General features: G+C 37.2%; 3 protein-coding genes across 3 annotated transcripts; all 3 read left to right on the forward strand.

Annotated features, from left to right (window-relative positions):
• Positions 1 to 2,276: 2,276 nt before the first annotated feature.
• Positions 2,277 to 29,192, forward strand: LOC139131915 (uncharacterized). Its single transcript, XM_070698229.1, has 11 exons — positions 2,277 to 2,657; positions 16,469 to 16,637; positions 17,248 to 17,347; positions 18,744 to 18,846; positions 20,423 to 20,522; positions 21,117 to 24,364; positions 24,568 to 24,802; positions 25,635 to 25,869; positions 26,442 to 26,608; positions 27,081 to 27,272; positions 28,016 to 29,192. Exons 1-11 carry the CDS (start codon positions 2,623 to 2,625, stop codon positions 28,328 to 28,330), a joined length of 4,899 nt encoding a protein of 1,632 aa, XP_070554330.1. The 5' UTR covers positions 2,277 to 2,622; the 3' UTR covers positions 28,331 to 29,192.
• A 7,370-nt stretch (positions 29,193 to 36,562) lies between these two features.
• On the forward strand, positions 36,563 to 51,625 carry LOC139131916 (paired mesoderm homeobox protein 2B-like). The gene is made up of 4 exons (XM_070698230.1): positions 36,563 to 38,663; positions 45,044 to 45,258; positions 47,327 to 47,456; positions 48,359 to 51,625. Exons 1-4 carry the CDS (start codon positions 38,408 to 38,410, stop codon positions 48,550 to 48,552), a joined length of 795 nt encoding a protein of 264 aa, XP_070554331.1. The 5' UTR covers positions 36,563 to 38,407; the 3' UTR covers positions 48,553 to 51,625.
• A 12,013-nt stretch (positions 51,626 to 63,638) lies between these two features.
• Positions 63,639 to 65,042, forward strand: LOC139132306 (tripartite motif-containing protein 3-like). Its single transcript, XM_070698696.1, has one exon. The coding sequence runs from the start codon at positions 63,639 to 63,641 to the stop codon at positions 65,040 to 65,042; it is 1,404 nt and encodes a 467-aa protein (XP_070554797.1).
• Positions 65,043 to 72,089: the final 7,047 nt, after the last annotated feature.

The following is a 72,089-nucleotide window of genomic DNA, read 5'->3' on the forward strand; positions in this document are numbered from 1 at the left end:
TAGGGTTGTTGAATGCGGAGTACCAACACACTATTGAAGCTTTGAGTCTAAATATATGAACGTAGGGGAAACAACAACTTGTGACGTCATGATTAGCTTCTGAAAGGCAATACTGGTATATTTAAAACTTAACTTGGCGTAAAAGTTTACAAAACGCTCCGGAAAGCAAAGAATTCCCCGTACTAAGGTCAAACAACGTCTGAATGCCATCCAAAGATCAATGAAAGACATACATCGCTCTGTGATAAAAACATGAAATAATATAAACATGATGAACTAGACAAATGTTATCGTACAAAAATCCCAGAATGACCGCAGCAACAAATCTGAATAACAAAACAAACAAACAAACAAAGGACCAAAGATAACAATAAAAATATAGAAAACGAAGGCCACATAGCAGAAATTGAATTCGGCGTGAGTGTATTAAGGCTTGTAGATGGCAAGTGGCAAGTGAATCCAAATCACCGATGACACGTGGTTCTTGAAAACATTGAAAGATTAAAGTGCACAAGACAATTCTACGTCGTTTAACATTAATCTTTACACACTGCAGTGTGAAACCCTTCTACAAGTTATTCCTTGGCATCGAGATTAATCTTAACCCTTGTGAACTCTGATGTATGAGAAACGCGTGCTCAGACTTTCTTCATTAAATGACACCTTATAACCTTGATCATGATAGCTCATCATTATCACAGCTGACACGTGCGCATTGCACCCCTCCCTGATAGAGTTGCAATACAGTACTGTACTCCCTCTACGAAATGGCTGGCAAAGTCTTTAAATATGAGAACTTTGTAGAGCAATGTAAACTCTGTAGTTTGAGTTTTACTGTCATATATGCGATAAAATATTTCAATGATGGTTTTGAGTGTTAGCACCGTTCATCTGTATATTTGTCTCTGTATGAGGCGACAAGAAAGATGTGATATATATCTATATCTACTATCTATCTATCTATCTATCTACTATCTATCTATCTATCTATCTATCTATCTATCTATCTATCTATCTATCTATCTATCTATCTATCTATCTATCTATCTATCTATCTATCTATCTATCTATCTGTCTATCTATCTATAAAATATATATATGTATATATTATAGAGATCGATGCAAAATATACTCCAAGTAAAAAGTAATGATATTCATCATTTAAGTTTAATGCATTTTTACAACGTTAGACAGATACTGCCCAGATTTGAATCTGTGAATGCAACTGTCCGCTGTGAATAGGTTTTACCATTTTGTTTTTGCTGGGTAGAACACACACACACATACACACACACACACACATACATACATACATACATACATACATACATACATACATACATACATACATACATACATACATACATACATACATACATACATACATACATACATACATACATACATACATACATACATACATACATACATACATACATACATACACATACATACACATACACATACACATACATACATACATACATACATACATACATACATACATACATACATACATACATACATACATACATACATACATACATACATACATACATACATACATAATATATACATACACACACACATACATACATACATACATACATACATACATACATACATACATGCACACACACATACATACATACATACATACATACATACATACATACATACATACATACATACATACATACATACATACATACATACATACATACATACATACATACATACATACATACATACATACATACATACATACATACATACATACATACATACATACATACATACATACATACATACATACATACATACATACATACATACATACATACATACATACGTACATACGTACATACATACATACGTAACAGATCTAGACTCGCATGTCTTCAAAGGGGAGTGCCTTGCTCCGTGCAAAATCGTAGAAGAGTACTGTATAAATATAAAGACGAAGTGATTGTCAATAAAACGGATAATGACGTCGTTTCATAATCTCGAAAATAAGAGCTGAATATAAAAGTGTCGTGTTGCTTGGAATATTACAGAATGACGAAGTGGGCGGAGAACGTGAAGTGACGTACTCCAAAGTTCCAGTGCCTCATTGTTTAATTCAGTACAAGCATAGGGCGGATATAAAAAAGTTTGGTTTGTACTTTATTACAGAGCGTGATAAATTTCAGGCCGGCAGCAACAAGTGCTGTCAATTTCATGCTAATTATTCATGGGGCTGGCTATGAAACTGGATACGCCGAGATCTTGCAGATAAGAACTGAAATTATCGGCCTGTGGGAACCCGAAAAAGAGAATCAATTTTGGACAGTGTCTTGGATACATATATGTATCTTTCATCGTGTTGTGTTGCGTATATATTTAAAGGACAGAACTGAGTGACGCGGCGTTTGATTCTAGAAGTGGACAAGAGAAGACATCTGTTAGAGTCAACCCTCACACTACTTTAACTCTGATTCACACAATACTGAATCGTGAAAAACTATCATTTTGTGCTCAGACGTTTGTTCAGAAACGCCCAGCTCTTTTGAAATCACTATCTACTCTCTCTTTTCTCAAACGTTGTAGTCATTTCTTTTCTTCATCACTGTTTTCGCTGTCATGGAAACTCGTTTCATCAATGCTTCGGAATTCAGGTGAGTTTTCTTTCTTATGATGCAATTTCCTCGTTCGAACATGAAAGCAACATAAGTAACTTAAACAGGCACCAGTGTATCAGTGTGTGTATGTGGAATTGCTGTCAACGCCCCGTTTTCAAAGACACGATTGTTCAAGACATGTGTGCCAACAAACTCACAAGGCTACTTTTAAGTGTCAAAGAAGTTCAAGTACTTCCTAAATTTATGTTCACGTTGCGACAGAATGCTTCACGTGCCGTACTTTTTACAAACGGTATCAGGGATTCGGAAGATAAATTTGACACCAAAATTTCGGTTCCCATGAGACAACTCTGAGCAAAACTAGGCTAAGAATCCAAACGTATGTGTTTTCATATGAAGAGGAAATGAGCGACCCAGTCAGCCAGACAAATTGTTTCAGTGATTTTTTTCGCCGTCCTGGAATGTTGCCATTGGCATCCGTCACAACTATAGTAATCCAATCGCATAGAGTTGGATCTGGTAATCCCATACTTTGTTTGCTGAGGTTTATTGACCGGCTTCTGTTAAAGCATCTGTGTTTGCCAAAATCTGTTAAATGTAACCTGGGATTTCATCTAACTTCATCTGAAAGTTAATAACAAACGACTTTGAAATCAATAACTGCACCACAGGGGCATGGAAACGCGTCTCAATACTGCTGAGTTGGTAGCTTATCTGCTCTGAGGCACGCGTCTACTTGAAATCGATGTTTTGAAGCCATCGTGTTGACATTTCACAGCACGCTTTGAATTGGTATTTAATATTCTGTAAACTTGAATCGTAAGGTGACGATGCCTTAGTCTCTACAGTCGATTTCACTTCTGAGTTTGGAATGTTTGGCGGTAGTGAGATAACATGCTGTTTGCAACAGAAGAATATCGCACCGTATGTTACACTTGCGTTTTTATGACATCAACAGAGCAAAGGGGAATTACAACAAGTAATTTATCCAAACCAACTAAAATGACTGTACTACACTACGCTACACAATGAAATTCACTCTGAAAAATGCATCTTCTTATTGCCCACTCCAAAACTAGTAATATTTCAGTAGCTAGCATTATTCCAACCTTTTCATGACTTCAGAATTGCAGAGATTTGTGAAATAGCATCAATGGATATTTTAGGTTTTAACGATTCAAACTGAACACATCAAATCGTTCATGATAATGTCGCTTGCTTCATACCTACACATGACTGTATTGGGGAAAGCAATCCGTCGTGTGACGTCACTCTTCAAATTGAACGACAAAGTTGTCGATTCAAAGCATAAAGAAGGTTCGAACTTGAAGTCAAACGTTTGTAAAACTTTTAACATTCAATATATTTGCAAGTGAGAGGCAGGCTAGACTTTTGGTCCAGTCAATCTAAGCCAAAAAAGGGGTCAACCTAGGACTAATTGCAACAGAAATTATTTTTTCACCATGCATTTTTGAAAGGTCCTAGAAATAACATACTAAAAGTATAATAAAAATCTAAGGGGTGCAACAGTGCCTAATTTGCATAAATGTAAAGGGGGCTCATGGGTATAAAATTGTCGCTGATAGATGGTTTTTACTTAAAATATGTGGCTAAACATGATTTTGATACAGGTTTTTGGCTTATTTGCCTCGTTTTTGGTCGAGGCAATGTTGATGGAAATATTTTGTCGTCATAGAAATATTCCTCATTTGCATAAATCCAATATGGCCGCCACAACACTTCACTTTTCTTTGTTTTTCTCCAATTAATAACTATTCTTAAGCTACTACTGACACTAATAGAATAATTTTTTTCATTTTGTATTTTAGAGAAGTCCTAGAATAACATACTAAAAGCTTAGTACAATCTAGAATTGTAAACAGTGCCTAATTTGCATAGATGTAAAAAGATTATGGTTACAAACTTGGTGCTGATAGAATGTTTGTTCTAAAAATATTTGGCTAAACATGATATGTTATGCAGGTTTTTGGCTTATTTGCCTTGTTTTCGGTTTGGGTAATGTTGATGAAAATATTTTGTCGTCATACAAATATTCCTCATTTGCATAAATCCAATATGGCCGCCACAACCTTCACTTTTCTCTGTATTTTTCCCAATTAATAACCATTTTAAGCTACTTCTGACACCAATAGAATATTTTATTCAATGTGTATTTCAGAGAAGTCCTACAATGACATACTAAAAGCATAGTACAATCTAGAAATGTAAATAATGCCTAATTGGCATAAATGTAAAAAGATTATGGTTACAAACTAGGTGCTGATAGAATGTTTGTTCTAAAAATATTTGGCTAAACATGATATGTTATGCAGGTTTTTGGCTTATTTGCCTTGTTTTCGGTTTGGGTAATGTTGATGGAAATATTTTGTCGTCATACAAATATTCCTCATTTGCATAAATCCAATATGGCCGCCACAACCTTCACTTTTCTCTGTATTTTTCCCAATTAATAACCATTTTAAGCTACTTCTGACACCAATAGAATATTTTATTCAATGTGTATTTCAGAGAAGTCCTACAATGACATACTAAAAGCATAGTACAATCTAGAAATGTAAATAATGCCTAATTTGCATAAATGTAAAAAGATTATGGTTACAAACTAGGTGCTGATAGAATGTTTCTACTAAAAATATTTGGCTAAACATGATATATGCAGGTTTTTGGCTTATTTGCCTTGTTTTTGGTTTAGGCAATCTTGATGAAAATATTTTGTCGTCATAGAAATATTCCTCATTTGCATATATCCAATATGGCCGCCACAACACTTCGCTTTTCTTTGTATATCCCTAATTAATAACCATTTTAAGCTACTTCTGACAGCAATAGAACTATTTTTCTATGTGTATTTTTGAGAGGTCCTAGAACAACATACTAAAACTCTAATACAATCTAAGGGGTTTAACAGTACCAAATTTGTATAGATATAAACGGATAATGGGTGCAAAACATTAACTGATAAAAGAAATATGCATGTTGAATTGAGAAAAACGCGACATTATGTTAAAGTAATGTATGCATTTACATTATCTTTTGTCCAGGCAATATTTTGTATTACATTTTATCGCCCAAGAAATATTCCTCATTTGCGTAATTCAAGTATGGCTGCCACTGTGTTTCACTTTTCTCTGCATTTACTTAAAAATTGTATTTAATCTACACAAAAAGGAGTTTATGTTTCCACTCTGTATTTCGGGAGGGTCCCAGAACGACAAACAAAATGACTAGTTAACTCTAGGAGGAAGAGATGACACAGTGCATTATTTAAATAAATGTAAAACTCAGTAATGGGAACAAAATCGTTGCTGTTAATAGATTTCTTTAAAATATATTGAGCAAATTGACATTTTATTCAAGCAATTTGATTATTTATTGTATTTTTGTGTGTGTAGGCAATGCATCATCTCATTTAAGATTCCTCATTTTACATAACTGCAATGTGCCCCTCCTACCACTTTACTTTTCCCTTTCTTTGACCTATGACTATATATAATGTTAAAAAACAACCGAGATCATTAGAACTATTTCTTCCTTGTAAATATTAAGTAGGATTATGAAAATTACATACCGCAAGTTTTATGAAGTTGTGCATACGACAGCTAATTTTACCCAAATGCTAAACGGCTCGTAGATGCTATACAAACCGGGTGCTGATAATCTATTTACGAAAGTGATTTAAAAGATAAGCTGATATTGTAATGAATATGTAAGATCATTTTTGTGTTTTTAGTTTAGGCAATGTTTTCAAATATATATTAAGAAATAAAAAAGTTCTCATTTGCATTAGTCCAATAAGTAAACCATGTCACTTCCTTTTTTCTAATTGGAACATGAATTATTTCTTCACCTTAAATATTTAAAAGGTCCAAGAAAAGGTATATTCAAGGTCTAATACAATCTACATTGTGCAACAGGGCTAATTGTATAAGATTTTATAGGAAATGCCTACATTTTATTAAATGTAATACTTGAAACTTGAAATATTATACAATATCATAAAGAGAGATTGGAATTTTTTACCAACATTGCTAAATATATTTTACCTATTTTTGAACGATTCCTCATGTGCATAAATCCTATATGGTGATCATTAAAATAATTTTGTTTAATTTTTCAAATTGACGTCAACTTATTTTAATTAATTATATTATCAGTAAAATGAGAAGTTACATTAAGAGACACTACTTGTTTAAGTTATTTATTACTTTAAGTTCTTCCTATCGAAAGATGATCATTTTTATAACTTTAATGAACATTCAAGCTTAGACCCTCGAGAAAAACAAACTCTCGGGGGTCTATGATTCAAGTAAAAAGAAAATTGACATGATTTTTTATTTTCTGTGTATTTTAACTCATTGTAATGATGATATATCAATAGGGCTTACAGAATGAAAAACCCTGTGAAACTAAACAATGATTGATTCGTATAGTTCGTTAGAATTATCAAGAGAATTTGCATAAGGTCAAGACAATTTAATCCCTATACCTACCAATAATATTTGGAACTTTCTGGCGGATTTGGATTATCTTAATGCATACCAAAATGCTTGGCCAAATAACCAACGCTTTGTACTAAGGGAGGCTGACGAAAGTTAATGGTTTCTTCTATTTTCACCCTTACTGGTATTACTAATATAGATTAAGTGTTGGTAAAATGTAATTAAAGACCAGGTTATGTGGTCACTGGTAAATCAGATATACTTTTGACTGTGTGCAACCTGCCTGTTAAAGCCACGTACAGAAATTTATGATATAGAAATACAATTATAATGATCATTGTGATATAGAGGTACAGTTATTATACTATACTGCCAAATATGAAATATATAATAAGCAAAGCTGTTCTTTAAACAGCTGGAAGACAATACAATAATCAAAGGACACTGCATTTCTCAAAATTTTGAAATTTCTTGAAGACAACAATTGAAAATTAATATAAAGTCATATAATGGACTGAAGAGATAGGTTTCCTGTTTAATCTTACAGCACACGGCCAAAGCATTTAAGGAAAAACTGAAAAAAAATCTGTTGACTGAATCATGATAATCTAAATCACTGGTAAAAGTAAATCTAGATACTTTTCATAATGTTACATGGTCTAGCTGCTGTTTCTAATTTTTTTATAACCGTGAAACAAGAAAACCAAAATGTGAAGGGGTTTGCATCACGGAAACTGCCGTTAACGGGTTTATCAATTTTGATATCAAATTTTTGACATCAAATTATTATATAATTGGTCATCCTGTATTTTGAAACTTATGGAAGTCTCACCTCAGATTGTCCAGACTGTCAATTCCTTGAATCAATCTTATTGATAATGATTCAAAAGTCTTATGATCTGCAAATGGAAAGTCCTTTAAAAAAAGTCCCCGTGATACTTGCACATCTAAGATCTGATATGATACGCGGTACAATTATACCATCCCTTGCTTCACATCTTTTCATTGAGTTGCCCTTCCCCATTCTTATGGGTTCTACAATGAACTGCAGCAGCCTCAATAGCCCCGGCAGAAAACAAAATCTAGACTTTCTGTTGTCAACGAAAGGATTCAGGCTGTAAACAAATGAACCAGCTACAGGAAGATGTGAACAGGGAGGAAGAGGAAGAAATTTACGATATGATAATGACCATTATAACAATTGTCATCACCACCACCATCATGGTGATTCAAATGATTCAAATGATATTTATACTAATTATAGTTCAATAATGAGAAAGATGATTCACAGGCACAACTGTTAAGTGTGGTGAACCATTTATTAGTAACTGAATATTTCCATTGTCATTGAAAATAGTAACCAAAAGCATAAAAAATTCCTTCAAAAATTTCACTGCAATCAAACATGTTGTAGGAGAAAATGACTGAACTATTGACAATTGATGTCAAAAAATTGAACACGTCAAACGTTTTTTCATGAATAACCTTAACGTCGTAAAAGAAAGAAGAATATCCAACGAAAGTATTCTGATCCCCTTTATTTAAAAAGTAATGCTCTGAAACTCTTCTCTTTATTCATTGCATTTCTGAATAACCAGAAAATGTCAATGGAAGCTATTGTAGTCGTATTGTATTCAGAAGACAGTTTGAGTCAATTATGCAAATTAGGCCTTGTGTATTAAAATAATTAGCATGCAAATTAGGTCAACCTCATATTTTTTTATGGAATTGATAATTCTTACAAAACCTTAACAATATCATAGAGAAAAAATGTGATTATATATGAGCTTAAACATTAATTTTGTCTGAAATAATGGAAAAACTGCAAATATATGCAAATTAGTTAATTTGCATGATCTTTATTGTTCAAGACATTTAGAAAATAACTTGTTGAACCTTACTAAATTGTGATGCAATGAAAAAAGTCACTTGAATTCAGTTTACATGCCCAAAATGTGAGTATGGCAGTCATTTTAAAGGCGATATATAGCTAATTTGAATATATGCAAATTTAACCAATTTGCACCCCTTAGATTTTCCTATACTTTTAATATGTCATTAGTGAGACCTTTCCAAAGGTCATGGTGAAGAAATAATTTCTGTTGCAATTAGTCCTAGGTTAAACCCTAAATTGACTGGACTATTATGGTCCTTTAGCAAGGTTCTACTATCGACTCCTAAGGCTTTGAATCGACAACTTTGTCGTTCAATTTGAAGCATAAAGAAGGTTCGAACTTGAAGTCAAACGTTTGTAAAACTTTTAACATTCAATATATTTGCAAGTGAGAGGCAGGCTAGACTTTTGGTCCTTCAGCAAGGTGCTACTATCGACTCTTAAGGCGAATAAGCGCTAATAAGCTACGTCGAAAAACTGAATTTCTCCGCCCTGTAGTAAATTAGAGTTGGTCTGATAACTACCATCACAATGCGACATCGAGGACTGCCTCCTAAAAAGAACAAATTAAACTTTATGTGTATAATGAGACACTCACGTTTCAAAATTACACGGAGTTTTGTTTCTCAGTAGTATGGAAGTGATGATAGAGAATGGCTTCATCGATTATGGAGTATGTTCCAAATCTATTTGAATTCCTCGCCATTTATGTAGGCGGCTTCGTGGACGTAATGACGCAATTAAACTATATTGGAATTTTATATCTGAAAACATGAATCGGTCATAACATCAAATACAGTAAATACAGGCAAATGTATGCCATTAAGGAGCTCAAAGTTACGTCAGAACTGGCAGCATTAGTAATGAAACTGACAGATCCAAAGAAGAGACGATGGACGTGTTTAACGACTGCTTTATATGCAAGACTTGCTTTACGTCATAGCGTATTTCAGGCCTGGTAAAATTTGTCAATATTCCCAGCTGTCGGGGACCACATACAGCGAAGGAGTGCTTCCGTGTGAGGTACTGAGTTACCATTTGATATTTTCTCACAGAAAACGTGCCCACAAAACATTGCAGCCTACACCGGAGGCGGCTCCCTAGCCGTACAATATGGTACAAACTTTCCAGATATAACGGTGTACATTAGCCTGGTGCGCTATTAGGTCAAGTTCAGGCGTTCTAAATTGATGTTTTATCCGATGTATCTCTGAATAAAATTCCCAACTTCGGAAAATTTATCATTTTCGCTAAGAGACTTAATGCTCCACAATACTTAACCAGAATAGTAGTTCGGAGGACAGTAGGGGATGCCCTTGCAACTTGGAAGTACATGGGATCGAAGACTAATTAAGTCACAATCACGGCAAACGACTCACTGCGTTTAACCTATCACCAATTCTCTCCCTCCCTCCCCTTTTCCCTCTCTAAAATGAAAGTTTTCAAGTGCAAAATTTGATTACGAGCTTATGATTTCGAACTTGTCCTTACACGATTACTTGCTTCGATAGGTTGAACTGCTGACACGCTTTTAAACATCAAACATTTCAGAAAAAAATTCGTGACTGAATATCACGAATACATATTGCTCATGTGTCGTAACCGTCGCATATATAATGCTAGTTGGGGCACAATAATTAAACATGAGTTTCATCTATCATGCACGTGTTTTGATTACCCATGGCCTTGCATCAAGTCAACATTGATTGTTTGAAGTTAAGAAAAAATGTCAGCTTGGAAATTATCAACATATATTACGAGAAAATTGTGGAGCATAAATGAACGAAATGTGCAAAATGCAGATGAATTTGGAGGACACATTACGTCATTCTAGTAACCCTCTCAGGAAAACAAGTAGGTAAATTGGTTTATTAAATTACTGTGTAGCAAATGACAGAGAAATTGTTAAAATATAAAATCCCAAAAATACGTCTCGATCATTTGATTGGATTGGATTTCTGTAAAGTGTACAGTCATATTGTGGGTCAAATTGAACTACGAAGAGTAAAGTATTTTATCGTCTTCAATATATCATCTAATTTTTACAAACGGCCTGATTCGTTCTCTAAAACCACTCCTTGCGACTGCGCTCCTGTACAGTTGATGATGTCATCGTTAATTTGAATGTGACAGATCAAATGCCGGCGAACTTCTGCAACTTTAAAATCGAAGAGTTAAGGAGTCTTCAGTGCGGATCTCAAGGTTGTGTAGCTTGTTTCGGCTCAATAGAGTTATCAGTTATCACTATAATATTTCAATAAATCTAGACAGACGATTGTTTAGCTTTAGAATTTTAATTCCCAAAATTGAAACCCTTGCTCGACCCAAGACATTAGGTCGACCCGTGCACTAAGCTTTATATTTGAAGTTGGTGACCCATGCTCCAAAGTTCGTGATAATACTACACCCAAAAAGTAAAAGTCAATTGAGTTGCAACAACTGTTTTCTGAAGGTACTGCGATGGGAAATTTTACTATAACAATTATCTCAGAAATCTTCGGTATCAAGACGAAATTGAGAAGTAAACAGATATATAAACGCAATCATCCGTACACAATATTTAAGATGATACAGTCTAGCATTCATTCAAAGGTTAGCTCCCTGTCCATAAAGATGAACAATTGCGTTTGAAGCTTTTTGTATGGTACTGTCACTTTCGTCGCTGGTACTGAAATAAACACACAGTGGATTTTTGCGAGGACACGGGGCAGTTCTATTTTTAAATTTATCAAATTATATTTTAACGCCAGACATAAATTTAGCTCATAACAGCAAGTGTGGGTCAAGTAAGCTGTGGTTTTGCTATCTAGTAAAGAGTTTGTAACGTGATACAAATCCAGAATTATCTTTTCTCACAACCTCTGCAAAGAAAACAGCTTGTATCATTAAACAGAGATAGTCTATGACGTCACGTCTCTACGGACCCTGACGAACCTCTGTGCCGCAGATGTATCGTAAAATACACGCTATCACCGAAATGATGAAAACCAGGATGTCTACCATATCTACCATGTATCGATCGACAGATCAGTTGATAGATCAAAAAACTATCGATCGCAAGAGAACTGATTACAATTGTGCAGCGTAAGTTTACTTGTCTGTTCAGAGTATCTGGTAATGAAACAAGAAGGACTTGAGAAAATGTCACAATGTTAACCACCCTGTGCATCATGGTGGGGAGGGGCCTGTTCGCGAAGGACTGCCACAAAAACTGTACAACTACGACGAATATGTTTGTCTCTGCAAGGCCCATTCCTGAAGTAAATCATGCGCAAACATTCTTGAACTCCATTTTACCATATCAAATATTTTTTATAGATTCCCTTGACAACCTAATGCCAGTGGCACGCAGTTCATGACTAAAACACTAAGTGGAATCGAGAATCCTGCTACGTTTAACCTTGTACGAAATTCAGAGGAAACTATCTGAAACGATTTCGTCGGATTGTGAAATATATCTACATATGAAATAAATTGCCAAGTTTACCGTAAGACCTTATCTTCTTATTGTCCATAACAAGAGGGTGGTTGGATAAAATAATTGGCATGTTCGAGGTGTTGTGTTCGATCGATATCGATTTATTGAACATTTACAGCTGCTCGTCGTACTAACAGTCTACATACCATTGACAATCTACGGCCCAGAGAGACCAAAACCTGCTGCATTTCTTCTACAAAGTCAAGAAACGGCGATTCCTGACCAGCCTATTGACTACTTGACCAATGCTGACGATCCGATCGAGTCAGAACCAGTGTAGATTTCCTTACAACACCAATGGCAACATTTGCAGATAGACAGAACTGAAAATCAAACTAATGCAGTTTTAAAATTCCCAAACTACTTGAAAAATAGTTAGGTTTCAGAATGAATGCATGTAGCCTTTAACCTTGACATGTTTTGTCATTTTCTATTCTATTAAGTAGCTTTATGTGACTTTAAAAAAAGGGACGTTGAAAATAGTAGCCAACGAGGTCATTGCTGGATGTATTGTAGACATTAAAGCAAAGAACGTTGACCGCATTCTTGTGAAATACAGCATCAAAGACGAACGACGATGTTGAAATAAAGTTACTCGTCATATGACCTAGTTTCTCATCTCTCAAAGAGACGCTGCTGCAGCTTTCTACATTTGGCACAGTTATCATTCATCTCTCCCTATGTTGTCAGGACGTCTATTAGGATTTGAAAAACATTCTTACTTTAACTTGATCTGAAAAGCATAGCTTCTGAAAGGAAGTCCACTCGATACGCTTGTCGTATTACTGCAAGGGACGTCAATGCTGTGACTATCTGCGTATAAATGGATTTATAGTTCTGACACACATACTATCTAGTTGCCCATGGCGTTGATGACATGATGGAATGACGACAACGCTTCAAATTTTCAACACCTGTAGTTCGTTAATCAGTGTCCCTTGTCAAGACTAACAATCACCGCCACTCTATAATCGCATGATTTCATCACTAACGAGAATTCAGAGAGACGCCATGGATCGAGGCAGACTAGACGCCGTCTAATCATACCACTGAAAACCACATTTTGAGTTTCTCTATCACATCTGAAAAAAATCTCAGTATCTTGAAATTACATTTCGTCGTACGTATTCACGTAAGCCCTAACCTTAGCTCACCCCAGAGCACTAATGACGCGATAGCGGGACCTTCGGTAAAATCCGTTATTGCCGTATATGGTAGGGCCTTACCCTGGACACCGAGCTGTCTACGTGCACATCTGCGACCACGCTGATGCGATACCCTCTACGGTACCATCGTACTTTCCATAAACCATAGTTATTTCAGTGCTTATCTCTGTAGTCAAATTGCAGCGGGTAACGTTTTTTTGTGTTTTCAGTATGACCGAAGATGTTCTGTTCGACCAATAGCCGTTAGAGGCAGTAGTTTTCACGAAACTGTTGAAAGTGGCAACCATGAACTGACAACGCAGTTTTGAACGCAACAACTTTTTGACACGACAATCAGTCAATGGTTTCCAAGGTTTGTTAATCACATGCAATAAATGAATAATGAACTAATGTTTTCAATATGATACATATTCCAAGGGCATCGTTTGATTTATAAAGTGATCATGGCCTCAAATTCATAAGTATAATCTGATAAGCCATAAAATCTTTTGATGAATATAGACCATAATAGTAAAAGTCTCTTATGGGAGTTTTAGATTCTCGTTTACGAGATAGTTTCTGATATTCTTTCCAGAGAGTTCACGGCTTGAAGCGGAGTTTGTCCTGGTCTGCACATTGAAGTAAAGGCTAAACTTATAGTTCATTTGCGTTGGCATCGTCTGCCTCTAAAGATTAATTGACGTATTTTGTTTTCTACCAATAAAATGAAAGGAAATTACTTAGGAAAAATACCAGGGCAACCAAAAAACCTTGGCCAATGATATAATCTGCCGATTCGGGACTTGCTGTTTTTAAGATAACCATACAAGAGAAAATAAGGCAGGGAAAGACAAACAAAAGAACAAAAGCATACTGTAACGTACATAAAGGGAATACATGTCGTGATATTATTGAAATGATCATCAAACTTATAAGGAATCTTTACAGATCTTTTCAGAGATCTAAACTAGAGACCCCTTCGGAAATAGTCCAGAGCTGCTAAAATTTCATATGTTGAAACTCAACATGTTTGTCATTCTCAGCGTTGGGCCCTTGAGAAAATAGTTACTTTTACGGTACCAATAATGACGAAACTTGAAGACTCGTAGTTGTCCATCGAATCTACAAAAAGTACATCCCATAAAACCATCGCCAGGAAAGTGAATCAATTTCGATTGCTGATCTAAGTGAAAATGATATTCTGCTGAACGAATCTTTTTGCTTATATTTTATAAAGCCAGGATCTGAGGGTTGATTTTATTGAAAAGAACTTGCGTTTTTTTGATCACTATATACCGTGGTTGCATACTTGAATTGGGAAAATTTTCACCGCTAAACTTCAATGTTTTGACTAAGGACGTCGAGGTGCAGTGGTTGAATCCCTTTTAATAATAAGGCAGTCAATCATTAAAATACCAAAGCATAAAATGATCGTATATAGGATTAACTTCGAAGACAAACTTTCCTAACTTGGTACAGAAATTCCTAAACATTGTTTTGGTTGAGTAGTTGCGACGCAGTCCGGTCCATCAGACAGACATGAATACCATCACCCTACTTTCATGGCTAAAATCTTTCCGGATCCGGCGCATGGACAGATACGATAAAACAGTCTCGGTTGTCTGTTTCAGTAGGACTATCATGTTAAATGATATAAAAGTTCAAAAGGGTCAATTATTATAACAGATTCACTGTTCAGACAACACTTCATTGTTGCGAAGACGTCATAATTGGTTCACATTATGAACTCGGTTTACAATGAGAGTAATTTTCTTATACCCAGACTGTCGCAGTTTGTAGTACTACGTTTGTCGCCAGATTGCGGTCAGACTGTATCGAACAGTTTCTTTGATCCATCTCACTTAAATGTCATACATGATTACATTTGCTAAAATCGCGTCATCTCAGCCTGGTGACAAGGCGATTACGCATATCAAGTGGCTGCTTGAAGGTGGTCTCTGGTTCGTAGATCAAGGCAAAGTTAACCAGATGGTAAGATAGTCAAACTTAGGGAGGTCTTCCATCGCTTCAAAGGTTAGCATTATGATATTCTGGATTCAGTTTTCACATTAAATTGATACGTATTGCCAATATTATTATTTTTGATATCCAATGCGCCGACACTCTGCAAAGATGGGTTGTAAACGTTACCAATTACCAAGTTGGTAATTGGTATTTGCACGATTTGCCATTAATGCTAACATACGGTGGAAGATATTTTATCTCCCTGAACATGGGACACTTATACATCGCCATGAGGTATCAGAGAATAGCTGCTTTTCCAAGATTTGAAGATAAAAACAAGACGATAAACGACATTCGCAAGAGCTTTACAGAAGCAGAATATTCCCTGAAGCTCAATTTCGTGATGTGTGTCTTTTCAAAACAGAGAAGATCAAAATAAAACAACTGAGTTTGCTTGCGCATGTTTGATGCATTGTACAATTTTACACATAATCATCTTCTGAATTTACTGTATGGTACTAAACAAACACGAGTTGGAAGACAACGTTGGCCAATAATTGTAAAATATCGGAACCACATCGTACCTCTCTGATAACACGTGACTTATTTGCAATGGACATATAGAGTATCATCCATGAGTGAGCTCACGTAAAGATCTATCCTCTGTACAGAGTGTAAGGGGAATATAGTCCAGAGCCAATTTTCTCTTTATTCCAGATGTCGTCCTTACCAAATGCGTAAACTTTTTATTTATTTTAGTTTTTTTTTCAAAGTTCAACAGATCACTGATATTTGGCTTCAATAAACCTTACCGTGGGGTGATAATATATTTTCAATATTCGCGCTTGAGTTTTTAGCATCTGCTGATTTACATATCGCTATAGAGGTTGTTCATTTCATTTCAGGCGATTGACGTGGTTACTATTTGGAATTTTGATGGTTTGTCGACACTATGGAGTGGATTCAACCAGAAAGATTGCATGCAATCCGTTCATAGTTGGCGGTGGAGCTGTGCCGCTAATTGCCAAGCGATCCTATCGATTGCTAGATAACCCTGGAAGCACATCCTTCCTGGTAAGACTTGCAGTTGTTCCGTCTGGGGACATGAACTATCAAAACAAAGTTTTCATCGTATGGATAATGTTTACAAACACAATACATTTATTTTTAAAACCAAATTCGTCTTTGTTTGATGGCCCGATCTACGTAATTTGCATCGTCATTTGCACTCCGAAATTGCATCCGAACAAAATCCTTTGTGATTACTTCTGACGAACTCTTCAGCTTTTCGTCAGTCTGAGACTTTATTGCAGCTGAAATAAAATACTTTATGTGTTTGCCGTATGGAGAGGAACGATTTTCTTTAAAACATCAAGGGAGCGTTATTTAAAAAGTAATAAAATTCGCTGGATTTGCACCGTTCATTTCAACAGATTACATAGTGTAAGAGGTGTTTGAGTTCACGACCGACTGAACTCAAAACGAATGTTATACACGATCTGGCTGTAGTCACACAACTTTTAAAATTTAAATTGGTCAGATAATTTCGGTACTGCTGTTGGCTTAAAGTCTGATACACAAAACATCTACCCAGAAAAAATCACTTTTTGGTACTAAACATTTTTTGATTTCAGTGATTTCTGAAAGACAAACTAATTTTGTGATCTGTGCGTTTGGCTTTCAGTTTGCTCGCATAAGAATTACAACGAACACGGCTGACAGGCAATATGAGACTTTAACTCCCTCAACGTCAAATGGATTGTTCTGCATGTCGAGAACAGGATGTAAGTTACCTGCTGTTACCTTTTAGGATGTACTGTGCATTATTATTTTGCAATCGTTGGTCTCAACACATCATGCTTTCTCCTCATTTTGCCACCATTTGAGTCAAAGCATGCTTTTTCTCAAAGTTTTTGGCGCTAGGGTCATTCTAAAGCGAAGTTTGTTCTTTGATTCAAGTCAATAAAGTATGTGTAATCGGCAGATTTTATGGATTTACGAGATTCGGATGTACCCGCGTACTGAAGTAAATGTTGGAATGAATTATATTCGAGTGTACTACAGCTATTGAGAAATATTACAGCCTTGTGACCTTCTAAAATTCATGCCTCGCTATCAGACCGATGTGGTTTCCCTGGAATTAATCATACATGCTCTGTAAGCATTTGATGGATTTTAAATCCGTTGGAAAGACAGGGCGAAGATAGTAAGTTTATAAATGAAACTTGCTTCGGTTCACTTACGTAGCTACAAGCAACCTTTCGCTATTTGAATGTTTCGGTCCATCCAATTAAACAGATTCTCTATCCCTGGATCGGACCTTTTGATCAAATTTAAAATCTATCATTAACCAGCATGGCCTTGTTATCAGAGAACAAGTTCTGTTTTGTTTCTACGCGAGAGCAAGACAGCTATCATGTCACAATTATTATCTGTGAATAAAGCTACACAACATGATCGAGAGACCACCTGATTCAGTGATCATCTGCTTCAGTGACCACTTGACTCAGTGATCACCTGACTCAGTGATCACCTGATTCAATGATCACGTGCTTGGAAAAGTGGTAGTTTAAATCACTTCCCTTCACCTACCTGACTTCTGAGTAGGTCCACGAATCAAGAACAACCCAGTAGGAAGGACTTGTCGAATGACATTTTTTTATTGAAGCCGTTTCAGGATACGTTGAGGGTTTAGTTTATGATTAACCTAAATGTTGATATGGCGACCATTGATGACATCATGTGACAGCCAGACTAAGTCTAATTTTCCCACTGCATTTTAAGTTTCACAAAAATACAATGCAGACTATTTCTGAATTTCATGTGAATAATTTTGGCGCCAAATTTGCATCTTGTTATCTTTTTAATATATGTGTTGTCATTATTGCTGATTACAAGAAAGGGTTTATACATGTTATTTTTACTAGTAAGTTTCCAATTGAGGAACATCGAAGGACCAGCGTGCATTGCACAAATATTCTGTGTCACACAAACTGGCGTTATCAAAACATATAATAATCTTTAGGGTGAAAATTAACATTTACAGTGTAAGTGGAATTCGACTTTCGTGTCATTTAGTGTTTATCAAAGTGCTCAGATCAGCTGAAAACAAACAGTTTCGTTGAAAATTGATAGTTATCCATGAGTGAATATTCTCTGCGACTGTTGAATTTCACACAGCTTTGTCGATAACGGGTAATGCTGGCGCTGCAATGTACACCGAGTTCTTGAAAGGAGTGTACTACAACAATACGGCCCAATCACCTGACATGACAACTCGCTGGTGAGTTCATATCATACTTTATATGACGGCTATTTAAATTATTACATCCATGACAACTCGTTGAATAAGCTGTCACGGAGGCCATAAAATGCGTTGATCCTTAATTTCCACACTTTTATCGTGAACAGATTTAAACATTGTAACGTATATGTTTGTTATAAAGATCCTACTCATGGGGCCTTTCAGACATATTTATTTATCTATCATTTTACTAATTGACACTTTTAAAGCCCCACTAGCTGTAACTCTTGAAATGTGTTGACCTTAAAATATCTTCCTCTTCTCTCCTGGTTTTCTCTGAGTTCTACTCTCTGAAGGGATATGGGCTTTTGCTGCATTAGGGAAACCATTCCTTTGTGAAACGAACATTTGACAAGTAAATTCAAATTTTAACGGTCATTTTGATTTCCCACCATTTTCAAAATTTGGTAATGTTAAAAAGGAAAAAGAACATACAATGACACAGATGAAAACATTCACCCCTACGCATTACGTTGGACTACTCTGTGCAGTTTATGTGAAAATTTCAGTGCAGATATGTACAGTATCACACAGTTTTTGCTTTTCTGCATGGGGCTGCGATTTAATGTTTGGGCAAAAATTTAATCGTAATCTTTATCTTGTTCAAAACTGACATCACTTCTTGGTCTTTTTGCTAGCGATCCATATATCTTTCTTTCCTGAATTTGAATTTATTGTGTGTACCGGTGATTTACTGTCTGTTCTGTACTGTTTTGTGTCTATGTTTATAACTAGTGTATTACGATTTTTGACCTAGTGTTATCGGATTATGGATTGGTATGATTGTGATTATTTTGCATATACAGTCCCGGCGGGTAGTTAATAATAAGTGTATACACACACTGTAGTCATTCTCACGATGTGAATGATATTCTTCGAGGCTGTCATAACACAAACAGTAATCATTAATAATTACAGAAGAAATATCGGGGAAATTTTAAACTTGTATATTACAAATATTTTTTGTATCCCAAGAAGTTTCATTTTCTCTTCATCAAATCTATCACAATCATTCAGTACAATATGATGTAATGAAGCTCAAAAAGTACACCAAGACTGACTAGCCTGAAATCTTGGTTGAAGAGAAATAAGTATATCCAATAATGATCATGACATTTGGTGACATCTTGTAAATGAGGCACCCATGTTCCTGTTAGAGCTCCGTTCATTGTAATTTTAAAGTTTTTTTGTTTTTGGTAGAAATAAAGTTTCTTGTTCTACTACTAAAGTTATATCGAAATACCTATCGTTCAAATTGTCAAAACAGCCTATTTGTGTAAAGTGAAGTCTTATTGTTAAAAACTGAAGATGTGCCCGCTGATTATCCTCTTTCTTATAAAATCAATAACACTGCACAACGTATCTAATATATTGTGTTGAAGGGCCGATAATTCCTATTTCATCATAAATGTGATTAAGGGAGAAGAATTGGTTGGTTTACTGAACAAACGAAGTATATTTTATCAAGAGTCACAGCCACTGTAATAAATGTACATATTATGGGACACGATTGATTGCTGTTATCCTTTGTGTGAAATCTCTTCTCTGTATACAGGGTTGAAATAGCTCTCTATCACAACGTTCAGTCCCACACGTTTGTCTGTAACTTCGAAATGCTAGAAGGCCCCATCAGTACTTCACCGGAGCCCTTCCAGGTAATGCTTTTGTTCCTTTTCCCGAAAACGCGTTGAAAATTATCGAGTACATGTAACTTATCTCCACGTTTCTATTCGATTTAGAGAGCCGCTCTAAACCAAGACCAAAAATCTAAATCACGTCTTCATCGTTCGTATCGCTTCACAGTTCACATGTGACAAATTAAGTGTCACTTTTATTAATTTGTACCTCCTGAAAGTGTTCAATCATGAAGCCACACAACTGTTATGTTTCCGATTATCAGATGACAATTGTATAATCAATTTTAGCATACATTGAAAGTACGGTACATATACATCATCGACTGCGACCGTCGAGTCCTATATAATTCACTAACAGGCGATGATGGGTGAACAATGACCGGAAACAATATGAGAACTAAAATCAAGTCTAGCTTTGGAATATATGTTTTATCAACGCGATAGATTTTTGATAGCGCTTTAATCGACAGTGCGTGTGTGATCTACAAGACTAGATATAGTGTCTAAGATGGCAGATATGTTTCCGGATGTAAAACGAGTCGCTTCTATTTGTTTTCACACTATAATGTTACACACATACATGACTTGACTATTTCTGCTTCTAATACGCAGAGTACGGTTTTACCGGCCCAACGCCCGGCTCCATTGAGAGACAAGGAGATAAGTGTTAGTCTTGCAGAACACCAGATGCAGGGTAAATTGGTCCTCGATTTTTCTGAATACTTTACTGATTACGAAGAAATCAAAATTCATATAGAAAACATCACGGGAGTCCTGAGATCTGATGAAAATGTGACGGTCGATCTATCCGATCGTGACCTCTTTCTCCGCAATGCTACTGATCGGAAACTGTGTCTGGGTAGAGAACATACTCTCCTTGACCATGAACGATATTCAAAGATTGTCGTGAAGATGTTTGTAACGGCCACAGTTGATGGAGAGAAATATTACGACTTGTGTAACATTACAGTCATCACAGATGTGTTGGACATAAACGACAACTGTCCAGTGTTTCAAATCGATCAAATGATTGAGGAATCGCCTTTCCCGATAAGTCATTCCCACAATTTATCTTTAATCATTAAGCTCACGGAGGAAATTCCGATCGGCACTGAAGTTCTTCCGATTTTCGTGGAAGACTCGGATTCCTCAGAAAATGCAATGGTGCTTTGCCAGCTATCTGGTTTCAATCATTCATCTTTCTTCAAACTTGATAATGATACCGGTCATCTTCGCGTAGCTGCCAGGCTCGACAGAGAAGCTACGAGTTTATACGAACTTCGCATTACAGCGACAGATAATGGATCTCCACCGTGTCAAACAGATCTATTTGTCACCATTTATCTCGATGACATCAACGATAACGCGCCTCGTTTTCCGCTCAGTCATTACGTTGCAAGCTTTCCAGAAGATGTGGACGTGGGTTCGCTTATCATCATTATCAGTGCAGTGGACGATGATGACGGTGTCAACGCTGATATCTCGTATTCTATTGACCAGAACAGTTATTTCGACATCGACACTTACACCGGAAATGTTACGCTGAGGTCAAAGGTCGACTTTGAAAACCTGTCCGAAAATCCATTTCTGTTGAATATTACTGCAAGGGATCATGGAAATGTTTCCATGGAAACTGTTGTCTTATTCGAAGCTCGTGTTTCCGACGTGAACGACAATGCACCAGAATTTGGCGTGAATGATGTAAACGTTTCAATAACGGAAAATCATCTTAACCAATCATTTCTTGTACATTTTCAAATATCCGATGCCGATAGTGGCGCCTCTGGTGAATTTCATTCGTTTTTGAAAAACGATTACGATAGCTTTGACGTATCGCCAAACAATACAGTTTTTCTCACACGAGATTTCGACTCGCAAAATTTCAGCAACGATTCCTTTACTCTGGAGATTATTGCTGAAGATCACGGCAACCCGAGACTCTCGTCAACTGCGACAATTCATATTACTATAGAAGACACTGAAAAGGCGGGAGCCGACGATCGATTGATTTCAAACGCCACATTTTACAATTTCGTTGAAGGGCAAGTTTATCTGCCCTTGAACCTATCATTTGATGAACCGCTTCCAGAGATCATCACCGGCGCAGAAATCAAATTGGATCGTTGCGATGAGTATACAATTGAAAACGATATTAAACTGACAACGGATGAAAAAGCAGTGTGCCCGAAAGAAAAAGACAAATTGCAGAAAATCAAAGCTTGTGGATTTCCCTCTCCCCTTCTTGTGTCTGACAAGGAAAGACTGGCACTGCGCCCTCAACGGAATGTTGAGAATGATGATGTGCTGACGTTCGATGGCGCACGACAGTATGCTGTGTACATGGGTCAGGTTCCAGGGCTGTCTATACGACCGAATATATCTTCCACGATTTTCATTTGGTTTTCTCTATCGAAACTTCCTGACGGTCCACATGAATGCATGACGCTAATCTCACACAATTACTACACTCGAAGGCTTGTTTACGCCCTCGATCTCGGCTTCAATGGTACGTTGGATTTTTTCTACAGAACTACTCGAAGAATTGGAAAAACACTGTTTCGAGATTTTGATCTCAAAGTCAACGAATGGTATCAACTCACCCTGGTGTTGTTTAGTCAAAGCGGACATTCACCATCGTCTGCAGAAATATTTTTAAACGGAGAATCCAGGGGTAAAGTTTACATCGACCGACCTCTTTTCCAAAATGGAATCTTCCATATTGGTGCGTCACCGACGACAACAGGTAATATGGTCAATCATTTTCGCGGGAAAATCGGATCAATTATTGTGAGTATCGGACAAACAAAAGAGGAACAGTTGAGATGCGTCTTTTGTTGTGACGAGTGGCTAAGAGTTGATTCAGAAACAGATCTTTTTACAACATATAATGAAAGTTCGAAAAATCTGGCAATTCGAGGAGAAGCGACTGGCGAAAAATACTCGGAAATCCTCGAAAATCTCGTGTATATCAACGCAAAGGAGCAAATCTCTTACACTTGTCGAGAACTGAACGTGACTTTTCCGTTCCAACAGTCGTACCAGCAAAGTAAAAGACTTGTGAAGTTCAAACTGCTAAACAATTTTGCCCCTGTACTGAGGCTCAACGGGCAGACAGCAAATTTTACTACACACTATGTTCGTGACCAGAGTACTGTAGCACTTGTTAATTGCTCCTCGCTTACTCTAGAAGATGACGGTGGAACCTGGCCTTACACTGTAGAGATAAGTTTACTGACACAGCTAACCAAGGACCCTGTCAATCCCTTAAGTCGTCTTTCAATCAAGAACCCCTCTGCCAATTTCAACCAGGTTTTGAATGATGACGCATTTTTGCTACAAGGCACATCTCAGGTGTCAACAGTTGAATCAGAACTGAAAAAGCTGGTATTTGATATCAATTCGATATCGACCAAAACAAGTTTGATTTTCAAGTTCGTTATTCACGATGGCAATTTCTCAAGTTCACCTGTGTACTCGGTAATCTCGCCATCTCTACGACATCACGAGATCCCCTCGAAAACACTCATGCTTTATGAATCACGTGATCCAGTTCTCCATCTCGATGTTTCTACAGTCGATTTGGAAGAAATGATAACAGAAGAATCGTTTCCAACTTCTGTGAAGTTTGTCCTTGTCGAGAGATATGACGGAAACAAAGAATATCTGAGCTGTGACATCCTAGGGCTCCATGGATTCCAATGCGTCATCACCAACAACCATACAGGCACTGTCATTCAGTGTGAGATAACTCAGACCCAAAATGCTACTGTTCAATCAATAGCAACCCTCTTTAATGCTGTGAAATACTACAATGATAAAATGAAAAATATCTACCAGCTACAGCCTTCTCTCAAAGAAAGGTAAGTCGTTCAGTCTATTTGAACACTAAAAGCATTAGTGCATGTCCTTTTTCATTACACGTAAAACTGTTGGATGATTTTCGTCCATTGTTCTATTTTGAAAAAGACTGTCGTACAGAGTCTTCCATCTCGGCTGCTAAAGCACAGAGGACAATTCATAGTGCCATCATGATTAAAATTAAATGTGACTTTTCCACTTTCAGAATTGTTCATGCTATTTTCGTTGACGGTGGAACAGAGACTCTAGTGTTCAAGTATCAAATAATTTACGACGGCAGCTGTTCGATGGAGGATCGGTTTATCGCAACGACTAGTACGGAATTGAAGGCTCTAAGCACGTGTACAAGATTCCTTGGACGAGGAGGTGTCTTGATCACTTGTGAGAGTGACCCCGAAAATTGTGACATCACAACGCTTACGTCATTGACAAGCGTGAAGGTACGTGTGAACTAATGACAAAATACGAATACTTGTACTGCGAATTAGCGCTTAAGTCACCAGTTTGTTGTCATGGAATTAGTACAAATCCGCGACGTCTTCTGTCATCCTTCATATTTTGTATTAGATGCTAAGTTTAATGTCAGCTAAGATATGACATGGCCAGTAATCTTGCTATTAAAGCCCCATTGGCTGTATCTGTTTGCATTTTTCGGCATGATAGTTTGAAATCAAATGCAATTTATGTAATAAAATTCTTACCGAAATGTGACCGCAGAACGTTGTTCAAACATTTGCGACGAACGCAGAGCTTGGATTTTAACAGCTAATAATTTTCAAGTCGCAAATCACATATGGCCGTTGCATTATATACGTAGAAGCGCGTGAAATTAGTCGACCAAAACCAGTACCAAGGGTTGAAATACTGACATTTTAAAAGACAACATGACTCAACAGCAGGAATGCAAGACATCTCTCTCGAAATTAGATATTATTTTTTGGGGAAAATAAATGTAAAAAGATACAACTAATTGGGCTTTAAGAATGATTTTCTATCGAACTAACATCTTTCAGAACTTCCATGGACACTCATTTTCTAGTGAATTGGATTAATAGTTTTACATGTTTGGATATAGTTACCGATTATTTTGATTTTTAACCGAAGTTTGTTGTTCAGGATAATAAGTTTTTCAATGATATTGAGTACTTTACAAGTAAACAATAAATATAATCCCTAATACATGTTTTAATACTATTTGTTTATGTCAGTCACTATAAAATGTGGAAAGACATGGCAAAACTATTCAGGTATTTTTTTTATTGTAACTCGCAGGAGATATTGGGAGAACTGTGTTTGATAAGAGTTCCGACGGTAGAATCTCTGTCTGGATTGGAAAATTTACAACATGTTGGTGGAATAGTATTGCAACGAAACCAGAATCTCACTTCTGCTGGCATCTGTAATTCTATCGATGGACGTGAAAACGCTTCGATTGGCAAGGTAGATATCAGAAGCAATCCAAAGTTAGAAAATTTGGCCGTTCTCCGTAATATAAAGCACATAACAGGTAAGGATTGTATTATTCCTAGTGATTATTAATGTTGAATCAGTTCCTGGCAATGTCAGCGACACAACTAGCACACTAAAATCGTTTTTTGGCTGTGATTGTAACCTTGTAGAATTGATACACGACACAATTGTACGGCAATTACTCTTTCTTGAGCTTTCAAGAATTGTAGATAAAACAACTCTTTCGTTTGTAGGGCCTGCCAAACTTATAAAAAATTAAGCTTTTATATATTTCTCTTGATACCTTCCGAGATTCGGAACCTCCCACTGTCCTTGTTAAAGCAACGATAAGGTTTTTGTCCTAATTGTGGCCCATGTTTGGAAAATAAAGTCCTTAATTTCTTAACAAATGCTTGTTCCACTACTCCGATATTGTGTTGTGACAACACCTCTCTACTTATTGATATCATTATTAATTCATTATCATCGGCTCATAAAAGTAAGAAAATAACAGATGTTGTTTTAGATAAAATTGTAACTTTTCGGGTTGCTGATTGGTAAGAATCGTGATCTGCTAACTAGCATCGGCTGTATGTGTATAGAGTGTAGTATTGTTTTATTTATTCACAGGGGATCTCAGGCTTGAACGAAATATTCTGTTGAATGATTTGACCACACTGGAAAACGTGGAAATAGTTGACGGAGATGTGTATTTAATGTCAACACGACTACTGACGTTGGGGGCGCTGAAGAACCTGAGAGAAGTTGGCGGGTCCTTGAATATCGTTGGCAATCAGGTTAGGTCGAGAAAATTGATGACTCAAACGCTGTAAACAGATAATGTTTGTCTCCTTGCACACTAGTCATTAAAGTGATTATTCTTATCACAACGTGGTTTGCATTAATACTGTAGTATTTATCAAGCTTTATGAAACAATGCTAAAAAGTAATGGTTGTTAAAAATTCGATAATCTTTCACGTTTTAGTGGCTATGCAGCCTGTGTACGTAGGCAAGTATGCGGTGAGCACGACGGTAGACGAGATGAAGGGTTGGTAGACGAGATTAGGGTGAAAACGTTGCATCCCTCTGTCACAATGGATGTCAAAAAAGACACTGAAAGACTGGTCAACCAATTCTCTTACGTCACCAGGCCAGACCGGACGAGACGAAGGAACAAATTTAAAACATTTATAGCACAGATAGATTGTTTAATACTTGTTTACTGAAATCTTCAATAACATCATTGACAATTTTCCCGTTTCAAACAGGACTTGCGTAATTTGAGTGGCCTAAACAACTTGGAGTCTATAGGTATGAATCTGTTGGTATTGTATAACCCACATCTACAACATATCGACGCACTGTCGCGACTTGGGCAAGTCGGTGGCCGAATATACATACAGGGCAATGTACGCCTTTGTTACATGCTGAATGAAACAGTTAGTACCAAGTATTTCCAGGTTTGTAACATCATATGAATGCTTTCAAATTTCCAATACATTTTTACTGTTGATTCGTGATAGCTCTCGCTCGCGCACCTGGGAAACTGTGTGATATTAGTCCACTAAGCACATTAGAAAACCTTCCAGTCTGCTTTGAACGTCAAGGAACCGTCGCATCTATTTAGAGAAGAGGTACATCACACTACTGATAGTACGATACCACAGTTGTTGATTTCAGTCAGGTACATTTCATCGCGACGAGACGATGACAAGAAATGTCTGTTCAGTGTATGAAAAGATGAATCCTAAGTCAAATAGTTGATTCAAAGCTTATCGCATGCAGTAAAGTTGATACCATCACTATGAACATCAACAACGCACGTATTAAGATAATTCTCTATTACGATGCAATCTGTTCTATAATGATTTGACTATAAGTGGCTGCTTCATCATATATCATCTTGAGCTGGCTTTTCATTGTCTTTTTTTAAAAAAAAGATAAATTTATTCCAAGAAAATGGCAAATAAAACGAATCTACATAACTGTGAATGTGTCGAGCGAACGAACTTTTCATTGTCATGATACAGTTCTCGTAAATTGCGTCCTCTATACAGTCCGGTGCTCAAGCAGATAGCAGCCGTAACAGTGTTCCAACTTAAGGCAGCAATTTACCATAACCACACGGAAAAATGATTAAATTTGACCTATCTGGTGACATTTCGTCGCCTCTCCTGATTGATTTCGCGCTTTTCTTTTACAGGACAAACTCTCGCGTGGTTTACAATGGAATGACTTCATCCAACTATTCGCACAGTGTCCCCCTCGCAAATGTGATACCAACCCGTGTCAACACAACGCCACGTGTACAGATGATCCCACCGATGGCTACTCGTGCGAATGTCACTCCAGCGATCACTATGGCAACAGCTGTGAATATGTAAACGAGTGTAGGTCATCTCCATGCCAACACGGTGGATCATGTTCTGACGACCTGTTCGGATTCAACTGCTTGTGTGATGTGCAATACACGGGAAGAAGCTGCCAACATTTTATGGAGCATGAATTCAAAAGATAAGAAAAGACGAAGACGTTAAGATGGAACTAACTTGAAATACATCAAGAGATTATTATGAATGCATAATTTACATTTCAGATATTCAGTTTTTAAATTGACGGCTGTTCTTGATCAGAAGGACAGTTACATAGTTTAATTTATATAAAATATTAACAGAGATAAGTGTATATGAAATGATGGAAAACCAATGAGTGAGTCAGTCAATTCAGACGGCATATAAAAAACCAACCCATGCCTAAAGTGATCGATGTTGTCCAATATATGTACTGCGAAAATTGATTTCGATTTTTTTTGAAGAAGGAGCTGATTTCAGACCAAGGGAAACATTTCAGACGATACGTGTACACTGAAGACATTGTCACGTTACGAGATATTTTGCAGCATAGTTCTCGCTGGAAGAGCAGCTTTGTGTTTTTGTAATGGAAGGACCTGACAGGAAAATGGATATATTCTGACATCGACAACTTCTAATGTACATTTATGATTCGTAGTGTCAACATTTTCTGTATTCTACACTATAGAAGTGTGTGTTTTGTAAATAGATTTCTGTACATTATGTTAAGTTTTCGTAAAAATGTTTTAGTTTAGGAATTTAAAAAAAAATAAATATTTATCGATGCAAATACACGTAGAATGAGTTTACTCGTAAATCTTTAACTGAATTGTTAAAACGTGTATTACTTCAGTCTCAAGTGCTTTCTTAGAATTGTTGTCACAAATCGGTCCACTTTGCGATAAGTCTACTTAATTCAGACCGAAATTTCACCATTAATTTGGGTTTAACAAATTATTATTGTGTGTTGTCAATCATGATATTCTACAAAAATAAAACACCTTTACAACGCGCTTGAAAGCTCACACTATGCCATAATGAATGAATGAATGAATGAATGATGGATGGATGATGGATGGATGGATGGATGGATGGATAAAAGAATATTGAATGAACAAATGAGAAATGACGAACGAACCGTCGAAGAGACAAATAAATGGAATGAATGAATTAATCAATGAATCAATGAATAATTATTGCTAATTTTCAAGTCATTGTCGAAATTCCGTTGTCTATGACCACATCTACTAAGTTGTCGGTAATCAAATTCCTTCAGTCGTTACAAGACTAAAATTGAGAAAACACGGGTTGAAGAAAGTTAAAACACTCAATATCGAAAACCTACCAAACAACCAAACCTCTTACATAATGTAGCCTACACAATGGTGACCAACGCCTTTCAAAGGCATTTCATATTTTGATAAACCCTAGCTGTTCATCTAGATCAGGACAAACCAAATATCAACACTAGCATTCTCAACTTGTACGGGAATATTTATTTTAACGGCAGATTCTTGTTAATTATAGATATCAATTTTCATTAATATCACTTAACATGTCCTGTAAAACCCAAATATTATATATTCCAATCAGAACCATCTTTTCAGTGATTTCTCATCACTTCCAAACAGCAAAGTGTTCGCAAACCAAACGACATTTCAGCATTCCGGTGTTTTAATAAATGAGAGGCTAGAATTGTTGCCATAACTTTGTGATTTCCAGTCTCAGCCGACCAAAATATTTAATGAATGTATTAAAACCCTGAACCAGTCCCTGTGGTGCATTTTAACCACTGAAATGACACGATAAAACAATCAGATTTTGAGAGTGTCAATTTTTACGGTGTAAACGGAGAGATAGGAGAAAGGCGCCCGTTGTCTGTTCCACATCGTGCGATAACTTAATTACGTCACAAGCCTACAGGGTGAGTCTCTCAACAAAAGAACGCGGTCCCTCTCGCTGTACAGAAGTTGTTTATATGACGACATTGAATAGAGATGGCACTGTGTAACTCAGTAGCAATATCAGTTACACAAAACACCAATCACGAGTCTACATCCAGCGGTGCTCTTCTGTGATTAAAAGACGCCATAATTGGATTACGTTTAATTTTCAAAAATGCACTTCTGAGAGCGCCACAATCACCATGTTTGAAATGAAAGAATTGCCATGGATGAACCCACAGCTCACTTTCTTTTGTTGAGAGCCGAACTTATTGTTGAATGTCGCTCCTAGAAATTGCCCCTGTATGATTTAAATTTGTTTTCTAAATATTACTTCCATGAACTCATCCCACTTCATTCGATAAAATAGCGACAAATAGAAAGAGAAACAGGAATTTCACAAGCTGTAACAACTTCTCTCTTCACTGTTTAGAAATATCTCAACGTTGAACCAGAGGATGCAATTTGTAAATGACAGTTTTTTTCATGTTTTCTGAAACATGTAGTTTGCATTATGGATGAAAGCACTAAGTTACCAAAGCAACATAAATGAATAAGATGTTACTCCAACTTGAACGTTTGCGTAAAATTGCAAAGACAAGTTGATTGATTGATTGATTGACAACTGTATTGTATCTACTGTCTTTTTTTCGATGTGAAACAACAGCAGTGTAGTTCCTAGCGGTGATAGGTCAATAAGTACTTTTATTCCTATGACGAAACGAACAAACCAGAACTGCTGTGCGATTAGTCAAATAGAAGTAATTCCGCATGTATGTCGACCTTTATAATCCTTCTATTAGGTACAGAGTACGTAAAATACTCTGCAAGGATTTGGTATTTTCGATTTAAAATGCTGAAAATTCCGGTAAAACTACCATGATTGCACCCTTGCATACACTGGATCTATGGAAACTGTTCGTCATCGCCTTGCACGAGACGCGAGATTTGTTTCTTGTATCGGTCAGTTATTTTTAGACATGGGTATTGTTTTGCCAGCTTAACCACAGGAAAAAAGAACGCTAAAATTATTAAAAAAATGTCTCTTTATATAAACTTAAATTAGAACTTTTGGATAGAAAAATTTTGACGAGATTGAAGATCACGTTTCATATTATTGATGGCATCGGCGTTCATCATTTTCCGTATTTGAAAGCCTGGGATTTTGTATCTGTAGTAAGTGTGGCACGTAGATCATTTCGAAGAGTAAGTTAAATAGTTTTCACAACTGATACACCGTCAGCCAATGAAATTACCTGCAGATTTTGAACCGCAATTTTCCCAAACAATGGCGATGTTGCTTGTTCTAGTGCTCACCGACAAGGAACATTCTCTTTATGTTCAGCGGAAATCGCAAGTCTATTATGTATTACCTCCTTCAAGTATACATAGTGTAGGTTTATATCAACTCGTGCACACATAAACTGGCACGTGTCCATATCAGGGTGAAGGGTCAACTCAGCGAGTCCTAACAACTGTCGACAACACACGATTGTGACGTCATCATCGACCACTCATACAATATCATCAATTTCTGTACTTTTCGGGGGAATTGCGAATCAAAAATCACAACTTTGACGGTAAAATTAATAAAATTGTAGAGAAATGTACGCTTTCCACGGAAAACGCCACAGTCACCACAACGGCCGGCGGTTGGTTAGTTTTGCAGACCCATCAGTGTTTCAGTCAAAACAGCTAATTTAGTCTCTTTCGTTCATTGCCCATATCGCTTTAATAGGGTTTCCCCTAACGAGATTCATATGATTCGCTTCTTTTGTCAGAACGAAAGAGACTTTTGTCTGTGGATTTACTGGAGCAAAGAATTTGTGTATTATAATTTTTGAATACAACTCTGCCTAGGACAACTGGTCGTCTGCCATTCGATTCTACTGGGACTCATTGTGTAAGTCCTTTATGATCTGAGGGGCTTGGAATTTCTAAATCTGTGTTATATACACATCTGTTCATTCTGCTGTTACAAATCTCTTGTATGTTTCCGTCACTCACAGGATTGTCAACTTAACGCATTGCTCTTTCTCTGCGTTGTACATTTCAGAGGATTGGGTCGAAGATACCAACGAGTCAGTTTTATATTTAACACTGCGGGTTTCATAACAGGACGCGAGGTGTTTTCGACGTAAAGGGTGGTCTCATTTCCGTATAGATTAAAAAGTCAGATTTTAAAACCAATGCGGGGGAAATAGGTTATTGACTTACAAATGTCCATTCATGTATAGTACCGAAACAGTCGCTGTTAATTAGATTTTCATCTTCTATTCTGACGTTCAAGAAGTTTCAGTTTTGATTTAACTAGAGTTTCAACGTCAACAGGTTTTCCACAAGTTCACAAACGAAAGCTCTCCTTGCAACGCTTTCGTTATTCAAAGTTTACGAGTTCAGTTGGCTATCGTCGGTTCCTATGGAACCGTGACAACAGTATGAGTGAGTTGGAAACGCCTCTATTCATTGGCGCCGAGTTACATGTTGAAACGAATTCGTTAATCGCATCTGAGCGTGAAACAGGGAAGATACACAGCACAGTAGCTGGCGGCTCAGCCATGGTACTGTACGTATAATATTCTTGTTCACACAAACACATTAAACACACATAATTGAAAGGTCAAGAACGAACTGCATTGACAGGCGGACGAGGAAATACTTGATGAGGAAAAAATACGGTATATGACCGAGTTACCGCCAATATTCGGCCGAAACGCCCTGTTCCATTTAATCATGATATTTTATGTAAGTTTGGTTACACAAGGGCAACGCTGGTGTTCGAGAAGCGAGGTGTACGTCGTTCTGATTTTACTTGTTTGTCTTGAAACGATTTTGGAGACCCTCATGTATCGAGACACTTTTCGTTTGGTGGGGCATGCGTACAGAATAATATAGAATTTGAAGAGATGTTGTCATGGAAACATTTTAGTTCTGAATGCAAATTCACGGATATCAAATCGATAAGGTGACAAGATAACATTGAAGCACATATACAAACATTGACACAATCACAGGCAAGTTGACAAACAAATACAAATAGATTTTTGATAGACAAACACAACGGAGGTCGTATACGAAATTATTGTCTTGCGGTGCAGTACGGTGTTAATGTGGCAATTTTTGATCTAAATCAAAGCGATGGTCGTCGGATCTCTTCAATCATCAAATTTCAAGTGTCATTAGCCCAGATTAAATCTTGATTCACTCTGAGATTAACGTTCCAGAAAACGTTTAATTAGCGATAATTAGATTAAAATTATTAATCATAGAGCATGCAAGACTCAAATATTGCTCTATGGTTCATCTCGGAACCGAATAATCTTTGCATTGAAAGTGAAGTACCTTTAGCAATAAGGTAAATATTAGTTTAATTCTGATAAAACTACTCGAGGAGTATAAATGAACACAGATATGAAAGGGTAAGGTTTGCACACAGCGATTGTCATGCAGGCTGGTCTACATGTGGCGATTTTTCGATTAAATACAGCCTTTGAGATATGATTTTCAACATTCTAGTCACATTTGAGTTTTTGAGGTTGATATTGCCCCGCAATACACACCGCCAGTAGACGGAAAGATGCACGCATACTGTGCTACAGAGTGTTAAATCAACACTGATTTCTGGAAGAACGAATTTCAAAACAAAATTAAACTACTGTTACAGTACATGTCAGGAATAGAATACCAGACTAATAAAAATGTCAGCAAGTTGGACAAAGCGAGCTTTCATCCAAGTGACATCATGTTAGACTTTAATTAGGTAAACACAGATAACTGATGCGTCGGTTTCAATGGAATAATAACAAAGACTTTTTAAGATAATGAAGATTTGAGATATTTGGGTTTCCTGATTAAACTTGACCAATTCGCATTGAATCATTATCAGACTAACCATCGTAAAATCGAATTGAATTTTTCAAGCGCACAGACAGCGTGTCGGTCACTTTCAATTTACCTAATGAACTTCGACTAAATAAACACACCGTATAATATAAACAGTTCAATCTGTTAATTTATGGCTACCCTAACAAACCTACAACTGTAAAATCCAAGCGTTGAGTCAAAACATAGAGATACGAAAGACTGAAAGTTTCTATTTACTTTCAATTTTCCAAAGTATATCGCGGACTTCGAGCGAGCGCTTTCCAAGTCTGTATCAATTTAAAATATATTGATTGTCACAGTATGGAGACTAGAAAGAGACATCGTGTCAATTTGATTTATACGGTGTGAGTTTCTCATTGTTTGAAGTCGCATTCTATTCACTCGATTGTATCGTATTGTCAATCGATTTAATTGCTTGATTGACTTCATGTAAATTTGGAATTAGTTAGGTGGCAGTTTAAAGTTCATCAATAGTGGTAGAGAGTTGCATGTTAGTCAATGATTTATGAGATGAGATGAGACTATATGTCCGAACTAATTGTCCTGTTCCTTTCTCAGATATATTTCTCTTACGGGTTTGTTCCTTTTGTCGGTTTGAGAATATACAACGTCGAGGCAAAGAGATGCGTTCAGCATTGTCTGAACTCTGGTAGATGCTTTGTAGACTCACCAAAAAGAGGAATAACAGAAAATTTCCTTTTCATGCTCACTTAATGAGGGACAAACGTGCTAAAGCTGTACACATTGGCAGGGCAAATATCGTATCGGTCAACCTCCTCAGCGACCAGTGATCTATGATAAAACTAACACTGAACAAAGGACACTGCTGTAGCAAGGCGTATTTAATGTGTACATTCGGCCATTCAACCATTGTAAATTCCGTTTTTTTCATTCGAGTTTATGCTGCAAGTTTTTCTCTGGGCACTGTAAATAATATTTATACCTATTCAAAATAGTGTTGTATCTTCAATAAATACTTCATAAAAATTAGCCTCAGATTAAGCGAGATAGTTACTGCAGACAAGTTTTGGAAAACAATGTAACTCACTCATTTCAAAAGTGTCATCTTTGAACACGACTTCGGCTTCCGTGAAAAGTAAGCTTCGGAAAGTAATGAGTTTAATTAATGAAAACAGTATCAAGTAATCAAAAATGTACACAACATACTCTTTACTTTTGTACTTTGAAAAAAGTGTTCTGCTGAGATGGGACAGGGCCACTCTTATTATTGCGAAGTGCTGATCGACATCGCACTGATGACAGACTCTGGTTAAATATGGATGATGGTTACAATCCGGTTAAACTATGATTTATGGTTCAACTTGTCGAGCTTTAACGTGAACCGTATTGGTGATGTGCGACAGAGCGTGTCCGTCAAATTTTGGCGTCGTCAAGAGTTTTATTTATCCGAAACTGTAGGTGCTAACAGTCCGTATGGGGATGAGTTATCTGTTCTCATTTTTAGGCAATAACGACTAACAAACAAAAAATGTTGAATAGACCGTGACCTTCAGTGATAGTGGAGATTTTTTAAAATTTAATATCGATATATTCAAGACAATGATTTTTTTCAAATCATGATATTATTGTATAATTTGAACTTCTCGCAAAATTGTAATTCATGCATAGCGAGTTATGGAAAAATAAATGTACATCGCCGTACGTGAACTCGCAAAATTCTCATGATTTCAAAACCTGTAACATTCTAAGAACAGAATATTTAACAAGTTGAATCTATTAAGCCAAATGAATCAAATGTTACCGCGGGAATATTGTTTTGAAAGAATTGAGAACGCGCATGACAGAATGATTTGCTTCTGTCAACAAAGTACTTCTGGTCAGGAAATCTTAATTCATCCGCTCTTTTCAGTTTGAAGGGACCCAGATGACATTCGTACTGAATTTGTTAAATGGAGTGTTTCCCATATCAATGGAGAACGGGATTCTGCTTTGCTGTCGACAAGCATGGATGCATTTCGCCTTTCTATTTGTTCTTTTAAAGTGTTAAAGGAGAAATCAACACAGGTACATTACGCTGATAAAAAGGTGCTTATAGAATAGCGAACCCTGAAGCTAGAGTATTGCAGTGTTCAATGGCTGACATTTCTATGTATGTTCCTCTGAAATCAATAGCATTTCTTTGTGTGTTAGCAAAAAGCCATAAAGTACACGGTGACACACAAAAGATCCACTACGACTTCCCATCAAATCAATATTTAATATAATTACTGCGATCTCTAGTCGTGAAAGTTATCATTTCAGGGACATTCAATGAAACTTTTATGTTTCGCGATTATGATGGGCAGTTTGGGATTGCGTCGTGACTCGAGAAAAAAAATCGCTGCATTAATAAGCATTGTCACGAGACGACAAACGACAGCCTATGTCTCGATTACCTGTCTCTAATATGGCTAAAAAATAAAGTCGTTTTACAAAACTCATGGATGTTTATACCTGTAAAGAACATGTCATCCTTGTGTACCTAGAAAAAAACAGCATTAGACTTATATTTTCACCTTTAAAATCCTTGTTCTGAAAAAAATAAACAAACGATAAAATCAGTGTGGCTGAGTAATGCATTGTTTATTTAGTGTTCCACTATTGGCGACGAGCCTTCGGGGCATAGTTCCAAACACCACCCTCTCGATCCATTCTTAACCGGTGATTGCGTCGTTGAAATCACTTCTGAATATTTTACCCTGATTAGGAAATCGTAGCGGAATATATTTCAACAATTAAAGGAGAGTTAATCATTTTAGTGAGAGCATGATTATTAAACGCTTGCCGAATCTCAGTTTTCTGATTTTATCTTATTGTTCGCTACCATTTAGTTTACGAAGTTACACGACTCTTCTGTACGAGTGATATTGATTTTACTTTACCGATTAGTCATCCATCACTTGATTTGCGCTTATGTCTTAAGTTCAGACTGTCTCATTTCTCTAGATGGTTAGGCTAACAGTAAATTTACATTCGGTCACAGCCTTCAAACCGGTTAGAAAGTCTAGAAATGATGTCTTTTTTATCGACATGACCGTACCACTAAAAGTCAATGCTTGCTTCTCCCAAAATAACGTGACAACTTCCTGTCTCAGATGATGACACAGCTCAATGAGAAATTTACGGAACTGGCCAGAATTTTGTAAATTAACAGATTCATTATTAAGAGCCAGCAAATTTAAAAATTGACGCTGTTGTTAATTTGTGACGCTGCAGTGAAAATGTCCGTGAAACTGAGCGCCTTCAGAAACTTGCATAGCTCAGTTTCATTTCTTTTCACACCCACGACTATATAACGAAAACACTGTCGTGAGCTATCTAAAGTTGCCACAGTGTATCTGATAGCAAAACAGGATATGGCATCAATATGACAGGTTTTCTGACGTTTGCTGTACCGTGTCGTAAATTAATCAGGGTCGATGACTGTGGCATACAGACATTTAGTCATTTCTTACTTTGAAGTTTGACAAAAAGAATATATAAGCCTCCAAGTGATGATAGCTAAATGTGTGTAACGAATTTTTAAAAGGAAACGAGTATATCTCATACCAAAGCTTATCCAGTGAGAAAGTTAAGTCGTGAAAGAACACTTCAAGCTCTGAAAGAATGATAGTACAAGCAATGCGGCAAGTCATCTTGATGGGAATGTATGAGTTCGAGTCTACACTGCTCACGACTTGACTGAGTGACGTCATGGAATGTCCACAGACTGAGTGCGCCAAGTTCGTTTGAAGACTGGGTGCTGTTCTTTGAGAAAGAAAGTGACGACGGTCTTTGTCGTGTTTCAACGGAATCTGGAAGGCGATGAAATAGACCAGATGAAATGGACATTATTTTGCTCGAAGTAAGACATTTGAATGGGGTCGATAGCGCAGGCTTCATCCCGGGGGAATCACTCCAATCAAGGTACATGTGTACACACATTGACTGTGGTAACAAACCAATCGAAACACGGCAAACATTGACGGCAAAAGAAATCAATGACTACCGGTCCATTGTGTACTACGTAAACCGTCTAATAACTACGCCTATGATTTTTCGATGATTAAAATATCGGGTGCCAATTGCTTTTAACTGTATTGTTGTGCCTTGATTATGCCGCGGGGCCATCCCTCCATGAAAGGTGAACACTGTAGACGGGAAGCGCGCACAAAGAAAGCGACTTGTCACCACAAGAGACAAACAAACGACTTTCTCCACTGTAGTGTGACTCCAAAGCTAAGCACATTGGTAGACGTGTCGAGCGAGCGCTTGTCCAATTGGCCAATCACAATACGTTTAGAAACTTATCACATCGGCAGCTTTGCAGAAGAAAACTGGTATTTTAAGGGCTATAAACACTCTCAATCTTATTTGCCCTGGTCACTCTCAATTTTTTCACATCGCTAAAAAGAAGATAGGTAATAAATCCATGAAATGGATTATTCATACTTAGGACAAAATGCTTATGAATCCTGCCTTCCTGGCGTCGAAACAAGCGGACTTGGTATTCCGACATCCTACGGAGACTATGGTACTTGCAACCAGCCTAACCAGACGGCTCCGTATCCTTATGGCAGTATAAGATCGTCAGTCAACTATGGTTCGGGTTCGACAGCCATGACTGGGGCGTGTAATCTATCGAGCATGATGGACCACCAGCCGGTGACGCAGTGCTCGCCGTACAGCTCAGGTAAGAAAACCCGTCTTTCGTTTTATTCAATTTCTTGCGTCTCCTAATCACATCTTGACTCGCTGATAACTTGGTAAACGTCCAACTTAACTCTGCTTACACCGACACAAATACACATTTATCAATACCCTTAATCAAATTTTCTCCGATTTTCTTTTTGTTTCTGCTGTTATTTATCGCCGTTTATGAACTTATCCTATAATTATGGCATGATTCGATCATTGTTCTAGTTTTGATTTGATTTATTATACTAGTGTATCCATAATTTCGTTATGTCTCCTCTCTATACCATATATGTTTTTCTGATTATAGGAATTATGAAACCCAATGTAAGCAGTGGATGAAACGTTACCATGTTAGTTAGAAAATAATATATTTTTTTCCTCGGCAAACCAATTTTAGGCTTGTTAGCCGACATAACAAAATTAGCATTCTTATAAGTTTACTTTTGATGAGTGTGTCATTTTTTTCCTGCGAAATGCTTTCCAGTCCAAACACGCAAATCGCTTTAGATGCTAACTCAATTTTTGTCGGCGCTTGCAAACGCAATATCCGCGAGATGTGCTTAAAACGAGTAACAGCACGTCTGTGCTCAAAATTCTGGTTTCAGTCTGCAACCTTGCGATACTTCAATATCTCTGTGCGTGTGATATGGCCATGGAATTTAGAGAATTCTGCAAACAGAACAGTAATACCAAGCAGTGAAACTATGAGCGTTTAGCAAAGGCGTGCCTCCTCATACGATGACAAGATAACCGATCCTTCCACTGATGACATGATAACCAGCTCATCCGAGTTAAATCTGGTGGTAATATCAATAATGTGACATCGGGCATTCAGATATCGAGTGTAAATTGCCGCTCATCGATTTACGATGAATGTGTTGGCAGGGATTTGAAGTTTGTAACATTATAAATAATGGTACAGATGTTGTCATCCAAAGGGAGGGCAGGAGAATGTAAGGGTTTGGCAAGTCGATCAATATTCAGTCATTAGCTGCTCTTCATGTAAAAACGGTTGAAACAAAGACACCAGCGTGATATCAACGAGAATTGAACGTGAAGCATACAGATATCCCGAAACTTAAGACAATCTAGTCAAGGATCCAACATTAGGAATGGTGCTTTATGACAGTGCCGTCACAGTGGCATAAATTGTGACACAGAACAAACGGCAACTTCGTCTGTGATTCGACGACTTGAAGTAGTAAATGTTGAGATCATATCATCTTCTCGCATTTGATATTTCTCCAATTAGTGACATTTCTCAATCAGCTGATGAAATAGAAAGGAGTGGAACCAGATGAAGATGACCAAGTCAAGATTACATAGAACCCTATTTTCTACAGTATCTATACCAAATCAACAATTAATGGTAAAATGACTGCATGTTTCATCGAAGGCAACTTATCGCGATGTCCATGGTGCTAGCACACAGTATTTTACCGGTTTGCGTTCACTTTGAAACTCAATCTAGGTTCTGAAGTATTTAAATACAACTGATGAGAGTTGATAATATATATTCATTTGACTTTTTGAAGCCACTGTACAGCTCACCAAGTGACCTGTAACGTTTTTTAAAATAATATTCCACTCTCTCCGTGAGTCAATGTCGCACCTGTCCCTATAACAGTGATATTTTCCCCAAAGGTATTCTACGAGACTGGAAGAAGCTCAAACAATTGGCGAAAACAGCCCTGAAGGTCATATTGACAATGATAATTACACAAAATCGTGATCTTATTAGGCAAAACATACGATCTTCATTGAACGGATCGGATCAAGTTGACTACAACAATAGACATGTTGTTACTTCAATAATCTGGTATGAGACGTGGCGGATTTAACACGGCTGAAAATGCGTCTGTTGTTACATTACTCACCGCGCTGCCGCCCTGAAAACGATACAAATTCACAGTCTAGCGCGAGCCATATTAATTAAAAAAAAACTGTCGAAGGAATGAATTGAATGATTTGTTAATTAGAGACAACAATTAATTTCTTAGCGATGCAAATTTAGTCTTAGTAATATGAACACGTGATGGCCAAATGTTGGTGAGACATCAGGGATATCGAGAATGCTTGCTTATCAGAAATTACTTCCCTATTTTCAAAAATTTCTTTCTGGTGTTGGTTTTGAGTATATTACAAGTCTTATAAAGATGTATTATCATATGCTTCTAACATATATGCCAAGATTGCTTCAAGCATTTCTGTAGAGTATGTTGTTTTCAGACGTACTGATATATACGTCTCTGTAGAGCACTTAAAGTAGTGCCTTTGTGTTCTCATTTTTAGTCACTCGATAAGAAGGTTGTAGAATTCACTTTTATCCATTTCAAGACAAAAATTTAAGAGCTTCTCGTAAACTAAAATATAAATCCGTTTCATGAAATTTAAAAGTTATTTACTGAAACACGTGAAACTGCAATAAATAGACAACCAAAACTTAGGTTCTCTCTAGTTGTGAATTGTCCAGAATAGGCAGGAAAACGTTATAACTTATAGATCAAAAACGTTCGAATCGGTGAGTTAAAAATGCCATGGACCGAATAATCGGCTGTGTTAGGCGGGTATTGATTCTTGCATTAAATTGCAATTTCTAACTTTCCAATATCAGTGGTTAATGCAGAGCGATTCAGTTTCACGCTCTACCGAACAAAAAATTCAAACCTTATTCCGCCTATTCGGTAATTTCTAAACTAAATGTGTTCGTTGACAACATATTCTTGGTCACTTTAAAGTGAACTTTTCTTGGAAGCTCCTGTTTTCATCGATAAGAAATACTGTCAAGTGTGTGTCTTTGTGTTAAACCCTATATTTATCTCTTTTTGTTGGTGCTAGCACTCTTTTCGACAGGCCAGTTTATAAGCACGATCTTCGATAGGCCTATTACTGGGACCATGTTCTTTCAACAATGCCAACGAAAACATCTATTGTTCACCCTATTCAATCGATGACGCTCTTTTCCGTGTGAATAGCTGCAGTGCTACATATGTCACAAACTCACCATTTTTACCTGACATTCTCTATAGAGAAAGCAAAACTCTTCGATAAATTTTTGCTGTCCTTTCAAACGCTGCATCTTGAAACTCTTCGTTAGTCCGATTTCTACATTTACAGAAGCTCACATTGTGTCTATTTCGCAAACCATTCTCACAGAATTTTAACATCGCGCTCCTTGAAGCGGTCAATCTTAAATCGTTCACCAAAACATCTGTTACAATGAATTGCTTGGAATAATAAATGAGTTGTACTTTGGTCAAATCTATGTTCTTGTAAACGTCTTAAAGCAAACGTGAGACCATTATAGTTGCCGATATCTTGAATTATTGGGTCCCAGGCGCCTTGTATGACTATCTTCGCGAACTGCTTAGCTAACCGGGCACGAACGGAAAATCTGCTTTCAACATGCGAAAGCACCGTATATTTTCAGTACAAGTCGCAATAGAGACACTTGATTTTTGACCGAGATGCCTTGTGTATTAAGTCACCACAAGCCAACATCTTAATTTTATTTGTTTGGCATTTTCCTTGACCAGAGAAGTCATTCAACGGAAAAGGGGAAATATTTGCCGGAAGGAGGCAATCGAATTAAAGCACAATGGCTGGCAAGCGTTGAGTCGCGTGTCGTTCTTTCCGCCCACCCAATAAGCGAGAAAAAGCCCTACTCCGCTGTCAGTACGATCGATGTCTCATGTTTAGTAAGATAATTTAGCACGACACATTCCTTCAAGTCAAATGTTATGATTACTGCAAAACCGTTGATTAGGGGAGATTAGATAAAATTGATCGAGTCGTTGTCTCAGTGCCCATCGAACTTTGGATTCTCTTGGTCGCACAGTTTTGAAAAATTATTTTGACCGTTTTTTCGACACTTGTGGTCCCTTCGTATTTACTGCTACGCTTGCTGCCAGGTTTCGTGATCAAGAGCTTAGTTTCTTTTACGGAGAATTTTTTCCTTGCTAAAATTTGTTACAGTTTTAAGATACGTCGTCTGTTCAGTAAAACTGGGACTCCATTTTCATGGATGACAGATTGCGTTGTTTGTTCGTACTAATAACGATTCATTCGTTTTCCGCGCTGAAGGGATTAAAGACTGATTTTGTCTTCAGTGCGTTTATTGATTATCAACTTTATCCTTATTTCGTATTCATACGACTAATCCCGCATTCTGGAAAATAAAGACTTATTCAGGGGGCATGGTGATAGATTTTAACACAGAGACAATTGAACAGGTACCGAGTTGGTAAGACTGAACGGGAGTGTAATTACCAAGCCACGTGTTTTACTCCGTTGGCATTGAATACGTGTTTGATGGGACCAAGTTTCAGCCACGATTGCCGTCCCATGTTGTCGCTAATACCCCCGTCTGTCTCTAGCCAACCACAACACAGCGGCACGTGTCTGTATAACAGACACACACCGGCACTTGTTAGCGGGCCATTCTAAGATTACAGCTCGGAACAACTACACGGATTTCGCACCCAATGAATACTTTGGAATAAAAAAGCGAAAGTTTTATGCGAATGTTGTATTACTTTCAGAAGTCTCCAAAAACCAGATTGTGCCGTGGGAAACCACGAAGTACTTAAATGGTTTAGTTTGTGTTTTATTTGTCATTATGGCTACTACGTTAATAACGTACTGCTATGCACTGAGAGACATAAGAATATAAAGACAGATTTATCTATTACAGCGATAAAGACAGAGGCATGAACGAATGATAGACAGATTGACAGACAGAGAACGTTTGTGTAAGAGGTAATAAGATCTGATACTAATGCCATACTAATTCAGTAAATCTTAAACCGTAAAAGATTTATAAATTCGCCGAATTGAGATACAGCGGACTATACTTTCATAGGATGTCCCGTCCCCTATCGTTGATTTGTCCATACTGAATAAACTTGTGATCAAATGACAATTATGCCGTTACGAAAAACATGCCGAACTTTCCCAGTACAAGTGATTTAGTGGACTGCAATGTTTTCATAGCTTTCAAATTTGTTTTAGCCGTCTAAGATCATTTTGCTAGACACAAATTTGAACTCATAGCGGATCGGAACGATTCTGCATTTCTTGTTTCGAAAATTTCTTATAATTTCACCATCGTCGACGCAATAACAAAGCAATCAGGACACACAGACGTTGATTCCAATATCAGTATCGCCTACTTTCGAAAACTCAGATTTATAATATCGTCAACCTAAGTGTTTGTCATGCAGTGATACTTGAAACAACGATTCCTTAAAAACCAAATTATCATTGTAGGAAAAAACAGCTCACCATGATCAGTTGCTTCCTTTCAGTGTGTCGCAGAGATGTTGTGCAAGTAACGAACCATTGGAAAGAAATATTTATTGAAACGATTGATTATCTCTGGCACAGTGTGGCATTGGATATTCTACTGACCGTGTTTCAAATCCATGCTTTTTTGATTGAAATTCATGCACGGCTAGCTGACATGTTAATTTTATTGTGTAAACGAGAAATTGTTTATTCATTTGCGTTGGAAAGTATTTTAATCTACAAAACAAACGCCGTATGGGCTGCACATACATTGACTCAAGTACCTCTTTATAAGATAACCAATATAATAATCTGTGCTGGAAACTAGGTGGGAGTCTGTGTAAGTAGGCGCGCGGTACATACTCTCATTCGAGTAGACGCGTGGTCTGATATCAGGGGAAACATCGGTGCATATTGTCCCTGGTATGATCTTTCTGTATTGAACTTGAAAGAGGATTGTCAATGTTGAGGATTTCAGATGGAATATTGCATGTCACTGCCAGGGAAGGTTGTGCACCCAATTTCATTCATTTGTTTGTTATACCTAGCATATGTTCATAAGCACGGACTTGATGCGCTGACGATAATTTTGATCATAACACGGTTTAACGATCAGCATCACATAACATACCTTTTGAATGGCATCTTACTAGTGTCATCTGAGAATATGTTAGTGAAGGCTGTAAAGTGAAAACACATTAAAATCAAACGTTCTTGGTTTAGTGATGTAAACCACCTCTGTGAAAATAGCGTCCATTTCAGTTAAAACCTACACGGAACTAGCTCATCTGCCAAATTATCAGCTCAAAAACAATTTTTTCGTCAAAAATATCTAATGAGTGGACTCTTGAAAAACCGGTAGAATTGAAAAAATGAGAACACCAGACATCTTCAAAATAATGAATTTCAGAAGCACTGTCAAAAAACTATGATTGTGCATAGACCCTCGTGAAATATGGATTGTGGGAGATTGCCAACTGTGCATGATTGTACATGCAACGTCTAGAAACTACACCGCTTCAAACAGAGAGGTGAAGCAGAAAATGTATCGATATTGGTAATCTAAAAGGGACGAATCTTCTTTGACAGGGGTTCCTTACATGCATCGAATACTTCATGAAAGTGCCGGGACAAGCGGAAGCAGTGGCGGGCCAGAGAAACGAAAACAACGCCGAATACGGACTACGTTTACCAGCGGTCAACTCAAAGAGTTGGAAAGGGCTTTCCAGGAGACTCATTACCCAGACATCTACAAAAGGGAGGAATTGGCGTTAAAAACAGACTTAACTGAAGCTAGGGTTCAGGTAAGTGTAGTAACACATTACCCCGGTAAAATTGCATTTTACCAACGTTGACAGTTAGTCGGGTAAATGGGTATAGGTACATGAATGTATTCAACGCAGTAGCACATTACGACGGGAAATTTTTCATTTTGTCCATATTTACAAAGCTAGGGCATTCGTATAGTCTTCAAAGCAGCACAGTAGCACATAACACCGGCAAGGGAAAATCTAAAACATTATCCATATGAATGGTTTGCATGTTATAGTTTCACCAAGGACAAGCTGACGCGATTTTAACATCTGAGCGACTTTTTAATATCAACTTCAGTTACAAGCTGGCCCACGTTAATCATTTGCCGATGGCCATGCATCATGGATGTGGCTTTACATGAGTTCATCGCGTGTGGCGGTCTGTTTAGTGTCCCGGCCACTGTTCACGAAAATATGCACATTTCAGTCTCGAATTGACAAGATGATATTGCGAGTGAGTTATCCCAGGATGTGACGAGAGCGTGAGATCAGTGACATAGCATCGGTTTGTTTTCTTAAAAATGTCAGTAAAAAATTAAAATTGTGGTTTCAACAATATTTCACGTTTTGAGCATGTCGTCGAACGCCGTATTAATCACGAACCGTAGTTTGTATTTTGAAGTAGACCGGGACTCCACTCTCCAACCAAACAATCACATTTGTCGAGTCAATTCTTCTTTCTCAAAGTTCAATTTATGATAAAATGCTTCAAACGCCGCGTTTTTCCAGATAATTGAATTAATATTCTTCAGGGACATGGGTGTGCACAATTAATTGGTTTATTTTAATTTTCTCACTTTCGAAGCTTTCCGCTAGAGATAAATAATATCTAGACGGGTTTCAGGGGAAAACGCTAAAATGTATTTGACGTGTTTTTATTTTTGGAAATTGACAGATGGGGAAATTTTATCCGCGAAATTGATTTGACGATAAGTAGGTCGAATAGAAATCAACTACAAAGAAACTTGGTAAATTAATCAACAAAGAAGACTGTTTAATTAACAGTGTGTTGGATTTTTCTTGTGGCGTAGTTTTGCGAAAGACTTTCTGTTTCTTCGCATCGACAGAGACATTGAAACATACCTATATTCGTTGTCTGTCATGATGTCATGAAATAGACGGGTTTCCGGGGCGATAAAATCCGATTTTGATGTTGTTTTCAGTACACATGTCACCAACGCAGTGCATTGCTGCACGATTTAAGACAACAACACCCACACAAAACAATTTCTCGTCAGCGTATAGAACAAAATTATACTTTTACAAGAGCCCATCGGCAAATCGACGACGCATCAACCTCGACGGCTATGAACGATTGTCAACCAACAAGACCCTGCATTTCTTGTTTTCCATTTTCAGACACTTACAAACATAAACTGATTTATTGTTTGTCACAGAGTTTCTCTGTTACCCCAGTCAGTGAGACAACTCAGTGTAAAAGCATCGTAAGAATTTACTTTGTTTTCTTTCTTTTTGTTGATGTGTTCAGCAGCGCTTCTTGTCACTTGTTCTGTAATTTCTGTGACTCTTACAGTTATCGTTCCTCAATGATTATGTCAATGTTGTTGTACATGTTATCCGTGAGCCACGCTACACAGCAAGAACTGCATATAACATAACCACAGCAAACAGAGTTGCATATTCCAGACAACACTGTAGCACAGTTTCAAAGGTTAAACTTTCCTAGCAGTGACACACAATGCAACATCGCAGGACGCCTGTACATCTTTATTCAAACCGTACAAAATAAGATAAAAAGAAAATAAAGCTAGTAATTATTCGTTTCACAAATTTCCAAAGAGGAATAATTATTTCAAAACTTTATCCAAGTAATCATAGTAACAAGAGGTGGGGCGCTTCAGGTGTTTTTTAGCTTTTTACTAAGTGGTGCAATGGGATGGGCCGTATAGATTCAAAAGTCATTTAAAAGAGCCATTTCATCTAGTTTTCCCCTCTTTCCGTTTACCAGTGTACCATGTTACATCTAGATTGACTACATCAAAATAGAACGATGATTAAGGTTTCAATGAAGAATAAACGCTTATAATCTTGCTTCCAGGTCTGGTTTCAAAACAGGCGAGCAAAGTTCAGGAAAGGAGACAAGGCAAGCCAGACCACCAAGCAGAAGAAGAAGGCAAACAAAGGCAGTGCAAGCTCGGAAGATAAAACGACAACCACAGAAACCACAGGTGACACTCAAAATTACTACAGTCATTTCAATAGAGTATTCCATAGATTAAGTGCCCAGGATAGGTACACGAAGAGACGAGGAGCAAAGTTCGGGAGGTTTCGAAAAGTGATTGGCAAAAGAGGGAATTCCATCCTTTAGAAATGTCAAAATATCTACTTCAAGCAATTGTAAAGTAATTGCCTCCAGCGGTTTTCAGACAGCGCGCGGGAGCGCTCAACATCCTCCGCTCTATGCAAACTTATAGTAAGTGTGTTTGGAGAGAAAACTGTTGAACAATATTAGCAATCACAGTGGTCCAACGCCGTTTTGTGATTGTAGTACAGTAGCCGAGACGGCCACCATCTGTGCCTCGACTAAAGTGCCGTTAACCCGCGAAACATTGTCCAGTCTTGTTTGCTACTGCAGCTGTGACGGGGAAAATGAAATCACAGTGACGCTGGTTTATAAATGTAGATTATGTCAATATTATCTTTTATTACACAACAGTATATATAGGAGGGACGCACACGCTTCACGTACAGTATCAAGGTTACAGAAGTATAATCTTTTCAAAACTTATGAAGGTCGTACTGTAATTATATTCATATGATTTAGCAATTCAATCGCTGGTAATGAAGCACCATAAATAAAATGAAGCATAATATCTGATCAGTGAATGTTTTGCAAATCAATGTATCTCAGCGAGTGTTACTCTCCCGTAAACTATAGTAGCTGTCTATTGAGAGACCCGGTTTCTCACCTAACTATCTCGTCGCACTGCCATGAAAAATACGCAGAGTATCTGAGTATAGCTTAGGAGATGACAAAAAAAATAGACATGGGTAAAAGAGCCATTTTTCTCATCAACTGTAGATTCCAAATGTGTATGAATGACCGCTTGATTTGCTGCTTTCGTTTAAGGTACAACTCAAACAGCCACAACTACATCGTGTTGGTCATCGTCATCGTCCGCACCTTCCGTGGCTGCACCGATCACCACACACAGTTCTCAGCATCAGAAAGGACCATTTGCCAGCGTGCTGTCGTCTTTGCCGCATTGTACAACGTCACACGCCAAGAACGCTTCGTCTACCTTGTACCCTATCAACTACTGACGTCATATATATGTGATGTGAGAGCTAAATGAGACACTTTTTTCTATAATGACACTGAAGAAGTCAAAATTTAGAGAATTGTTATCGTGTTGAGTACATGTATAAGGAGTCGGGATCATAAACGATACAAACACTTCTCATTTGGAAACCACTCGTACAGTTTTTGAATTATATAAAATTCTGACGATAAATCTTTATTTATTCGTCCATTTTTAGTTTCTTCAACTCATCTAATTATTTGAAAGTGTACGTCTGTCCCCCGTCTCGTGGAAATGCATCGTTAATTTGAATACGCTGAATTCACAACGCATACATTGTACATCCATCGGCAACGACATAAAAAGCTATCAGACCTGCCAAAGAGACGACAAAGTGAACAACGTCATACCTATTTCATTGGCGGAATCTACAATTTTCTTCAATGACATATGGTTCAAATAAAGCTTCCGCCAGCAATACAAAATATGATTATAATGAAATCTTCTGTGACTTAATTTACAACATTTTAAACATTTTCAGAAATATACAAATTATCTTGAGACAAATTTTTCAGGATTTAACTTCAAAAAACACACCGTATGAAAGTAATTCTGGACAATTGTAAAGTCAAAGTAAGCAGGCATCTTTGTGCTAATCGGTCATTACATACTCAGAACGCTTTAAAGATAACATCAGAACAGTTTCACAAGATGTGATAGGGGAAGATATTGTAGAGGTCGACCGATACAACGTAAAGTTCAAAGTCATTGATGAGTACAACTGACATCGATGATTGGCTGGAGCAAATCTTCACATTGATTTCTGAGTCTTTTTCAACTTTTTTGCTAATTTAAATCAAAACAACTCTGAAAATTTTCATAGACTTTGTCGTCACAGATCGAAAATAAATGATGCATCGAAATTGCCTTGTTACATTATTATTATTATTATTATTATTATTATTATTATTATTATTATTATCATTACATCTTCCCGTCGTGCAATATTGTGTTTATGTGATCTGTTTAGATCATAAAATAAACTGAAATTTATGTTTCCTCTGCAAGTAACCGAGAAGCATCGTCCTCGCTTGTACATTATCCCGGTGAGATTTAACTGTAATTGACGAAACTATATAGCAGTAAAATGTATCACGTAACCAGAGAAGGCATCTTGATTAATATTGCAGATAGCTAGGTCAAGCTTTCCAGGCAATATGTTACGTACTCAGGCCACACTTAACAGTCAATATGTCACGTCGTCGGCAACACTTCCCAGTCAATATGTCACGTACAGGCTGACAGGACTTTCCAGTCAATATGCAACCTTCACGCACATCAGAAAAATGTCGGACTTGACTCTAGCACTTTCTAAATGTTTGAACAAAATGAAGGATATATGAAGAACGGGTGTCACAAAATTACCATATGATTTTCTCTTCAATCATTCACGACTTCTTTGTGCGATTATCTGAAAAATATACCGAGAACAGACGCAAAGCAGTCAAGACTAGTTGTGGAGCTCACCTCGATTCACATTCCAGGACCATGTTGGCAATTAAAAACAAAGTTTTAAATTCAAGAAAAAAGCATTTTTGTAGCAAAATTCATACTTCAAATAAGCTAGAAACTGTTTTTGACGAATACGGTGGTGCAATTTTGAATTCTTGCCATTTTTATTTTAAGATTTATCGGATACTTGATGTGATATGTTGTCTGTGATCGATTTCCATGTTAAATAAAAAGGAAGAGTGACATTTTTCTTTTCTGAAATGGGTCTTGTTAATTTATGCACTCATAGTATATGTGACTTAATTCACACAAACGATTTACAATTCAGTGGCTCATTTCCATGGTAACATTTATCATGATCATCAAATTCTTGGATGTATCTATATCACGATTTACAATGCTAGTGTTCATGTATTTGTATTTGTTCCAATGTGACTACGATTTGCGTAGGAGACTGATAGTTTACAAAATGTCACCGGGGTTGATGAAAAGAGTGGAACACGGGTCTCTTAACATCGGAATCCAAATGTACCATCTTTGTGATCGCATTTTATTTATGCATTAAACTTCCTACAAAATTCAATTAAGACAGCAGTGGCGGCAATTGAATTATGAAAACCGGATCGATAAAGTCTCCTTATTCAAGTGGAATGGTTAGACCGGCAAGATGAAGCAGCCCACACTACATAAATCTACGTCCTCACAAACAGAAAACTACCACTTTTCATTTAAAAAAAATACATCCTTCAAGTTCCCGTAATTATTTTTGAGATTAAGACGTGATCATCGTTTATTCCTTTAAAATGTGTCTTGCGGCTGGCTCTCTTACTTCATTTGCATACTAGAATAAATTTGCATCGCCAAAGCATTTATGGAAACGTAACAGAATTTGACGTTTCTAGTTTTCAATGATCTGCGCTGCTCTTTAAATAAAGGGAATGAAATATTGAATGGATAAACGCGACAGTGATTTAGCTTGGAGTTTTTATTATACGATATGATTTTAGTTGAAAATACAGTTTCGCTGTTGTGAAGTTTCCCCGCTCAGAAATTCTTTGAGAAAAGATTTTTTTCTTATTTGCTCTCCTTTTGTAAAGGAAAATAAAACGGTGCGTTACCTGAGCTTGTGTACCATTGTAGGTTTTTATGGTAAAAAGACAAGTCCTTGACTAGTTTCTAATAGCAAACGCAACCCCAGAATACATTGACTTCAATGTATTGCTATAACACAGAGTAATAACCAAAAGGCTGAACTCATCACAAAGTCTCCAGTGTTTCGGTAAAATGTTAAAATGTTGCGAAATGTAGATTTTTTCACTGATATAAAAGACGCGATCGGTATAAAAGGCTACCGCTCTAAGAGATGGGTTCAATGATCCATTCTAAAGAGGAAAATTACGGTTTTTTCTCTTAACGTATATCAGTTCAAAGTGGGATATCGTTTCGAATCGGTTTATACACATTCTTGGAACGATTCATTTTTGTACAGAAAGCTGTTTAATGTGTAGTCCGCATAGGGCACTTTAAGTAAAATTCTTTATTCTTTTTTGCCGTTCGCGTGCTGATAGGTTTTCAGAGAAAATTAAGAAAACAAATGCAATGTTAACACTATTAAACACTATTACAAAAAATATCATTTTTCCAAAAGAAACAAAATAAAAATGAGTTTATGTTAATACACTTGTGTTTTTCTCTGTGTTTGTTCTTTTCCTTGGCTGGCTGGTAGGTTTTTCAAAACTCCAAGGACGGCAAACAAAGAATTTTATTTAAATTGCCTAATGTCAGTAAAAACATCGATGGATTGTCTCTTGAACTGAAAGTTTACCACAGTTTATGTTAATACACTTGTGTTTGCTTGAAACTGATAGACTGGCACTGATAGATTTCAACACTAAAACTTATTTTTTGGGTCTTTTCGGCACAGCTCTGGTGTTTTCCGATTAATCATGAAAAGATTTGTATCGGAAAAATTAGAAGATAAAGGGGTGAGACAAATTTTGTTTTTATCTTCATCGTAGTAGTGAAAGAACCTTGTAGAGAAGTGATTCTTTTTGTTACAGGGTACTGGCCCAGGGGAAGTCACTTAGCGTCCGATTCTCGCTGCACAGCGCCCTCAGTGTGCATTATTCTCGGACTGACTACAGTGAAACTGCTTGGAGTACGTTCTTTTCGTAGCTATAATCGTTGCATCTGGTTACCACAAGTGAAAAGTTACCGGGCCCGGTACTATTTCTTCGTTTTATCGAAGACAGGCCCTTGGGTCACGTGAGAAGAGGGCTAAATAATACTTCCGAACGTGCATACAAGCACACGGTGTAATTTCTACTGTAGCATATCCAAGTATTCTTTCGTTTGTACCTCTGGTTTTCAATTAGGAGAATGTAATGAATAATTTCTTGTAAATTACACAGAAACCAATAATCACTTAATCAAGCCTTAACATCGAGATTAAAAAGGAATAGTGTACATCTTGACCCTTGACACGAATCAGTGCCTAAATCTAAAGTGACAACAAATATTGTAAAATCATGGAAGATAAGGTCAAAAGTGTCCTTAATTTAGATTTCAAATTTGCCAAATTATCATGCTATATTTATGATTAACAAGTAAATGTTATGTAGGGCAGATGCATACCCGGAATGTGACGTGCCAATATTTCAAAAATTAAGTTAACGAGTCACAAGTGTCTTTTTATTCGATAAATATTTTCAAAAGACCTGTTCTGCTTGGCCATAATGAAATAAAAAGGCGATTGGGTGAGAATTAAAGTTTTCTTTAGAATATGCACTGTAGCCTGTCCTACTTCGAATTCACAAGTGGCTAGGTCTCTCTCTCTCTCTCTCTCTCTCTCTCTCTCTCTCTCTCTCTCTCTCTCCCCCTCTCTCTCTCTCTCTCTCTCTCTCTCTCTCTCTCGTCACGGTGTTCTGTTGAGCCGTATGTGTTGACACACGGAACCGAACAGTTGCATGCATCATACTCACAGAAATCAATGAACACTCTGATGACAATGAAAGACTGAGAAGGAGTTTAAATCATAGTATTATACAGATCTAGAGGGAGTAATACTTGAAAGACATCGCCCGGATATTGAGAACACGTGATGACTGTAGAGTATTTCGTTATCTGAACGAGACTATTCAAGGAGACCAAGCTTTTACAAGACATGCCAAAATCTTATTTTTGATAAATCTAACCGATATAGCACGGAAAATAACGGCTGTTTTGTTTCATTCAAACCTTTCTTGTGGAAGAGGGTGAACTATTTCAGGTATTTCTTTATTTGCATTCTACAATAGGGATGTAAGGATTTAAATACGTACTCACTTTCACTATAGTGCCCATTCCTACAATTGCAGAAAAGTATCAAAATCTGTGTGACGCAAGCCAAACATCGTGTCTTCATCACGTGGATAGAAAGCACTGACATCATTGGTAATTTGTAAACTGTCAGCCGTTCTAGGTGCTGCATGTCACCTTTATGAGAAGGAAGTTATGTATTATGCAATGTTACATGTGTGATGTATGTAACGTAAATTACAACGGGACATCGGAAACGTAACGCAATTCAAATATTTTGGTTTGTATAGAAGATACAGAGAAACCGAATAAAAACTACACATTACCATTCACCAAAGGATTGGATGGAAATTTTGTTCGAGTGTAAAATAGTACATGATCAATTTACAAGAGTTTTGCAGATATCTGGGGTACCGATTTACGACTAAGTTACGCCCATCACGTTTCAGATAAACACAATCAATCATCGAGTCTTCGTTTGAAAAAGGGATGACGAGAAATGATATAATAAGAAAGGAATTGTCATGTTAGGTCGTAAAAATTAATGTAAAGTTAAACCTCAGAGAAAAAGTGATTGTTCGAGCAAGGTTAAAGTTCATAACTCGGCACTTGTGACTAACACAGTTTGTTGAGAAACAAACCAACACTTTGAATAGTTACTACTTGACTGTAAATAGAGTTTATAAGGGCTCTATAAACATTAAATTTAAAATGTTTTGAATTCGGAACGGGCCTACAGATACATGAATATGTTTTCAAAGAATAAAACCGGTGTTTTCCTGTCAAGGACTGTAAATAACCATAAAGACATTGTCTGCGTCAGGCAATGTTGTTTTCCTGAGAAACATTACATATCTGAAATTATGTTCTCTGAAGTGCTGCTGTGAGAACAGCGATGAAACGACTGCTCACCAAGGATTCTGTCATTGACACAAAATTGCGGTCACTTTGAAATGGAATGCGCCTATTGGATAGATATTCTGAGACTCGCAATTCTTTGCAGTAATTTCTGGTCTACCTCTTGAGGGAGGGTTCATTTAATAGCTCTTGAATAAGAAAAAAATCACCGTCTTATCGTTTCAAAAATTGAAAATTGTATTTTTCCCCACGGACTTAAGGTTCCAAGACAAGAAATTGACCTTTTAAGCTAACAATTCTCCAGTGGTTAATAAGCTCAAAACCCCCGTAAATTATATATTTTTGGAAAGCCTAGATATAGGGAAACATTATGGTTACCATAGTGTCATTATTGTTTACATAACTATCACGTAACAGGTAATTTGCATAACCTTTCAAAATCAGTTTTCCCTATATATGATTTGTTTCAATGCTTTGAGATATGTCGCTGAAATTTGTGAGTGCAAGCTGTCCTCAGGATCTTCCAAAGTGTGTCTCAGATTTTTTAAACCTTGTTAAACAATTTTTATGCCAGAAAAACTTCCAGGGCGGTGAAAAAAAGTCAAGCAAGATATAAAAAATCTGAGACGCACTTTAGAAGGGCGCTGTGACAGCTTGCATTCCAGCAAGTCAGATATTTTGAAGTATTTAGACAAAACATAGGGGAAACCGAATTTTGAAAGGTTATGCAAATTACCTGTCACGTGATAGTTATGTAAACAATGGTGACACTGTGCTTACCAAAATATTCCCCTATATCTAGGCATTCGGAAAATGTATAATTTACGTAGGTTCTGAGCTTATTAGCCACCAGAGAATTTTTAGATTAAAAACGTAAATTTCTTGTCTTGGAACCTTAACACAGGGATGGCGGCCATTTTGAATTTCAAATGTCAGTACATGTTAGGTAGTTAGTTTCTCTGGTACAAAACTAACGTAATGACCTCTGTGATTATTCTTGATATCGTAAGAGAATGGTTGAAATTTTCATTTAGGTAAGTTTGAGCAAAAGATTAATCTTTCACTTTCGAGGCGCATACTACCTTAACTGTTATGTAAATAGCAATACTATGATAGTCATGTGTGAATTCTAATAGCCGCACAACAATTCAAGTTTGTTTGTTCTTTCTTCAAAACCAAACATACCTGTTAGGTCCTTGTTAATGCTTCCCTGTCTTCGACTCACATTTCTCCAACAATTCCGTCAGCCAACCTAATTTGTCATGTTTTTTGCATGATTTTCCTCGGCACACTTGAATAGAACGCATACCTTCATACACGTCTGTGCGTCTGCCTTGATTACACTGGAATTCATATCTGCCGTACCAGCTGTTGCAATAATGTACTCTCTGTTCTGATTGGCAAGTTACAGGTGAAGATAACAAAGGTATTCATCATAATTTGTAGCATTGTAGATTCCTCCGTGAAGTCTACCATGTCTCCCATGTGCAGACTCTGAAAACTTTCTTTCAGGGACACCATTTTTCTCAATTCCGATTTTTAAATGATTTAGAAAGGTATGCTTGATTGACAGAGGATATAGCATTTTTTGGAACATTTCCGACTGATTGCGTCCTCAGCCATACAGAATAATGTGATGGAAAGTAGGGAGACTAGTTGCACCTGATTTTATGAGACAAAAGATAGTGATTTTTTCCAAATAGAAAAGACAAAAGAAATTTACATGCTGACTTTTCTCAGAGAATGACCCCTTCAGTTTGTCATAACTTGCTTCCTTAAAGTATGGCATTTGCAGTACCTGCAGAATGTGATTCTATGGTTATTTAACGGTTTCTTAGAACTTTATACTCAATGATATCATACCAGTATATTGATGGCGCAAATACAGCGATCTGATTGGTCGAAAGGCGAAAAGAACCGTGGTATATTGGCGATATACCACAGCTGGTATACGCGCGAGCTCTCAGCTTGAGCAAAAATCCGTTTTTTCACGTTCCATGCCAGAATTTCAATATACTGCTATGATAAAATAGCAATAAATCACACCCAGCGACGGTATACCACTCGATTTTGACCAGTTCACTTCATATATGCACTCGCTATCGCTCGTGCATATATGTCGTGAACTGGTCAAAATCTCGTGGTATACCGTCGCTTGGTGTGCTTTATTGCTTAAATATACCAGCGTTCTTTTAATAAATATAATTAATAAATTATCTTGAGACTTCACATTATTGTTTTTATGCAGAATTGAAAAAGTTATAAGAAGACTAATGTTGTTGGTACAAATCAAATAGAATTGTGGTAATTTATTGTGCTATGGTATAGAAGAAAAATAAACGGGGCACCATTTTACAAGTGGTATAGCCATAAACTGATGGCGTCAAAACGCCGTACACAATACACAGTGCCATAATTACAAGGCGTCTGTGTATTGTGTACGGCGATTTGACGTCATCAGTTTGTGGTTATACCACTTGTAAAATGTTGCCATAAACGGTATCCTAAACAAATTCTGAGTACATTTTGAACACTAGGGATTCATGTCCTGTCGTGTCTACGCCGGCAGCGACGTCTTTTCTTAAATCGATGATATCTAAGTTTCATTCATTCACTCATTATGCTCTGCTTTGCTCATATCGATTCACGATGTACATGTTTACATGTGTATCAACTTCTTGCCTTTCTACGTAACATCGGAGTAGATCATTTTTAGAGACCTTGAACATGGGCCTGCCTTGCGAGTTTACCGCAAGATGATGACGTATTTCTGAAGCGAACTCGAGGAGAATCACCAAGCTGAGAGTTGACAAATAAACCGGATACAACATTTGTCAGGACCAAAGTGCACCACACTGACCCACTCCGTAACTTTGTCTGTATCTTGTTAAAGTTTGAATGTCCCATAAAGTATAAATTTTACTATTTCAAAAAATGTCAAATGCTAATAGAAATCTTGCTGCGTTCACCAACCTGTTAACTTATCATCATCAAGCAAGTAACCCATCTAAACAATGAACCAGTGTACGCCGGGAAAGCCGACGACACGACTTAGTTTCATGCCCATATTCAGGACATTAATACACTCATTTTACCTTTTTAAACATCTCTCAACTCATCTACAGAATATATTCTAGTGTAAGTATATATTCTAGTATATTAAGTATCTTTTTCACAGACAAGTCCGGTAATGCTGTTTCAGTTTAGGAATCAAATGTTCACTGACTAACCCTATTTATACTGTATTGAATTGGCTACCACAATATAGTAAAATTGTCGTATCAAATGGAAAACCAAAAATGAACATGTCTAGAATCTCACCTGAGTTTTCTGACATTCAATGTATGTAATAATTAACTTTGGTGCCGGACATTTGCCTCGCTCAGTTCCCCGATAATTAAAAGTCATTGAAATATGCTAATAAACAGGCGATGTATTGTTTGATGGTATGTGTTCGCTCCGTAAATAGGAGAGCCTTGGCAAAAGTTTAAGTCTTTCACTATCGAGGCGCATACTACCTCACGGGACATTTTAAGATTGTCGAATAGGTTAAAAAACAAAATGCGTTCTTACGAGGGTGGAGCAGTTCCAGTTACCTTCAATCGGCGAGTTTCATTTGCGTACCTGTTCTGTTATATATACCTGCAATCATTTGCGCTTGGGCCTACATTTTTTTCTGGCTAGTGTCTCTGTGTGTTTGTTTGTGTTTTCTCAAGGACAAGGAATACAGTTTGGTGAAAAATGCATCTTTGAAAGGTTAAATCTAGGATGATTTTATGTCGGTTAGACTATTATAAAGCTATCGACGCTGAAAACTTTCCCCTAACGGCAGCCTCGAGATTGCAGTTAGTTTGACAATACAGCGCCACCAAGGTGAGTTCTGGGTGTTCTTTTGTTTAACTGTTGAATATTTTGTGTACAACAGATCTGATAGACACAACACTGTTTGCTCCGAAACATATTATGCTGCAGTTTCAAGAAATTCGAGACGATTACTGCGTGAAAGCATGGCGTTAGGAATGGCGAAGATTTTCCTTAAATTTCACTTTTCAGGTGTCTGACCTGAAACAAAACTCTTTGACATATCCCTGGTTACTGTTTTCATATTTTCAATTACATAATTTTATTAGATGACATGTAAAGAAACAACTTGAGTACAAGTTGTGTTTCGTTAAATGTAAACCGGTGAGCTGTTAGAAGCACACAGAAATTTCAACATAGACTCAGTTTGTCTTCTCAATTTGAGAAATGAGACAGAACGTCATCAACATAGGTTAATCCAGCCTTTCTGGAGGGTACTTTTTAAGTTACCATATGGTTGGAATATGACAGAATAAAAGTCATGTCATAGAACATAGGTAACATTTTCCAGAAATCCTTTTGTGCTTTTCCTGAAAACATATGAAAAGGTACACGCGCAGACGTAAAACAGAGTCGGAACTTACTGCATTTGACCCAATTACAATTTCGATAAAATATCAAACATCGTTGATGAAATATGTACACGTGTATTTCAAGTATTATGTGCAATTATTGGTAAGAACTGTTACATAACAGCGTGAACGAAGTTTAAGCTTGTAACTTGATCGTCATATATTCTTCAAAGTTTTTGTTTTCTAGAAAACGCCCTTGCACGTTTGTGATTGTTATTACCAATTGGAAATTGAATATGACGCAGTTTTGCCTTATTAATCATTTTAAATATCGACAATTTTACCCACTTGTTTAATATAATATCACGGATCTGACAAAGTGCATAATTTGTCAAACTGTAAATAATCAGAAATGATGACAAGCATTTATCGTTAATGTGTCATGATGCATCCACATTTTGACATGTTATTGCGCAACTTTTAAAAATACGGACACATAACTCGAATACAACGCAATATCGACTAAACTTTACCTAAAACTTGAACAACGAACCGGGACTCCCTGTTATCTCAAACGTACTCTAACTGGGACCAGTCCCAGAGTAACATGGACAGAGTGGCAACGCTTGCATGCCTTTTGTTCAATGGTCGTCTCGGTAGACTATTGGCTTTTCATATTAAAATGAGCTTCAAAGGTGTTAAACTTTTTGGAGGCTTTGTTTGTGGTTGATTATTACACGAGATTATGCGAAACATACGACGAGATGGCATCGTACTGCCAGTCGCGTAGCAACCATAGTTACTTTGTGAGCTCTCAGGCCAGAAACACTGCTTCACGCCAATCAAAACATAACACGCCAGCAGTTTCATAAACATGTCCTTTCTTGACGCACGTGTAAAAGACGGTATGACTGACCGTAAACCATTGAGTAAAACCAGACAGTATCGATAAAAGACTTTCAAATTTGGTTCAAAAACACTCATTATATATTCATAAAAATATGAGAGGAATTTTTAAAACGGTAAAACCCACTTTCCTGAAGCTCAAAGCACTCCCGTTTTCGCCAGCACATCAATTTTGATCAGCACCATACGACAACAACAACACAAACTTTGTCGAACATACTTTCGCTTAACAATTGGTGAAAATCCGAAAATTACCGAAGGATGCATGGTCAGCACTCTTCGGAAAAGAGAGCCAAGAGCTTCGTGAGGCGAGGCAAACATGGATTGCTTACGTAACCGCTTCACGCCTTAAACAATAGCCGTTGCCACTCTCTCTATGTTACTCTGTGCTTGGACCAGTCCCAGTTCAACTCTTGGACGTACTGTAACTAGGACCATTCTGAAAGAAGGCATTGCAATTAGATATTCAAATCCAACAGGTGTCGGGATGATGAACAATTCCATTATACAAGTAAGCGGCATACGAATCATCCAATATAAACTTTGCTGATATAGTAATGGAAGTGTAAAAGTGATGTTTGAAAAGTGACAGATTGATTTTTGCGTTTACTTTTTCTTCACATCGCGTCTATTTTTGGATTAAAAAACTCTGATCTACATATCGCCATAGCAAGTAGAGATAGCAAGATATACTAACGTTTCCAGTATGTTTATGTTGATAATGAACGGTTGTGTTAGCTAGTTATAATATCACACGCCTGAAAATGACGGTTAATTTAGATATAGCATTATTATATTGAAATCTAAATACATCATTATGACATGTACAATCAGTATACTTTCATACAGCGACGTACAGAAATATGTTCCTTGTGATATAATGAATGTCACAGATGACAATTGTTGGCGATTTGTTCATTACAAGAGAAATAAATGATGGTGACGGCGGGAAAGCTGCAATTCATTATTATAACGTACATATAATTACGACCACTCTTTGAGCTTCATTTTTTATTTGTTTTGTCAAAAAAACAAAACAAACAAATAAATAAATAAATAAATAAATAAATAAATAAATAAATAAATAAATAAATAAATAAATAAATAAATAAATAAATAAATAAAATAAACAAACAGATAGTTCATTTGAATACTAAACATTTCGGCAAGATGTGTGCATGTTCCTTAATACAAAATGCATTTTATATTTCCATGTTCCCTTTTTCTTTAACATATTTATTATGACGACGCAGCTTGCATATTGACGCATACGTCAAAAGCTCTCCGTCGATGTCACAAGTTGGACGGATAGAACGTGATTGCAGTTTTTTTGGTTTAACTTGAAGTGTTTTGATCGGCGCTGCATTTGTATATCAACGTGTATCATTTCATAGTGCAAGCAAAATGATAACTAGCCGTTACTGTTTATATGCAGGTTTAGATCAAACTAATTGAAATCATTCAACTTAGACAACTACAGACCGTCCAGAATTTTTGCAGTGACGAATTGAATATTGAAGTTGAACCCAACAAATGGTTTGGACTTTTTTGTTTTCATGCAGAAATTCAGAAAGTCATAATCAAAGAAGATTAAAATACTGTACAGTAGCTGGTGTGCATTTCATGTAAACTGTCCCATACTGAGCTTTGCATTGAACTTATGACTCCTCACCTCAATATTCAATTTCAAGGAGTACTTGAACTCCAAGTGTAGGTGGCGCTGCTGGAACTCATTTATACACCAGTAGGACGGCAAAATCTAGGGGGACGGGGGTGTCACCTCAAATGTGAAAACAGCAAAGGTAGAGGTTCATGTATTTTTTAAACAGTACCGGGGAGGGGGGGTGTGGAGGTCCCTTGATTTTCATAAGTATCCATCACGTCAAAAAGCAGTTTCAGTGTACAAAAATATTCTGAAATAAAAATGATGCTCTGCATAATTTCAGCTTTTTAGTATGTGTATTATCTGTCATACGAATATCTTGCCTTAGAAACTCTATGCACGCTCGTGTTCTTGTAAAATTGAACTCGCTGAGGGCAAATGAAGAATTTCTATCAGCCTTTGGCGGAGGTAAGGCATGATTGGAAGCAATATGTTAAACTAAAACCCACATTTAAATGTTCCTGTGGTGCTGTTGCATAGCACTACCGTTGATATCTGACCAGTTTTCAGTAATCTGGATAAATAAACGCAATGGCTGGAATATAAACGAAAAATGTCATTGACTTTGTTTTTTATTTCAATGGCAATAAGGAAGAAACACATAAATATACCTTGAAATATAACTCTTAAAATAAATACAAAATATATGTATACTATACAGTAAAGGATCCTCAGCCTGAGCATTATGGTATTGTGGTCAGAGCATTCGACTAGGGAGCATGTCCTTGATCAAGCACTTTCATCGTAGCTCACTTTGCTTCTCCTTACCCAGGAAATTGTGGATACATAGCCTGTAAATTGGCTATTTGACCCCTTCATGACCTTACTCTTCCGGCATTTTCAATGACATGATTGAATTCCAAATGCATATTTTCCTCTTGAATTGCATCATGTGAAAATGCACAATGTCCCTTGGAAGTGAGGCCCGCTGACAATGTGGTTTACTGTTACAGAGTTTTCAATCAATCTGGTGACCTATCAAACCCAGAGCTTTTTGCCGAAGTAGAGGATGGTGATGTTGTAATCCATGAAATTGGCACCAGTACAAGTGTAAAGAATGCTTTTGAACCTTCCAAGACACATTATACAGTGTATACGAGAACTGGAAGAAGATCGGGATCTCGGAAAAAATATTATTTTCCACTGATGTTATATTGTATCTATGCATCGATAATGGCCAATGTTATCATTAAAAATTGGATAAATACTTACTCAAACGGGGAGAGGGGAGGGGGTTGGGCGGAGGGTTGATGATTTTCTTGTCATCCTAAAGGGGGATCATCAATTTTAGGGGCGATTGGTAGGGGAGGGGGGTTCACTTATTTTACTCATGCACAAGATTTGCCGGACCACCCTCGGCCATAATAACTTAACGCTCCCTGATTTCAATTTTATTGAATTCCGGACAACTACTCTTTACTGAAGGTTAGGACTCAGAGGTTAATACTTGTCCGACCTCATTGTATTTCTCTCTTCCAAGAGTTATCATATATGATCATACTCCTTAGTTTCACAAATATTTTGGTTTGATACATGTCAAAGGGTAAAACCTCTATTGATACATTGTGAAATTTATTACTTGGAGCCCCTTGTTGATGTGTTCGGACTTGTTTTCACCATGAAGCTGGCACCTAAAGTGACTCAACAAGAAACGAAGCTAGAAGGGCACATACTGATAATGCTAGATAAAACTTCAATAAAAAACATCCCGACCCGGAACTTTTCTCGTGTTTTTTAAATCACACCAGATATTTTTAAACTTATTGTATGGGGTCGTCACCCATTGAAATAAGCAACAAAAAACTCCCAACCCGGGCGACACACCCTGTTTTTTTGAAGGCATGTCAACGGAAACACCACAAATGTTTCAGCCTAGACATCGGCGCGTTATTATTCCCTGAAGAAGACAAAGTTCCTGCTCAGTGAAACGAAGTAATGCGGCCTGCAGTGAAACTGCGTTTACCCTCATCCAAAGAAAGCATTCTTTTCACTTTTTCCTTACTGTTTCGGTATATTCAACGCCCCAATCAGATAGGTTGGTACCCCTATGCACGTTATCACACGCGATCGGATTAACGGAGGCTGTTATTAGGAGTGAGCTAGTCAACAATACACAGCTAATGACCTCACAGAGCGTCCACTTTGCAAGTAAACTGGTATAGAAATCAATTTGCTGGATAAAACAACTATGGATTCCATTTTACTCTGTGCTTGACTAGTAAACCTTTGTTCTGTTGTGATGGCCGACTCAGACTACACGTCCACCGTTTAATTCTTCGTTTACAAATACTAACATGTGGTATAAAGGGATGTATACTGTAAAAACGTAAGTTATTTATGACTTGCTTTTATCAGAACAGTTGAATAAGCTGTTGAGGCAATGTACTTACAGACAGTATTCAAACAGACAACATGGCGTGTGGTGTAGGGTGCCAGTGTTTGACTTTCTGAAGAAATAAGAATGGGTACTTTTTAGAAGTCAACTTGAGCTTGAACATCATGGCGACACCGAAGATCATCATTTCGCCCTTGAGGGCTCTTTTTCATAGCTTGGATCGACATCTCGACAATACAGCCTTAGACAGGATAAAATTACTTTTGACAGGCAACCTACTGGACGAAAAGGACACTGAGAAAATGAAAACTGCAATGGACGTGTTCGTTTATCTAGAAATGCGTGGCTGTGTGTCGCCCGACAATGTTGAGTTGCTCATTGAGGTTATGGATTTATTACAACGACAACCATTGAAGAAAGAAGTGGAACAATTTAAATACGACAGTTCACCAATGTGTGCTATTGAGGGCATACCAACAAGCCTTGTCAGGGGTGAATCTGCCAATGTAACGGTCAGGATTACTGACAGGAGAGGAAAACCAGTTGTGTCATATAAGGAGATCAAAACAAAGGTGTGGAAAGAAGATGGGTCGTGTGAGGACATAGTTGCAGTGGACAAAGGACATGGTAGACACAGTCTGAGAATTGATGCAGATGTTGGTGGAAGTTTTGAAGTTACCGTAGAACAGGGTGACCAGCCAATACCAGGATCACCATTTGTGATTTCCATCAAGGGTTTGGTGAAGACAATAGGCAAAGGCCAGCTTAACATGCCTACAAGGATAACGATTAATAAAAGCGGAGACTTCGTCACAGCTGATAAGTTTAACAACAGGATACACATAGCTGATAGGAATGGAAAGACTAAATTAAGTTTCACGTTTACACAATTCGAGAATCCATTGGTACCTGAAAAAATAGCAGTATTAGCTGATGATGAATACTTCATGTCAGATTCAGGCAACAATCAGATCGTTGTGATAGATGAGGACGGACAGTTACTCAGATGCTTTGGACAAAATGAACTGAAATATGCCTTTGGAATAAGTATCAGTCCTCTGGATGGCAGTGTTTATGTCACAGACTGGGATCAAAAGTTCGACGACACACACAAGGAGGATAGTCACTGTGTCAGAAAATTCACACAGGATGGTCAGTACATCAAATCCTTTGGAAAGTATGGCACCAGGAAGGGAGAATTCAGGGGACCTGAATATGTGGCTATCAACAGGCAAGGAGAAGTATTAGTTTCCGAAGTGATCAATAGCCGTGTCCAGGTGTTCAATGCAGATTGTGAATGGCTGTACTCATTTCGTAATATCAGAACTAATGACATCTTGATGCGTCCACTTGGAATAGTGACAGATGCAGATAGTTATGTATATGTTTGCGATGCTGACCACAAACGTGTGGTAAAGTTAGACAGCAGAGGAAGATTCTTATCCCGTATTGACAGCGACGAGGATGGCCTGGATTTTCCTCATGGTATCGCACTGACCAGTGACGTTGCCTGCAGCGTTGCTGTAGTTGACCATACCAATGACTGCATTAAAGTGTTAGCACAGTAAGGATGACTGTATATATTGTGACGTCTTAGTCATAGACAATAAAGAAGTTTCTTGCTGTTTAATAATTTTTTTATGAATTATACTGCTTTGCATGACACTTATAAATTCAGCACGAGTTATTTAAAGTCATAACATATATACTGGAAATTGAACTATTGAATAAATTCAGTCAAAAATGAAAATTTAACACGCTGATATCGACATGATGCATGTACAATCTTCACATGATATAACGTTTGCTCTTTTTCATACTCAATCTCGAAAATATTGTGAATGCGTTTATCTAATCATGATTATTATGTGCCTCAAAGTCAGACGCGAAAATAAAGCTCCTTGGCCTTTTGCATTCGTAACCATTATTCATATTAGCATTGACCTAATTCTATATAATTATACGGTTTAACAATTATTTTGACACGGCGAATGGCTTCTTATTTTCAATTTGTATTAAATAACACTTCAGATTGGCGTGTATTTTGGAAGAACGAAATTTGTTCATATGAGGGCGAGGCAGTTCCAGCTCAATTAGTTGAGGACTTCACATGCGCACCTATTTTGTTAACTGCAATTTTATTATTATTACATTTTAACAAGTCTTTTATTGAGGTCATCAAAATAGTTGACAATCTCAATTGTTTTGAATGTACATACATGTCTATTACAAAAACTACACTGAAATGATATCAATAAATGTCAGTCAAGAAGTCTAAGAGACTATATGCATATGAAAAATTTATAGAATAAAATTTCCAACTACATGTAATACATTTTCTGTATTGTGGTTATAGGAAAAAGAGTTTTTAGAATACCACCCCATTTCTTGTTGTGTAAAGTCAATTTGTACTTTTTTAACGCTATACAATATTCTACTTTCTTTATCTTTTGGGGTTTTTTTTACGATATAATTTCTCAAGCCAGTGTGTGTTCGTTATTCCTTTGTAAAGAAATGACCACATATTTTTGAAAATTAAACCCTATTAGCTTTGATATTCGTTGGTATAACGATATAGTTGTCATGACTGCAAATGTTCCCCTACCGAACGTTAGCACTGAGAGAACAGTCAGTTTTAATTACAAGTAAGTAGGTGACGATACAGCGCCACCACGATGCAGTCTGCATGTTCCTTTGTTTGGCTGCAGAATATATTCAGTACGACAGAATGATAGATACGATACAGTAATTTGCCCTGAAAGAAAGAGACATCAATACTCTAATCCGAGTAAACATAACCTTGGCGATTTACTTTTTACAAGGTGTTGGACCAAAACATCTTATGCTGCAGTTAACAAACTCGAGTTTCACTGTTCAGGTGACCGACCTGAACGAAGCACTCTTTGACATATCCCTGGTTACAAAGGAGATGCACACGGCAAAGGAGGTGTTGCGGCCAGGAATTTTAGATCAGGGGACACTGTGTCCCACTACCATATATTTTGTGGGACATTTTGTACATTTTGGACACAACAAGCAGTTATCAATCAAATTTTGCATTATTTCTTAATACATTAGTTTCACTGAACAAACTTCAAGCTACCGGAACCGCGTCGCTATGCTTGAATTTCAGGCAATTGAAGCAGTATACCATATCTGCCGCAAATCAGAGCTCAGACGGACTACAGTCAAGCAAATTATGATATCAAGTGCAGCGTTTTAACTACTTGTAATCATATAGCTAGCTCCGAAAGTACGTTGTGTAAGCCTCAAAATCAATTATGCAAAACAAAGATCATCGTCAGTAACAGATATTACTTGTAGACTACACCCATCACAGTCGACTCACACGAGTGCGCCCAAGGTGACCCTCAGTACGCAAGAGTGTGGGACTAATAGAATCTCACACCCCCAAGGACCTGGGATCAGATTTCTCACACGAGTTGGGGATATTTTGTCTCACACGAGCCGCAGGCGAGTGTGAGACAAAATATCCCCAACGAGTGTGAGAAATCTGATCCCAGGTCCTTGGTGTGTGAGATTCTTTTTCTCACATGACCACAAAATGCGTTAAATTCATATTGGACACGTACAATATTATCAAAAATCGTGACAACTCTGTCGTCTGCCGCTGTACTTTGACCTGCTTACTTTGTAGTTCTAGTCCGTGTGTTACTCGTCGTGCCATTGGATAACATTTTGCGCGTGGAACAAAACAGACTGCTTATCATCCAATCAGAGGTCGTGTAATATTTACTGCAGAGTGTGGGACGGTTTCTGAGAGTGTGGGATCGATTTATCCCACACTCTCGATCCCGCACTCCCAGCGGCCAGGAATGTGAGAAAACAGGTTCCGTTTTGGGGACATTGTCGCAAGGGCGCGTCCTGGCGGCAACACTGCAGTACACAGCACAAATGCAAAGTGTTCATGAAATAAACTTCAGGTTTGATAGGAATTGTTTGTGTTTGCTTTTAATATTTAATTTCAATATTTCGTTTTCAGAGATGACATGTACAAAAAATATCCTGAATACAAGCTGTGCTTCTTTTAGACAGCGTTGTCTGTGTACTTTATTCTGAATACGACTGAATACATGTATACACATGACAATCCACAAATAACCGTGAGGCGTCCAGTAAAGTTTCTGTTGTGCGTCAAATGAGAGTTTTGATAGATAAGTGGATAAGCTGTTAAGAGCGCACAGAAATTTCAACACGGACTCACTTTGCCTTCTCAATTTAAGAAATGAGACAGTACTTCGTGAACATTGGTTAACCAAGGCGATGTTTCTTGAGGGTACGGTTTTAAGTTACATCGTATGGTCCTATACATGGTTTGAATATGGCAGCCATAAACTTTGTAAAAATCATGCGGTAGGATATTGCCGAATAAGTGCGTCAGAAGACGCAAAACAGAGAGTTTACTGACTTTGGGCTGATTGCAATCCCAATAAAAATATTGAGAGAAGTATGCATATCTACGAAGTATTATGGTCACTCGTTTCTCCGAACAGAACAATGTGTAGCCCCTACAAGGTAAAGTTACGGTAGGTTGATCTGCTTCGAAACTATGAATTCTTCAAAGTTTGTTTTTCTAGAAAGCCCCTAGACGTTAGCTGTTGTTATAACTAAGGGAGCGTACAGTTATTACTGCCGGGGTGGTTCGGGGGATCACCTTAAAATTAAAGCAGCACAGAGGGGAATCACTGATTTTCATAAGTATCCATCCCGTCAAAAAGCAGTTCCAATGTTCAAAAATAGACATTGAAATAAAAATGATTCTCTGCACGATTTTATTCTACGAAGCCCATTTCACTGTAAATCTGAATAAAAGTATAATCATCTGTCACATGAACATCTTGCCCTGGCAATTCTATACAGGCTTGTCTTCTAGTAAATTGAGCTCACTTAGGGCAATGAACAATTCCTATCAGCCTTTGGCTGAGATAAGGTGCAAGCTATATGATAAACTGAAACCTTGCTTACATGGAAATGCCCCCCCCCCCCCGTGCTTTTGAATAACTGCTATTGATATTTGACCCTTTTCAGGAAAGAGATGTAAAAACACATATCTGGATATATAAACACAAAGACTGGAATATAAATAAAAATGTTCAATGATTTTGGTTTTTTATGTCAATTAGCAATAAGGAAGTATTTCATAAATATACTGTTTTGTATTATAATTCGTAACTATAGAGTAAAGTATCCTTCAGGTAGCACAATGGTGTTGTTGCCAGAGTATTCCACTAGGGAGCATGTCCTTGATCTAGCACTTTTACCGTAGCTCACTTTGCTTCTCCTTACCCCGGGAGCGCTGGATACTTACATGTAGGTCTGTAATAAATTAGCTATTTAACCCCTTCATGACCTTATATTGATGACCTTATATTGTGCCCATTGTTAAAACTGTCATCAAATCATCGTTTGAATCCATGTCTTCTTCTGTATTCAAAGTGCATTTCACGTCCAGTTCGGGGCTATACAGTAGGTTTCGGTTCGGGGCCACAACACTGTTAGACACTTTTTAGCTGAGAAAACGTCTTCTAACTTTCAGCTGTAATTGTAACTAATAACAGCTACATTGTAGCAGACTGTTCAGCTATTGGTCCAGACACAGTTGCCCTGTGCTGGTTTACTGTAATCAATCAATGGTCAGGTGATCTTGAAATGTGTTGTGATACCAGAGCTAATGGTTTATACTGTACATAATGTGTCTGTCTCCACCACAGAGTTTTGACACCGAATTGCAACCCACTGTAATCACCAAACAACTTACTCTGAGACGGAAGAATACAGTGTGCTATATAAAATATGCCATTCAAATGATTTTTAATGAGTAAAGCTACCATGACATGACATGCACGCTCTGTCAATCAAATACAGGGGAATACTTTATAATTAACCAATCCGATTTATTATGGTTGACTTACTAAATATAACTTGCAAATATTATGAAGGCCAAAGAAACACTTGTTAAAACACTGACGGAAAATGATTGTTTTATGTTTTACAATAATCTGTAAATTAGCCATTAATATTAAATGAGCTTTGTTGCAATGATATGGGAGACAATGTGTTTACACAATGATGTTTTGAACTTGCCGACTTCGTACGTATTGTTATTGTATGGGAGGATGTGTCAATTACACTTCGAGGACACTGTACAATATTCATCCCCTTGATGGGAATAAAAACTCAATTCGCGAGCTTTACATATATTGATGGCAAGGAAGGATATGATGAAATGTTATTTGTGAAAATTCAAACCAAAACTGGTTTCAGCCGATGAAAGGTTTTCAAACTTCTGTTGGCATTCAATATTCATAAAATCGTTAAGCTGTACAGATTTGGGGATCAAACCATGGCAAGTCGTTCAGCTATACAGACTTGAACTTTCAATAACGCCACCACAGTTTCTAATCTCGTTCGTTGCATTTTAGATGTATTACTGAAATATATCCGTAAATTAGTGTTGATCAACAATTATAAATGTAATGTTTTCCTTTGCCGCCGGGGCGTTTTGCTTCTCGTATTTAAGACGCAGAATGGAGAAGTAAATGTAAAGTAAAAAAAAAACATTGTGAAATATTTTAAAGACTCAGATAATCTGCAAGCGATAATGACTCCATTGTTGATGATGTTGTCACCTTCTATAAAGTTCAAATCTCAAGATATATATCAAGGACCATAGACAAATTATTTTAGTTAAGGAGGGCTGAACCTCTACTGAAACTAAAAAATCACTGATGGAGATTAACATTATGAGGAAGTAGCATCATTCTGAAGAAAATACTGAGGACATATTAAATAAAATATAGTAAAAAAACCCCATCGCATTTTTGGGGGAAACTGAATCAATTAGAAATAAATAGGAGTCTGCCCCAATTTGCTACTCATCGCTTTGTGTGATCAAATAAATTTTCCGTTTCGTACACTGGTAATGAAATTTACATTAGAAGACCAGAAATAGTATCATTTTTAATAACATGTCGATATCTGTATAAGCAGTAAGCGTATTAATGATGGCACGAACAACAGACTAATCCCTCCACTGTTTGTAAATAAAGGCGATGGCCCAAGTCCTTCACAATTGCAGAATGAGTTCGATATTTTACCGAGCTTTGTGATCTGGCTTTGATAATTTCAGTATTACACCGAGTGAGAGTTTGATCGTCATTTAAATTATAATTTCCCTTCAAAATAACGTGATTTTTATGGAGGGAAATATACTTTTTAAAAGTATAATGTCAATGCATCGATTATTCTCCCTTTGTGAGTTAATGTGATTTCATTGTCTCATACGAAGTCGATGTTTCTAGATCGTCCATTTTGATCAATTGCGCCTCATCTGGTTTATTATTGGCTTTTGTCAAACACGGTTCTATAGTGAGAAAGGCTAGTCCAGAAACAGCCATACATGTACCATACCAGTAGAAGGAGTTGTCATAGTTACCAGAGATATCATACAACAAACCTGTAGATGAAAAGTATCTCGTTAGACTTCAAATACAGTGCTACCTTTTGCAATACACAACTTTGAGATGTGTGCATCAAGTTCTTTTTTATTTCAACAAAATCATTCCTACAGTACTCCCACACAAACGGCTAACACATCGCCCTGAATAATTCTTGATATCATATCAGTTAAAGTTACTGTACGAGACTTAATGAGAGGATCTTCAGTCATTAAAAAAAATAAATGTTGCTGTAATCGTTCAATGTCAAAGTGAACACTGGAAAAATTAATGACGTCAAATGTCAAGGTCTAGTAACCTTTTCCTTCCCCCCTGGGCCTCAAGGCTGTCTTTTATACGATAAGATGTCAATCATATTGTTTCTGTTTACTCGTAGGTGCCTAAGAGTTTTTAAGGGATTTGTTTCTTTGTTCAAAATAACATACTCATCTAGTCAATATCGCTCTGTTAATCTGTGATTAGGGGATTATAGAACTGGCAGTCAATTTCGCTAACGTCATTTCTAGGTGTTGTTCTTGACGACGAATGAAACTGTTTATCCGCTGTATGACGAAATTCAGCACCTTGACGTTAATTCCATTAACGTCTTCATTACTTTATGATAATCTTATCCACAATGATGGCATTAAACGTTTGCAGTTCAAATGCAAAAGTGGATGCCTTTTGAATCATAAACCATTTAATGTACACTCGCAAAAACTGTTACTCTAAAGATTATTCCCACCTTCCATACGTCCTCAACACTGACTTATCATAGATTATCATAGATTGGGCGTCTCATTGTTCGCACCCATTTTGAATCATCAGACCAGAAGGGGCGTGGACGTCCCATTCAACAAGGTGAACCAGCTTTGGTATGTGTACGCGAGTTGTATTGGTGATACGATCTGGTCAGATGTAGAATCAATGGATTTTGACTCAGATTATCATCGGAAACATTCACTACTCCTGCTTCACTGTTTTGACATACCGACTAATTTCATCAATGGAAACGATAGCAAGTACTGTAACATTAGCTTCTCTCGAATTGCAACAGCAAACTGTAATATTGAAATATCGCTTATATCCATACATACACATGGCCAAATGCAATATGAATTTTCACCCATGTCCGTCAATGTACATGTGATTTTCGCG

Source organism: Ptychodera flava, chromosome 4 (genome assembly GCF_041260155.1).
Source record: "Ptychodera flava strain L36383 chromosome 4, AS_Pfla_20210202, whole genome shotgun sequence".
Taxonomy (NCBI): Eukaryota; Metazoa; Hemichordata; class Enteropneusta; family Ptychoderidae; genus Ptychodera; species Ptychodera flava.

Coding starts and splice junctions, on each gene's coding strand:
- LOC139131915 (XM_070698229.1), top strand. CDS start 2,623: ATGGAAACTCGTTTCATCAATGCTTCGGAATTCAG. Junction 18,847..20,422: donor CCTGACATGACAACTCGCTG/GTGAGTTCATAT, acceptor CTCTGTATACAG/GGTTGAAATAGCTCTCTATC. Junction 25,870..26,441: donor TAATATAAAGCACATAACAG/GTAAGGATTGTA, acceptor ATTTATTCACAG/GGGATCTCAGGCTTGAACGA.
- LOC139131916 (XM_070698230.1), top strand. CDS start 38,408: ATGGATTATTCATACTTAGGACAAAATGCTTATGAATCCTGCCTTCCT. Junction 38,664..45,043: donor GTGCTCGCCGTACAGCTCAG/GTAAGAAAACCC, acceptor CTTCTTTGACAG/GGGTTCCTTACATGCATCGA. Junction 47,457..48,358: donor GACAACCACAGAAACCACAG/GTGACACTCAAA, acceptor CTTTCGTTTAAG/GTACAACTCAAACAGCCACA.
- LOC139132306 (XM_070698696.1), top strand. CDS start 63,639: ATGGCGACACCGAAGATCATCATTTCGCCCTTGAGGGCTCTTTTTCAT.